The sequence below is a fragment of the Parus major genome, chromosome 1, assembly GCF_001522545.3.
Source record: "Parus major isolate Abel chromosome 1, Parus_major1.1, whole genome shotgun sequence".
Lineage (NCBI taxonomy): Eukaryota > Metazoa > Chordata > Aves > Passeriformes > Paridae > Parus > Parus major.
Window position 1 is genome coordinate 54,136,779 of NC_031768.1, and position 70,774 is coordinate 54,207,552.

Sequence of the window (70,774 nt, forward strand, 5' to 3'; positions counted from 1 at the left end):
TTAAATTTGCATCTTAAAAGAAAATTAGAAATATATCTAAACAACCGTTACAGGACAAAGCCTAGACAGTCTCATAAAAAGAGGAAAAAAAGGAAAAGCTTGTTTAAGTGGCAGTGTAATGATTCCTCATATAGAGATTAGTCTGTAAATCAACTAGAATTATTTTACTGGTGAGGACTGTAAGTAGTTTTTGTTATTTTTATGCAAAGAATCTATAATCTCAGAAAATGGCAAAAAGTTCTAATGGCTTGCCTAGACACTTTAGTAATGCTCAGTGTGGGCATTAGTTAAGTTAATCAATGCCTGTGTACAAATATATGCAAGTCAATTCTATAGCGTCCTGGAGTTCAGTGATAATCAAAGAAAGGAAAGATTAATGATGTTGATGTGATGTGTTTTGGGAAACCAAGTCTGAATTTAATTTTAGACATTGATTTGATTATTTTTCTCCATACTTATGCAAATTATATTAGCAGGTTTTTGGGGCACTTTTAGTGTTTTTGTCTGGTATGGGGTTATAATTTTCTCAGTGATGCAACGTACTATTGATATCAAGACAACAGCAAACACCCAGAACATAATGACTTTGAATTAAAATTAAAATTTAAAAATCAAAAGTAAAAGGATAAAATTTAGGTTAATTTTAATTGTTCCAAGCTTTAAGCTCAGAATTTTCTGAAATTATTTTTGTATCTGGCTCTCCTAGAACTCATAATGTGAAAATAGCAATTCATAGGTGCATTGCAAAGGTCAGTTTAAAACAAACCCAAAAACTAACATAGCATTTTTGAGAATATTTGGAAAAATAACTCAAGTAATATATTCTAAAAATATGTGGTGTCTGAAGGTAAGTTGATTAATATAATTTTTTTAATTCTAAGGTTTATTAACCAAAAAACCCAACCACCCACATAAAACCACAAAATATATGGTGGCAAAGTGGACTGAAACCTCTGTGTGATAAATAACAGAAGGGATAAAGGGATAAATCAATTTTACTCCAAAGGGATGCAGACTTAAAAAGCTATGCTAGAAATTAATATAAATTACGGGTATTCTGATAAATCAAGCCACAAGTGAAACAAAAGAAATTGAAGTACTGAAAAACAATCTTTTGTACTGACACTGAGGGTTACCTAAAAACATAAAGCACAAAATAATTTGACAACTTAAAAGTATTTTTTAATATTATAAAGAAATATAGAAGTAATTTTTTTATGGATGTAAATATTGATTATATGTTATGCAGATATTTGTAACTATTCCTTGGATATTGATAGTGGTTCACAACTCAATTGCATAGCAAGAGTACCAATGATAAATAATTTTTAATAGTTAAGGCCTTGTTTCTCCCAGAAAAAAAAATATAAAAAATCCAGAAAGTCAAGTCAGTGTTAAAAGTAATTGGACCTTGTGATACAGATTGCAGCAGAAAGACCATTTTTAATAACTAATTAAATTGCATTCTTTCATGGATTGGGATAATGTCAATACTGAATCAGTAGAAAGGAAGTTAATTCCTCCTGACTTTTGATAGAACTTCCTGGAAGCTCTTTGAAACCAGATTTCTGAAACCCTATACCAAGAATAGCAGACAACAGCCTTTCACTTCGAGATTCATTTAATGATGTGTCTAGTCTAGAGGTACTGGACAGTTTCAGAGTTCAAGCAAACTGCATTGGGACCCAGCTAGTACAAGGGCTCATCTTCTACTTCCCTTGTTTGCTAGAAAAAGTGAATCTAAATAGTTGCTTTTTAAACATGATGTGAATTTCTGCAGAGCCAAACAATTTCAGCAGTGAGCCCAGCAGGATCCCATCTAAATAAGAAACATCCCAGAAGGTAATTGAAAAAGCAGCCTATAAAAAGACTGCAATAGTACAAGAAAGTCAACAAGGGAATATCTTAATTAATGTGTAATTTTCTTGTCTACTTATTCAGTATGGAAAAAATTGGAATTTCAGGGTAGTACAAAAGAAAAAAAAAAGAAGTTCTTTATTAGAAACAATGCAGAATGCATCAATTCTAGCTTTGTTCCAGTATGCAGAATAACCTTTTAATATTTATTCAATAAATTTCCATTTCTTTAGGTGACACTGTGAGAGAGAAGTCAAAAGGTCTTTACAGAGGTTTAAGTGTGTATCTACCTACCTCATTCAAATCTAACCAACTGCCTTCCCCTCAAAATGTAACATAAATAAAACTTCAGCAAAGCCTTTCCACATGACCATCAAGGAAATTTCTACTCTAAGACAAATTTAGCTAAAGGAAGAAAAATACTACATTGTATCAAAGAATGAAATGTGAAAATTTTTTAGAGATTAATTTTTTATTGGTGTTATTTTATAATCAACATTTAGTAATAGGTAGATGTATTTATTTAAACAATTCTATTTTATAGTTACAAATTTAATTAAGCAGCATTACTTGCACAGCAGTTCATTTACATAATGTAATCTATTTTATACCAGTTCAAATTCCCCTGGTATAAAGCAAACCAGAGAATTCTTATTTTTATTATGGTATTTTTGATCAGTCAAGGCAAAGTTCTAGTTACAAGAAAGCAAGCAAACACCCATGCAAAACTAATTTTCTACTGCAACTCCTTTTTAAGTTGAAGAACTTCAATGGGATTAGCATTTTCTACAACAATAATAGCAATAGTTGTATATGCTGGCATACTCTTTTGCAGTATTAACCTTCATTCAAAGTATTCTGTGTAATATATGCCTCCCATTAAAAGCAGCAGTGAATCCTTTCAAAATCACTCTTAGCAAAACGTGAATTTGATGCTCATCTCCACTATATAAATGTAGCTGTATAATTCTGAGAATCACAGAATTACAGAAGGATTGAGGTTGGAAGGCGCCTCTGAAGGTCATCTTGTTCAACACCGTGGCTCAAATGAGGTCACCTAGAGCTGTTTTCCAAGGATCATGTGCAGGCAACTTTTGAATATCATCAAGGATGAAAACTCCACAATACCCCTGGGCAACTTGCCTCACTCCTTAGCCATCGCCAAAGTAAAAATGTTTCCTGCATTTCAGACAGAACCTTCTGTTTTTCAGTTTGTACCTATTGCCTCTTGTCCTGTCACTGGGCACCACTGAGAAGAGTCTGGCTCTGTCCTCTTTATGCCCTCCCATCAGATATATACATACTTGTATACCATCCCTTTAGGATTGCTCTTCTCCAGAATAACCAGTCCCACTCTTCTCAGCCTTTCTTTGTATTTGAGGTGCTCCACTTCTTATTCATCTCAGTGGCCTATTGCTGGGCTCTGTCCAGTAGATTCATATCTCTCTTGTTAGTCAAAATAAGTAAAATAATTTGTTAAAGGAAGATACAATCTCATAGGCTTAAGTCTAAATGAGATGACAGATAAAGGCTGAATTTCAGCGTACTTCAGGATATAGATTAGATTCCTCTTCCAAATCTATAGTGTCTGAGGCTGTCTTGGGGAAGAAATTAAAAAACATCTTGTGAAGGCAAGAAGGACAAATATAGTGAAGGAATTCTGTAGATAAATTTCTTACTTTTAAACTATCATTATTCAAGATTTTTGGAGCGACATTAAAATGGGAAGTGGAGTCTTTTTGTGGTTCTTCCGCTCACTTTCATACCATTGCTTTTACCAAGGTGCTGAAGTCAAGCTAATGTACTTTGCTACTGCAAAGGAAGGATCTCCACCTCTTCTTTCTAGCCCTTGCCATTCATGGGAAACTTATTCCCTTCCTTCCTATTTGGTGGAACTGAAATTTTGTTAATGATGTTGCAAGTTCATTTAGCTCACTAGACTGTCAGAAAACTTTTTCTGCTTCATTTGTTGGATTAACTTTCTGCCAAACTAGTAAATTGGAATGATGTAGTGTGTAGTCAGACTAGGAGAAGACAGAGGGGAACTGAGTAGCAGTCTTGGGGAAGAGAGAGAAAGATATCCCTTTTTGCAGAGCATAGAGTCCCTCTGTCAGCTCATCCCATCTCCTCTAGATTCCTTCTGGGTCCCACTATCTGTTCTCCTCTTTACAGAAGGAGACCAACAATCTTTCAAATCTTTCCCATCAGTGGGGTTCATGGATGTGCTTCTTTCCTTAACTTCTCTCTTACACAGTTTATTCATTGTTATCTGGATCTCACTGTTTTGCAGATTAATTCTTTCAGTGGGCTCTCACAGGTCTATCATAGTCCTATCTTCTTTCAGATGCCATGTATCCTGTTCACACAGTGGACTACTGAGTTAGAATGTGACTACTTTATTCTGGATAATTTGTCAGTCTCCAGCCAACAGGAGCATCCTCATAAAAGGTAGAGCTTATCAAGACACATCTAATCAAATGCATTAATGAAAAATGAAGAATTCAACTTGGACTAAATTTCTACCTGCTATTACATAAAGATTACATCATTTGCCCTTTATGACAAGGAATAGAGACATTTTCTTCTCTTGATAATGTTAGATCCCTTTTTGTGACCCTGTGGTAATGTCATACACATCCCATTTATTCCTCATGTTTACCTTTAAGCCAGTCCTTTGAGTCTTAGTGCTTTCAACCTTCTATCTATAGTAGATAAAAATAGTAAATAACCCCAAAATCTGTGTTATTGTTTAATATTACAGTCTTGTACTTATTGTATGTCCAGAAAGGTGAGCAAAAAGTAAAAATTATTCTATTTGCTCTGCTTATTACATTGAGAAGAATCTTCCCAGAACAGATAAATATCCTGAAAATAACAAAAAGCTGTATTAAAATTATAGAGAACTGACTGAAAGTTACTTGTGAAGGCTTTAAAAAACAATTAAGGAAGAAGTCATCACTGGCAGTCTCAAATATCAATATTGTACTCCACAAAGCCACAGAATGTTTTCTTATCCTACCCCATGTAAGGACATCATCAAGTGGAAGGACTGTCCTGACATAACAGGTTACAATATCTTTCATTTATTTCATGTCTCAAAAGTTACTCAGCTGCTCCCTTCTCTCAACTTCGTCTTCTAATAGTGACATACAGACAAAAATATTTACATTGGCATGTGCATAATGAACCATTATAAAAAAAACCTGGTAGATAAACTAACATTTCATTTGCTCAGACTCCTGTTTTTTAACACATCACTCTTTAGTATTTACCCACTGTAATTTTTCCTGTGATATTAATTTATCTCTTTTTACTTTTTTATTTCAGAATAATTGTTTTCAAAGTACCATGGATTAAGAGTGCCTACTAGTGTCAGTTTCTGAATCCTAAAGCTTTTTTATTCTTTTTCTGTAACTGAATATGAAAAGGTATTGTACTAGTACAGAAAACATTGAAAGGAACCAAGGCAGAAAGATTTACCTCATTAGAGTTGGATCAAAATTTGGATTTAAATTAAAACAACTGCTCTCCCCTTTCACAGCAAATGTAGACCTATGGAAAAGAAGTATGCTCTTTGAATAATTAAGTCTATGAATCTTTTCTCTGCCTAATAATTAGTTTACACATTTTTTTTGGATTTAAAGATAAATTATTTTTTGATTTTCCTCTGGTACTTTACATCTACTTATATCCAAACCATCAAATCTGGATATGATTTTTGTTGTATAACAAAAGATCTCAGAATAACTTAAATGGAATATTTCATATATACATTAGTTGCTATAATGAGGAAAGCAAAGAAATCAGTCAAAAAATTCCCTTTATTCTTTTTTCTCTTCTGTTAACAAGAAATAAAACACATTGCTTCATATGATACATTACTGTAATTCAAAAAACATAATTTAGTTCTTGTGCTGTAAAAATGTAACATTTATATAAATTGTGATTTATGAAGTTAGTCTCTAAAGGACTGTAGAAGAATGGTATACCAGGGATTTGAGTCAAATAATCATTCCACAGCAAAAAAAAAAAAAAAAAAAAAAAAGAAAAAAAAAAAAAAAAAAAGACAACCCCTTTCGTTTAAAAAAAGGCAAATATTTTCTATTGCATGTCCTTGTCTGAACACATCACTAAATATTACAATTTTGATTCTCCCAACTGCAGATTTAAAAGTAAGGCAATTTCACCCAAGCTGAATGATATGTGTCTGTCACTCTCAATTGTATCAACTGGAGTGATGCCAGAATATTTAAGTCAGGAATTGTCCCTACACTGTAGATTTTACCTGACCTGGTTATGCACATGAGGAGAAAGTACTTATATGAGAGAAAATCACTTTTGTGGATATAGGACTGGGCATGACTTGCTTTAAACTATTTAAAAATGGAGCACTATACCCTTCAAGATAAGGACTGTAGAATTGTTATAAAAAAAAAAAAAAGGTAAATCCTCAATGTTTCTGACATTGCTGAGATGTAGCAAGTAACACAATGGGAATTCCACTGATAGGAATGACCTCATTCTCCAGAAAACAGCAACTCTGACTCATGGATAGAAATATTTCATAACAATTTAACAAATTCTTGGGAAGGATCAGGCAATGCACCTCTTAATTTTTTTTTTTATTTTTTAAAAAAATCCAGTCCCTAGAATGAATCAGATTATTTGTATATAGACAGAAAAAGTTAACTGGAAACTGTGCATTTTCTATTTAAATGAAACTTCTATCCTTTATGTAATTTGCTTAGACCTCATGAACTCATGTCATTGTCAGATGTCTTTAATTTGTCTTGAAATTTTTCCTCAGATATTTGTTCATTTGGTTTTCATCATAGTTATTGTCAACAAGATATCACAAGGGAATGCACCCTCTGACATATGTCCTTTCAAGATGAGCAGCAAGAAACTTTAGTAAAATTTGTGAAGTGTATCAGATAACGCTTCAGACAGCTTAGACAAAAATACTTATTTTGAAAAGAAAACCAAAAATACTGCATTTCAAGCTCTTAAAATACCTAAATCTTTCCTTTTCATGGAATACCATGTAAGCTTGGATAAAATCCAGAGCATCAGGAAGCCTGGGGTTCATGTTTCAAAATGCCATATTATATTGGGCTTTCCAGCACAAGGTCTTTATCTCGAAGTGGTGTTTACTTTCAGAGGCAAGTTGTTTCTTGTATAGATGGTGATTCAAATTGTAGTCAAACAGAAATATATGCATATTTTAACATACATCTGAGAGACTCTGTTGAATTGATAGCTGCAGTGTAATATTAGTTGCCTTATCAAAAACAGACTACTCAGGAAAAAAAAAATTCTAAATTTCCACCCAAGACAAATTACAATGATAATTTTTGAAAAAAATAGGGTATAATTTATTTATTTCTGTTTTCTAATATTTTTTTGTCCTAGATGAGGCTTATGCTATCATTTAAAAAAATAAAATTAATCTATTGAATATTATTTCAATTGCCAGATTATTTCAGAAGTGTTTGATGCAGTGAATATCAATAATTTACAAATACCCATGCTCATTTTCCCTCCAGGGACAATGGATTAATGCTGAAAATTATACTGTGTACAAATATGGATATGCATTAAATTAAGGGAATTATTCCTCAATGAAACCTTTTTATTTGCTTATAAGAGCATTTATTTAAGATTTAAGATTTAAATTTTATCATTCTGGACCATAAAATAAAAATATTGATTACTGTGTTGAATGGAGTTAGGTTAGGTTGTCTCAGCCCTTGGTAAATGTGAATGTAGGGAGTTAGAAACCCTCATTAAAAACAATATTCAATTTGAGGAGACAGCTTCCTAAGTATATCTGGTTGAAATATGTACTGACAAAGATTGTTATTTGAAGCTCTTCTTTGACACATATTTACCTTCCCTAAAGACTTATGGTTCTGACCAAGCTTTTTGGTCATTGAAAAGTCGCTGAAAAAACCTTGAAGATAAGGTTTTTATATATATCTGACTAAATACAGGTATGTATACCAAAGCTAGTTTCCTTTATTCTTTCTATATTTTTTTAGAAAATACATGTATTTTTAAGATGTATTGAATATATTTTATAGTGGATATTTACATCCTCAAAATATGATTTTTACTGTGAAAGTATCTCTTCAAGGAGAAAAGGATGATTAGTTCTTGTGTGACTAAAGAACATATATCTTCAACTGGCCAGATAAATTCCCTTCAAAGACATGCTCTATATGTTTTGAAATAACTGAGTTGCAAAGCAGCTCTTCTGAAATCCCCCCTATGTTTTTATATCACTTGAATTCATGCTAGCAAATTTTAGATACTTGAAGAAGTAACTGATCTAGGAAGCTTGAGACTCTTCTATGTTCAGTGAAGAGATCTCAAGATGTTTCTATAGCTTTTTATTTTGTACTGTAGAAAATATGCATAATTTTTACATCTCATTTAAATGCTTACATTCAATTACACTGAACAAAGTTACACATTTATTTGGAATTAGATTAAAAGGAAGGGAATTTCACCTAGGAAATAGATTATAGGTAGATAGGCATCTGCCCCTGGAGCTAAGCTAAATGGGTCTATTCTTTTTGCAACTAGACAGCAATAGTTTTCAGCAGAGTTCAATTCCATTCTGCTCTAGGTAAATCTGAATGACATGAAGAATTCATCTATTTTTCCCATGATCACAGTATCTTAACACATGAAAACCCTGAACTATGAGTAACAAGTATAATCTCATCTATCTTTGGCAATAGTAACGTAAAAATCGACCAACCTCAAATTTAGTAAAATCATCCTATATATGGGATTAAAAAAGCTTTTTATAAGGCCATTAGAAAAGTATCATATGTGTCCACTTGTTTTAGAAAGCTAAGACCCCTGTGCCAAATCCACTGTGAGGACTTTCCACTGAGCATCGTTCTGGGTTGGAGGGTAGTTCGACTGACTTGTTCAGGATCACAAACCAACAGCTCAAGACAGTCTCCTTCCCAGATCTCCACACTTGTATTCGAGTATGTTATCTGCTGCTGCAGACTGCCAGTGTCCTTGAAGGACTAATAGTCTACAGAATAATACTCCTTATTATACAGAATGATAACAGAAAATTGTGACAGGTTAAGGTTCAAGGGTTGCTGGTGATAGTACAAGACTGAAAATGTATTCAAAACAGCATGCAGACAAGCTTCCATCACCAATCAAAGCCAGCTTGAGATAATCAATCTGTGCATGTAGAGTATGCATTTTATTCAATAGAATTGTTTATGAAGGACACAGCTTCAGCATGTTGACTGGTCCCAGAAGATATGATGGAGTCTCCCCTAACCTCCTCATTTCTAACTTCATTTTATACTATTTCTGTATGTTTAGGTGGAGCTTGAGTGACTCTGTTCATACCTACCTTTGTTACTGATCGGTGCAAAATCTTTTCACTCTTGAATGTACAGTCAATAAAATACAGACACTTCCTCAGTGAAGGGTGGTCATACCTTGGGGATGCATAATTTTGGGATGGAGATGTGCACTAGTTGCAATTAGGTTATGAGTTCATCCAAGGAGAGTGTTTTCACCACACTTGCTGGTTCAGCAGCAAGACATCTCCCCCAGCAGAAGACTGCTACTAGTTTTATCAGCTGAAAGGTAATATGAAGTACCCCTTCCTTCAAGGATTCCACCAAAGCCTAGGCTCCACCCTCTCTCTTTCTTAGCATGATCAGGTTGGGTGTGTGGGGAATCATTGTGGCATAATTTTCAGGTATGCCAATGACATTCTATCCAGGGAGTATAACTGCATTTTATCCTATAATGTCCATGTGATTATAACTTCTTTTAAGATGAGAATATAACTTGCCAATTTCCTCTAATTTTACCCCACCCATCTTTACACAAGCACTCATTAAGCAGCATGAGTAAAACTGCAAATAGTTTGTCTCCTAATTATTCTGGGCTCAAGCAGTGTTGAAACATTCTTGGTGTGTTCAAATATACTTAATGACACAATGTGTTTTCCTGTCTTCCTGATAGCACCATAAAGCTTGAAATGACCTTTCATCCCACAAAAATAAGAAATACTTTAATTTATGCAGTAAATTAAACAACTTATGGGGTATCTCAAGTAAAACACAGTCTGTTTGATCTAAAGAGGCTGTGAGCAAGGTAGACATACATCCTTTGAATAAAATGCAGATGTACCCTCAGAAATGCAGCTGTAGATCCCTACTGCACATAAATAGTTAAAGAATAAATAATTGTTTTTATATTAGCAGAGTTTATAATCTAAATCTGGACCTTGAGGTATCTGTTGACAAAGATCCAGATCTTAAAATCTGTTGGTTTTTTTGTAAATGCAAAGGTTTTGACCTGGAAACATAAAACACAATTTGTTTTTGTTTGTTTTCTACTACTGCAGGTTGTACTACTCTTGGGATTTGTCTTTCACCCATCCAAAGATATTATTACAATATTTAATAAACCTCTATGATGTAATGTTTTTATTAAATTATTTACTACAAGAAGTAATTTTGTATCCTGCATTTCCCCTTTGTTGCTTTGATCTGTACCAGGCTGGTCTCAGTAGTTCAAAAGATTCTAAATTGCTAACTCCTGAGCTGATTGAAATGTAGCAAACTATAAATTCTTGTGATACATATTTTTGTATCAAAATGACTTTTTGGTTGGGTTTTTTTGCATGGAATTGAATTGTTAAAAAAACAAGTAAGTAAGTTTACACAGTTTTGTATAAAATCCTTATTTACTCCATCAAATCTTGGTGCTATATATGTTCATAGTCCTTTAGCAGAGTGTATTAGATGTATGTGGCATCTTCTTTTCAAAAGATATCCCCTAGACAGAAGCATTAATTTTAATTTAAATCATAGCTTGAAGATTTTACATGTGTAATATTAAACAGAGGTTTTAGAAGAAAGACTGGATTAAAGTTCTGGAAACTATTTTTTTTTCTGGGAGATAAAGTAAAACCAACAAGAAAAAATACTGAATAAATTTTTCTGTGGACAGAATTATAGGATTGAATTTATAAGAATTTCCAGATACTTTGGGGTTTCTTTAATAGCTCGATGTTTTCTTTCATTTTAATATTATTTATGAACTAATCTATCTCCCAACAGAAAATCTGATATAATGATTTTCCATCTTGTTTTTTCATTCCAGCTAACCATTTGTCCATTGCACTGCACTGCTCATACAAATGTATGTGTACATATGTCTAAAAGTAATTAGGAAAATCATTCTGATTATATATAATCTGAAAACCCACAATTGTCTTTATATCACAGGTTAGGGAGTGCAGCTGCTGGAAAATAGATGAGTATTGTGTAGAATCCTAAACTGTTCAAACCTGTTTTATCACTAGTAAAGATACCTGCTGAATGATGACAAATGCAACATACCTAATATGCAAGTGAAAAAGCAAAAGCAAGTTAGTGAAGAGGTTTGACCATTTTTAATAATTTTTGTTGCTTCTATTTCTGCTTTGCTCTTGATTCCCTTCCATTCACATCCTGCCCTGCCCTACCTCACCCTGCCCCACCCTGTCCTGTCCCATCCTTCTCTCTATCCAAGTCAACACTAGAACAATGTGGAAACTTCTGGTTTTCCCTCTGGTCCTTTCATGGGGCACCACTGAAAAGGGCTGGCTCCATCCTCTTTGCATGCTCCCCTCACATGTTTACAGATATTATTTATTAGAGAATCATGAAATCATTTAGATTGGAAAGGACCTTTAAGATCATTAAACCTAATATGGTTTATGACCAGCACTAAATCATGTTCCTACATACTTCATGTTTAAAATAGCCCCAGGAGCTGTGAGTGAACCATTTCTCTGGGCAGCCTATGCCAACACTTGACAACTCGTACAGCAAAGTTATTTTGACTAACATACAATCCACCTTCCTTCGTGTAACTTGAGGCCATTTCCTCTTGTTCTATAGCTTTTTATTTGCTAGAGGAGACCAACTCGCACCTGGCTACAACCTCCCTTCAGGCAGTTGTAGAGAGTGATAAGGTTCCCCTTGAGCCTCCTTTTGTCCAGGCTGAACACTTCTTCAGCTGCTCCTCATAAGAGGACTTTGACATAAGAGAGGTATGCTTTAGGTCCTCCATCAGCTTCTCTGGATACCTTCCAGCACCTCTCTCTGTCTTTCTTTTGGTGCATGCAAAACCAAACACAGGATTTGAAGTGCAGCCTCACCAGTGGCTGAGTACAAATATGACCACTGCCCTGGTCCTGCTGGCCAAACTATTTCTGATAGAAGTAAGGATGATATTTTCCTTCTTCACAACATTGAGCTCTCTCCTGAGCCTTTGCTTTTCCGGGCTAAAAGGTTGTCTCAGTCTTTCTTCATTGTAGTGGTAGTCCATCCCCTTCATCATCTCTGCTGGCCTCTTATTGGAGTCCTTACAGTATGTTCAAGTCTCTTTTGTACTGAGAACTGAGGATCCATGTAGTCACATAGTCCCAATCAACTGCTACTTCATGGTTTTTCATCCCATGGCTCTGATTCAGGGAACTCCAGCTAGATCTCACCAAAGCAATCCAGCACAGATGGGGCTAGCTCTCAGCATCCAGAGCCTCTGGGAACTGAGGCCAAGAACCATTCCATTCCTTTTTCTATTTAACAGTGTAACCATAAAGACTAGTTCATGAAATCACAGTGTATGTAATTATTTTACAAATGATCTAGGTACCCAGACTCAAGTCTTTGATGATTTGGTTAAGCATGCTGCAGTATGTTACGACTTAGTTACTTTAGTCACCTTATTCCCAGAGAATATGGAATCATAAATGCATAATTAAAGTTTTATTCCTTTACTGACAAATGTGCTCTAGCTAAAATGTGTTTGAGGGAGGATTCCAGCTGCAACTGGACTTTGAACTGAAACAGATGAAGTTTTAGCAGACACATTCTCCTTCTTTTTGAGCCTGATTTTCTGAATACAGGGACTCAAAAAATATGGGAACCTGTCTTGGGCATTTGCAACCTTTCTTAAAGTATCCTTCCTAAATTACATTCTTAAACTAAGTATGTGCCAATAGGAGCACATATGTAAGTAAAAATAACTGATTTTGATGTTCCAATATCCACATTAAACATGCTTTTTGTAGTAGAGCAATTCCAGGTGAATACCACAGAGCAACTGGCCATTAACATTACAGCATATTAAGAGGTCTCAAAGAGAGATTATTTTGCTATGTTTCATCCGAAAGTAATCATCCTTATGTTCTCTAAGACTGACTTATAATGTTAACCAAATATAGGAAGTGGAAATAATGGTAGATTTGCTTCAAAGGCAACCTATGATCTGAACTAAAAAGCTAATAACTATGTACTACAAAAGCATCAGAAAGACCTTTAACCTGCTAATGCCAGGTTTTATTTGAACACAAACTATGGTAATGAGAAAAATTCAGACCCAGATAATAAGACATTATGAAGATTAAAGAAGTTATTAATAAATCTTTGCTCTGCCTAATGTGTCCTTCCACATGGAATGTTTTCTTGTAGTCTTGGTCTAAAGCAATTTTTACTGGCTTTATGGTTTTCAATATACTTTGCACAGTACAATCAAATTCAGGAGAGGATTTGTCTGTATTTCCTCTGATCTCCTCTAGTAGTAAAACTGCTATAAATTTCTAGTGTGTCTCTCTGTACTAACCTCAAAATACGCCTTCACTTTCAATGCAAGCATAATGTTCTGTTATTTGCATGGACTTCTACCTGACCTGGAAAGTAACAGGAGAAGATGAACAGGGAACTTTCTTCTCTTGTATCCATCCATATCCTTTAAAAATTACAGAACATATATTTATTATGAGCAAAGCATTAGAAAAGTTGAGCCCATTTTACTATTCAAAGCAAAATTAAATCATAAGCTTCCAGAAAGAGATAAATCTGCTTATCTTGTATCCAAAACACAGATGGCTTCCACTACAATCGTGTGTTGATAGACAACATTTTAAATTAATTTAGCAAGAGTTATTCTTACATTTGCATTGAATCCCCTTGGGAAAAAAAAAAAAAAAAGAAGTGCTTTTGCTTTGTTTCTTTGTTCTTTTTAACATCTGGATGTCATTGTTTTGGAGGATTTTTTGTTTGCCTGTTTTGGCAGGCTTATTTTGCCATTACTTTTTCATTCCCTTTTTTCTCAGTGATGTTCTTGATGGGTTCTCTAAACTACCATTGCTGTCAGGATGTCTGTCACTCGCCATTGTGAGGATCAGACTGCACACAGAAATATATTTTCAATGGATACAGGGAGAGGTTTCCTGGGAATAATGATAGAAGGCATCTAAAATAAGATGTGTCATCATGCTATGTAAAATGAGTTTTAAGTAAGGCAAAATTTATAGTGTGTTAGGCTTCAGCCTGAGAAAGTCAGGCTCCTTTATTCATCTTTTCTTTCTCTCTTTTCTGCTTCCTCCTTCTTCCTCCGCTCAACTCTGCCTATCTTCCTACCTTCTCCTTCTCCTTTCCTTCCTTTCTCTCAGCTATCAGTTTCAACCCTACAACCCTATATAACAGATTTATTATTTTTCATGTGCTGCATAATTCTGGTATAGTTTTAGAAACAGGCTACCCCAGGAACAAAAAGTAAATGATACCAAGAGTCACTGTTGTCCCAGCAGGCTAAAAATTAACTCAAATGCATAAAAGTTGGTATCACAACAATTATTGAAATGTTCAACTTTCCCTGCTTTTTTCTGCTATTCTCAAAACTCAAATTTATTTTAGCACAGGGTGAAAATCAATGGTTAGTTTAAAGAAGATTCATAAACTGTGTCTGAAAACAGCCTAAAATAACTGCACATACATATATATTACAAAAGATCTGTAGGCTTCACAGCTCTTTGAAAAAGAGTTTTGTAAATGATAAATACCTACGTCTAGCCTCCATCACCTGGATATTCCATTTTTACCTTATGCCAGGAATCTAAGCTTCAAGCAGACATCCTAATGAGGGTGCATGCTGTGACAATCTGCTGGGTAAGCTACTATATGCAGAGCAATTTCATTATTTTTAATATATGTGGTCTGCCTATGAATACTTGATGTTTCATTTTGCTCCTATCTCATCAAATTCTGGTAAAGATCCATGAAAAAGCAACAATGAAAAAAATACCTGAGTGATATAAACGCCTTCTTAGCTTTGCATTTATAAGCCATTTTTTGTTAGTGTAATTGAATTTTCTGATAAGCACCTGGGACTTTTTTATATTGTTGTCCTTAGATTTGTAACGCCTTCTCCTAAGCTAATGTGCAACAGCATTTTTTCTCTGTTCATGATTCCTTAGCTAACAAAATTATTTTCTACATAAGATATTTTTCCTGTTGAGTTCATGTAGTCAGGAGTTTCAAAACAGCAAGAGTAAAGATCTGAGAGGAGGAAAAAAAATTACTTTTCCTACCCACTGTTCCATTTCACATGATATGTTTCAATACTGGTAGTTTAAAATGAACAAGAATATATTAAAATTTAGTAACAGTAAAACATCATAACTTTAAGGTAATAAATAAGGATTTGAATGCCTGATTTAATCTAAATAATTCAGTTTCTTATGTTTTCCTTGGCATATCAAGAACAGATAGGGCAAAATAATACTGAAGAAAGGATAACCCTACAGAGTCAGAAATGTTTATAATGCAGCCATGAAGGGTAAAGCACCCCTTGTACTTTCATGTTGATTGTTTCAGACAATTAAATTCTGCAGTAAGCGTGAATCAAAATGGATCCCACCTTCCCTCCTACTGGAACTATTCTTAGTAACTCTATAGTGACATTTTTCCACAAATATTCTTCTGATCACAAGAGCAATTTCAGACACCTCAAGAACAGAAAAGAACTTTCTGAACATAGCAATTATTCACCTAGCAGAATATTTGACCAAAGTTGTTCCCTCATCAAAATGACTTTGAAAATATTCAAAATTCAAAATATTTATCTAATTTAATATAGTTATATACTCTATAACTTTAAATACTGCCTTTAATAAAAAAACCCATGAAAACTATAGTTTTTAAATATATATATACATGAAACAAAGGTATTTAAAATAAAATCACATTAAATATTATCTATAATATTATAAAATCACATTATAAAATCTCTTTAAAACATATTTGGAATTCTTTTAGAAAAACAGTTTACCTCAACTCTTTGAAATCAAGAGTCCTCACTTATCTGTTAACCAAAAGTTATAGTTTAAAATTCGTAGCACCATTATTGTTACAAATTATTTTTGACTCTTAATGAAAAGCACTAGAAAGGCATGATTCTGTTTGTTGTGTCCTTGTATTCTTTGTTAGTCAATCCATGGTTCACCTAGCTGGACCATTGCTAGAACTAACAGGATGTTGTTAATTTTTTGTCTAATAACACAATCACAGAATGGGTAAGACTGGAAGGAACCACTGGGGTCTATCTGGTCCAACCAGCCTTCTCGAGCAGGGTCATCCTAGAACACTTGGCAGAGGTTTGCATCTGGAAAATCTGTTCCAGTTTTAGGTCAACCACACAGTAAAGCTCTTCCTCATGTTCAAGGGGCACGTCTTGTGTTCCAGTTTCTGCCTGTTGCTCCTTGCCTTGTTGCTTGTCATCACCAAGAAGATTCTGGCTCCCTCTTTTCAGATACTGATATACATTGCTGAGGTGCCCTCTCAAGAAGTTGTCTCTTCTCAAGGCTGAACAGGCTCAGCTCCCTTGGCCTTTTCTCATAAATCAGGTGCTCCAGTCCCCTAATCATTTGTTCCTGGGCATTCACTGGACCTGTTCCAGGATATCCATGTCTCTCTTGTCCTGAGAATCCCAGAAATGGACAAAGACATGCCTCACCAAGGATGAGCAGAGAGGCAGGATCACCTACTTTGACCTGCTGGCAACCCTCTTCCCAGTGCAGCAGGGGGTACCAGACATTGTTGTCCACAGAGACAATGCTGGCTTGTGGACAGCTTGTCCACCAGGACAACCACGTCTTTCTCCAGAATAGTCTAATAGGAAATTATTTACAGAGCTGTTAATTTCTTTATATTTAATAATAATAATATATTCATTGTTTCAAGATACATGTTTTAAAAATATATTTAATGTTTCAAGATTGTTTTATATTCTCATAATTTTTTTTTATATCTGCAGTATAAATTTTTACAAATAGAAAATTTAAATTGGAAAGAAAAGAATTTATCATAAGTATGATATTTATTATGTCAGGAAGCCCTGGTTAAACAGGATGCAAAGTGATCTGTGATCCAGAAAAATAAACATTTTGAGACATAGATACATCTTCATTAGCCTAATAATTTATTGATAAACCCTACCAAAACCCAGTGACATCATAGCTGTCATCTGAACCACAAACTTCAAAAATTCTAAATATAAATTTACTTGCTCAAAATTTTTGTACAACCATGAGTGATTGAGCAGATAGAGTATTCCCTGTAAAATTAATGTAGGTAAAACAGAAAACGTCCAAGTGTGGTTTAGATAACTCCAGAGTCATACAATTTAATTTGTATATAATAAAAACATAAAACCAGGTAGCATCTGCACCACAACAGGTTTTTATTTTATTGTCTACAATTGTAGCACCACAATTACAGGGAAATTCAATATAAAAATGGATTACATCTCATTATGGCATCTAAAGTAAATTATGTGATGTGTATTTAGTCTGAATACATAACATTCATATATACATTTGTACTTCTCTATAAACACTTACACAATATTCAACAAAAATTGCCCAACATTGTATAAAAAAAGATGAATATAAATAATTTATTTCTTTGCAATGTAATTTAGAAATATGCACACTTAAAAATTCTGCTATTTTAACCACAGAAAATAATACAGAAATGGTGATTGCATTTATTAAATATGGAGAAGTTTCAAGGAAGGAGAAAACCTTGGTTTCTTTTTCCATTTCTCCCCCCAAGACAGTTACAAATTTGAATCCAGAGAGGAAACAGAATTATTCAGATAATTATGTATATATTTTGCATTTTCAGAAGCTCACTGCCTACCATGACCATTTCCTGCTATGGGTTTCTGTGGCCAAAATATCACAACAGAAGGAAGCTCAAATGTTTAAGTAAGAAAAAAAAAAATATTATTTTGCACTTATGCATCTACAAGTTTTCCCAATTAATTTTTCCCAAGCAAATAATTTAGTTTGCCAAAAGGCTAAGAGTAAAACAAGTGTAATTTACTTGAAATGTTTAAGTCAGAGTAGAAACAGAACTACAACAATAATGATCTTCAAATCAAGTGGAACAACAAAGGGCTCTATACTAGTACCTGTCCTTATTAATATTGCCATGAAACACCTGCAGAAGGCAATGGCATGCACTGGCATCAAGCTTGCAGGTACACAGCTGCAATACATGGAAGGGTAGAGCCCCCCAAAGGATCCTAAAAAGGTTGGAAAAATGCATTAACAGAATATTTGAAAGGAAAAATGCAAAATTCAGCATCTGGAGTGTATGTACTATTATGCAATGAAAACATTTTATTTGAATAATTTGAAGCTTTTACTTATTTCTTGTCTGAAAAGGCTAAGATTTCTGATAGCACATCCATATGGTGGTAAAATGTCATAAATACATATATATGTGTGATTGTGGCTGTTTTAAGGGGGAAGAAAGATGTAGGCAATAAACAAGTTAATTTACAAAGAGGATGATGCAAGTACCACTACCTACCTGAAATAGTAATAATTTTTTTATGAGAGAAATGATGATGTTTCTTTTATGTTAATATTGACGAACATGTTAATGAGCTATTATTATTTTACTTTCCTTCAAATGCAGGAAAAATTATGGAATAAAACCAAATACTTATTTATTACTTATTTTGTCCAATTTAAAATAATTTAAATTTTTAATCTCAGATAATCTGTAGTCTCAAGAAGTCAGCAATACAGCATACCTTAAAACTGTGCTTCTGAGATTTCAGCATGCTAAATCCTGACCCATCCCATCCTTTGAAGTCTGTGTTCTTCATTAGAATAAAACAGAACTTTGTATTCTAGACAGCTTCCTGCCAAGTGTCAATAATCTACAATTTCAAAGTGCCCTCATTTTCCTTTTCCTGCCTGAAAAAGATGCCAAACCCATCACGTTTTCCATCTTTTTTATAAGATTGTTACATACTAAAGACAAAGCCGTTTTTAATATAGCCATAATACATAGCTATGTTTTTCCTCATAAATTAAACTTCAAAATTCAAGACAATATCATCTACATTCAACATCTTCCTGTTACTATACATTGCAAATGCCAGAGTCAAGGTGCTCATAAGATGTACCTATGTTTCATGACTCAAATATTAATTTCTAACTTCATTAAAATTATCTTCGCGATGGCAAGTATATAGGGAAGACTGCCTTTAAATAGTTAGCAGAACTGTATCCTAAAAACTTAGCAATGTCAATCCACTGACACTGCTTTGTGTTATCTTTGGTGAATTAATCCTCACCAAATGAATGATAGTGGTGTCTTTATGCCTAAATCTTTGTTAAAAAGTGTGAACATTAAGATGGATCAGAAGAGTGCAGTAATTATTTGGCTTGCCTTTACTCAGATTTACATTAATTCCACACGTGATCCTGTCACATAATGCCAGAATTTAATTTAAGGAAAGGATTATACATAGATTAGCTGTTCTATTTAAAGAAAAATAATAAAAAGAAACAAAAGGAAAAAAGGAGAAAAGGAAGCAGACACACACATGAACAAATATGTGTATGAGATATAACACTGCAAAATTATTTTTTATTAGCTCTGTATAGGGTATCCTATAAGATATAATAATTAGATACGTTGCATTTAAATGCAATTCAAACAGGTCTACAAATAATTGAAATAGTTTCTATTTTATAGATTACAGGAAACTAATAATCTTTAAACTGAATATAAATGATGAGAATAATGTAAGGAGAAAAAGTGAGGAGTATAACAAGGGTGATATGGTCATGGTAAGTATGCCATTTGCTTAGTGATATGAGACTGGTTTACTAAAATATACTTTAGCAAATGTATTAAAAAGATGGTCCTCAGAAGCATATAACAAGAAATTACAGGAAATGTGATTCTGAGAAAGGATTTTAAAAGGATGGTGCATTTTTTGGCATATATTTTTTAATATTTTCCCACTGTAAACAGATATCACTCTACATATTAATTCAATTAAGGGTTTCATTTTCACATTTCACTTTAACATTACCTTCAACTTTCAGTTTGTAGGAGAGGACCTTTTTACTTTGGAGCTTCAAAAGCAATGTTGAAAAGCAAATTTTTCTTTAGGTTCACCGACCTGTCCCAAATACAACTGAATTTCTTCTGAAAATCTTTTTTAATCCTTTGGGAGCAAATAACTAAAACTATATTATTTGTACTTTAAATGACTTTATTTAAATTTTACCTTAGGCTTATGTTGGAAAGGATTATCTCTAAATTCACCTGAAAATTGCATCCTTAAATTTATGTTTAGTTCTCAGATGTAGATTTTTTTTTGTCGTTCTATGCTTTAAGACTAATCCTATTTTAATTAACACTGATTTTTTTTTTCCTGAAAGCCTTTGCCTGCAAAATAATTTTTACTTGTTTTTATTGTGTTTCTGTTTCATTATATTTAAAGCTTGTTTTAGTCAAATACATGGAAAATCAGGTGAAAGAAGACTTAACTATTAAGATTGGTTAATGGGATGCTGGCATTATTTATGATTAAATTATTTATTATTTAATTATTATGTAAAAGAAAGTTTCTAGCTGAAATAGCTAAAGATGATCAGTAATTCATGGAAACATACAATCATAGACCAGTCTGGTTTGGAAGGGACATTTAAAAGTCATTTAGTCCTGCAATGTGCAATGACATCTTCAACTTGATGAGGTTTCTCAGAGCTGCATCCAGCCTGTCCTTGAATGTTCCATGGATGAAGCATCCTCGATCTCTGCGGGCAGCCTGTTCCAATGTTTCACCACTCTCATTGTAAAAAGGTCTTGCTTACATATACTTGGAATCAACCCTCCTTTAGTTTAAACCATTAACCCTTCTCTTACTAAGAAGAGGGTTGCTAAACAGTCTGTCCCATTCTTTCTTGTCATCTCCCTCTAAGTACTGAACAGTTGCTATAAGCTTTCCCTGGAGCCTTCTCCAGGCTGAACAACCCCAATTCACCCATGATTTCCTTATAGCAGTGGTGCTCCATCCCTCTGACCATTTTTACTAATCTAATAAAAATATAATTCTGGAAATATTTTTATAACAAAAATCCCCATGTTTTCCTACCTATTGCTCTTTTTTTTTTTTTAAACATAAGAAAATAGGTTGCATCAAATACATAAAGATACAATTTGGGTAGAAAATGTGTAGACAATGGAAAATCCAGACAGGAGTCAATGGAATGTCAGGAGTAAGGGGATAATGAGCAGATCTGCTTACTTTTTAATTTTATTAGTAGAAATTTTAGTATGAATTCTCACTTGTTTCTTTGCCTAGCGGTCATGGTAGACAGGACTTTCAGCCATGACTTTTATTAGAGGATGGTGCGAATTTGTCACAGACTCATACAGGTAGAAGATTGGACTATGAACAATTCAGTTCCTGGAAGTGCTCTACCATCAATTGCAGAGTTTTTTTCCTTTTTTTTCCCCCTCACAATCCTTGAAATTTTACAGCATTATTTTTGTTTTCTCTTACAATATGACATTGAAGAGAAGGAGTCTACTTGAAAAAGAATTTGTGTAGTATGAACACTTTGCTTGATCAATATAAAAATCTAAGGGGAGAGATATTTGTTTGGCGATTTTAGATTTTTTTTCTTCAGAAATATACTGTGTGGAATCTTCAGCTCTGATGCTCAAAGTCTTTATTTCTCTGGAAGTTCAGTCTTCCTGAATTGAGAATACAACTTTTCTCAGGCTTTAATGTTGAAGTGACACAGACATTACCCTGGGTGAACAACTCAAAAGTCTGTCACTTTGCAGATTTTTTTTACCACAGATTTGGAGGGCAGGAAACCCTAGGCAGGTTTCAAGTATAGAGTTACTCTACTTGTAGCATTCCTTCCAAATAAATTGCTGGAGACTGGACCTATTCAAGCTCTAAAAACAGATCTATTGATATCTAATGCCAATGCTTCTCTGGTTTGAGTTTCTATAATAGCTGTCAGTATTCATGTGCATGTATATGGATAGAGTGCCTTAAAGGAGTCCTACTACAAGAGCATCTCTCTTCCAACCTGCAAGAAAATGGTAATATTCACTGATATTAGTGACATTAAACACCAGTAAATAATGAAAAACTAATTGAATGTCCTTTTTGTATGAGCCAATGATTAGGACTTTGTGTGCTCCTTTTCTTCCTGGCAAATAATAGAATCAATTAAAAGTGCAGTTTTGAAAGAAACTATCCAAAAGCTACTATAGTGTAGATATTCATGTAATTAGATAGTACTGAGAAGATAGGGTCTTGTAAAAGTGTTTAAAAACTGGATCATAATAAAAGTTCAGATTAAATGTTTTGGATATCTTGCATAGATATAGTGCATTAAAATCAACTACTGATTAATGTTTCAAATTTTACTTCCAGATCCAAAAATCACAGTATTTTGATAACGAGGCAGGCCCAATTTCAGCTGTGGTCTAAACCAGAAGACTGCAGATTTATAAAGAGACTTTTAAATCTGACATTACAGAAATGTGTTCTAATCACTATATATAGGATAATGCTCTCTTCCTAGTTTCTTTGAATATCAGCAATTTTACTCCTAAACTTGAGATTAATGTATTTAAAATTGAAAAAAATAGGGCTGTGAATAATATCTAATATTCCATTAGTCTTCCTCTTAGTTTAAGGAGAGGAAAGAAAATCAGCAATAACTTTGGAAAAAGAAGAAAAAATAAATATTTTTTCTTGCATTTTAGCAGGCTAAATTATTTTATTTTTGCTTTGTTTTTATTTATGAAAAATCATCATAAGCACTTTGTGTTAGAAGACTATAAACACTTTGCATTAGAGTAATGCATGTTTTAGACTGACATTCTTAAATATTCTGCTGAAGTAAATATAAATGCAATATGCATATGAAAGAAAGAATATTCATGCTCACTGGTATACTTAATGTGTTATTTACCTAAGGTACTTGAGTATCTCTGAATTTCACTAATATGTGAATCATTCTTTTGTATTTCAATTCTATGAACTCAGCTATTCGCAAAATATAAAAATAAAGCTAAGATAAAAAAAAATAAAGCTCAAATGGAATTCAGGATACAATTTTATTTTAAAATTCTTGTTATATAACAACTGGCACTATGGTGTTGTACTCATCATGCTTGTGTTGCCTCCAGCCTGAAAGGCTTCTATGAATCTGACAGTCTTACAGAGTTTATTTATGTTTCCCCTCAGTGTAATTTGGCTCAACAATACATCTTCATACCTAGCTTGTTGCGTATTGGTTCCTCAGGAAAGAAAAAAGTTCTCCTTAGAATGGTTTTTGTTTGTTATGCAGACTTTTATCGACCATATATATGAAAGATCATGTTTCTAATATCTGATGTTGCAAGTCCCTTTTATTGAAAATTTATATTCTTTTATTTGGCTAACATTATTTGTTATTTTCCTTTAAGGGTTGGGGAAAATTCTAAAATATTTTTTATCTCTTCTTAAATGTCTTTAAATACAGAATAGCTGTTATTCTCCCCCTCTTTTTATTATGAGATTTACTAAAAAATCAGTTTCAACTTAAACTGATCTCCAGTGTGTGAGAAAGACGCGTCATAAGCTTAGGAAGCTTACCTAATTTTTTATTATGTAAATTTTTTTTACATGTAAAATTTATGTTCCTGGGGTACTGGCATATGTGTTTTACTTTCTTCCATCAGATTTCTCTGCCTCATGTATGCTATTACTGGAAAGTAGAGCTTAAGATTTTCTGTCACTTCACTGGGTAATAACTCATCCTTGTGACTTTCAATATGTCAGCACAAGAATAAAGCCAGGTAGAGAAAAAAGAGTGAGTGAGAATAGGCAATCCAAGTCCAGAACAGTTCAGCTTAATTTTTGTAAATGCAAAATTTATACAATTAAAAGGATATCACTGATTCTTCAAATGTCATTTTAATAATATTTTTTGTAATTATCGATTATGTCTCCAAGTTTTCATGAAAATTCCCTTTTGAATTTACACCAGTAAAAAGGCTATGGTACCCTGATGACAAATTGGACATATTTTACATAGCTGCATTTTCTGCTGTATTTTCTACTGAAATTTATTATTAGAAATTTATTATTAGAAATTACCTCTGTCTATAATAGAGATTAAAGACTAGAACAAAAATAACTGGTGTCTATGGAGGATAGCCATATCAAGTGCATCTTCCTTTCTGAAGGATGTACCTTTCAAAACTAGTACTTCCCTTCCCCCCATTTTTCTACTGGTATAATTTCCAAAGGAACTTAGGGTATTTCCAAAAAAAACTGATTTGGATTTTTTAAAATTAATGTTCATGCCATCAATATTTCAAACTGTCAGTCTGACAAATTCATAAGTAACTAGAATATTAAAGGAACAAGGGGAATAAATCCATATGCTTTCAATCTGCATGAAGGTTGTGAAGTTCTTTATATGAAAAAGGCAGATCAATCTTGCTTTATCTTATCTAACAGCAGCAAAGGTAAGTTACAAAGTGTGTGACAGAGACACATAAATTAGCAGTTTGCAAAAATTTAGTGTTACAATAACTGTGTCAATCTTAAAATCTTTAAAGTAATAGAAACAGTTTTAGGACGACTTCTTGTAGAATTATGATTTACAAATTAAATTTATTCTTCCAGATTAAAAAGAAAAAGTATTTGTTTGATTTCAATTTACGTATTGTGCTATATGAATATTAGTTATATTCCTTTACAAAATACAGGCAAGCTTAAGAAATCAGATCATTAAGTCATGTAGTAATTTATCTTCATTATGAGAGCAGTGAATACTTGCTTTCTTTTAAAAAGACAAAGTATATACCTACAGGCATGAAGTAAGCTAGTCTCAATAGGTGATGAAAGCTACAGTTTTTGAAACTAAAAGCAAGGAAAAAATATAGAAATATGATGGTTTGAATTGGAAGGAATCTTAAAGATCATCTAGTCCTCCTCTCCTGGCATGGGCAGGAACACCTTCCACTACATCAGATTGCTCAAAGCCTCATCCAACCTGATCTTGAACACTTCCAGTGGTAGGGAACCCATGACTTCTCTGGGCAGCCTGTTCCTGCATCTCATGATACTCATCATAATTTTTTCATTATTTTTAATCTAAGTCTACCCTCTTGTAATGAATTAAAACTGTTGTCCCTTCTTGTGTCCCTACAGACCTTTCTTACAAGACCCTTTTATATACTGGTGATTCTGACATTCACCTAATATATTATCTCAGAACTTCTGGGAGAGGCTACAGTATCCTATCATAGAATATCCTGGCTCTTCATACACAGGAGATTCTGAGGAATGCATTTTACTGCTTTCTTTATGTTGGATACTTTGGTTGCACTGATGTCCTAAAGGCTTAGCCAGCTTTGGGATTGCTTTGCATTGCTGAGTAGAGAGCTGAAGAGAGAAGAAGGAGAAAAGATGTAATGTGTTGTCATGAGTACAGAAGTGGGTTCCAAAGACACATACACACACAAAGAGTTTAGAATCTATTCCTCAAATCCATAAGAGTTTTTGAAATACCACTAGCATAATTTTTTATCCACTTTTAAAAAAACATAAAATGAACGTAGACAGATGTCTATATTTAGATGCCTGCAATCCAACTCTTGGGATGTTATCCCTGTGATGGGATATTTTCACTTTGTAATATACATCAAAATGAAACTAATTATAAGTACATAAATATATATAATACATAAATATTGGTAATTTAGACAGCTGAGATTCCTCTCCTACTATCATTTGTGTTACGATTATACAATTACAAACCTTTTGAGATAGTGATATTTCTTCCTTTTATGTTTGTACAAAAGTAAGCACATGTAAGTCCTGAGTGCAAAGACATAACCATAGCATAAACAGTATAAATAATGTATTTCTAGGAATTATTTTCTAAAGGTACTTTTGAAGCCATTCCTTTGTCATATGAATCTGTGTAGGTGTAGAGGAAGAGCAATTGCATAAAAAGATTTGAGGAGCTTTTTGCCAGTCATATTATCTTCCAGTTCCTACACAAATAAATTAATTGCTGTCAAGCATTTTATTAAAATATGAGAACATAAATATTTGCAGAATATGTAAAAGGTATGGACTTAGACTTTTTAAAAAAATAAATATTGTATCAATAATTGCATTTGTGGAATCATTTGAAAGTCAACTGAAACCATATTTGTACAACTCTAAGTAGAAGTCAAGAATCATCACATCAAAAAAAATATTAGAATTTGAATTTGACATATCATGCACTCTTTTGATCTTGCTATTAAAAATCTAAACATAAAATCAGATCTAAAAAACAGAAAGAAATTTTAATATTTTCAAAATTAAGTGTGACATATTAGGAACTTATATAATCATTAAAAGGGGTGCTTAGTAATGTGAATTCTAATTACTTCTTCAACCCACATTGTACAAGGCTTCATATTTAGTGAAAAAAATCTTGCAAAGTGCCATCAGTGGTTTAGTCATCTAATATTTAGTTACTGAGTTTTGTCTAGACCACTGGGATCCTTTTAATAGCAAATGGGTAGCTATGGACACAACAATCAAACAGCATAGTTATGTCCTGAATCTTCCACTCAATAAAAACAAAGACATGGGACAGAAACAGCAACAGATAGTCTGAGTATGTATTGTTTCTGCATATGCACTGCTTAGAATGGGGAAGCCAAAGAACATGACCCACAGAAAAGAAACAATGCTCAAACTTGGTTTCTGTAAAGAAGAAAGGTTTTTGGAGAAAAAAAAGGGACACTGAAGAGAAGACAACAGTCCTGGCTGGAGGAAAGATTTGCAAAATGGGGAAAGAACCCAGAGTTCAGAGAACAGTGTGGAAGTGATGCACAGGGAGTGCCCAGGGAGAGAGATTTGCTAATGATGCCCAGGAGTGGCAAGTGCAAGAAGCAGCACATCATGGACGACAAAACATTGAAGTTCCCAGTCTTCCCAGACCAGGAAGGACCTTTGTGCTGAGAACTGTAATGCTGTGGGCTAGTGAGTGAGCAGTCACATGAGCATGTCTGTGAGCTAATCAAGCAGTCAAAATACTACTGTCTCATTGGTTGCTATCCAGATTACCATCTCAATCACCATCCAGATAGCCCTTATCCAGATCCACTAGTATTTGATATCTGTTCACTTTGCCCGTTAACAATGCTTGTGGGGCTCTTGTCTTCCGCACCGTGGGGGTTAGGATTTGCAGCTGGACAGTTTGCAATAGACGAGACCTTTCAGAATTTTGACTTCTACCCCTCAAATATTACACTTTCCTGTCACAAGCACAGCAAAGACTCTGCTGGTTAGACAAACTCCAGCCTGTCAATACAGGGGTTGTCATTTGTTGTGTCATGCCTGTGATACCCTCTTGAAGTGATTACCTTTTCCATTACTTTCAAGAGGAAGGACAGTCAAGAAATTTTAAAATATAATCATAAATACATTGTGGATTACTCTTGTTTATATGCTTATATATGTCTTCAAAAACTCTAATTATTTCTAAAACACTTCTTTCTACAAGCTTTGTTAACTCTAATCTTTATATTTACTGCCATCTCAACTTATTCTGTTCTGGGCTGTAATAGTTTCAAAGTAGAGAAACCAAAATTGTTTGTTTGTGATCCTCTGTATTTCACTAGAATCCTTCTTATCATTTTAATTGAAAATAAGCTGGATGTTGGCTTTCGGAACTTTCTCATTCCTATGAAGAGTTTCCTAGTCAAATTCCTACAGAATTCATAGGCATATAATACCTGTTGCTCCCAAACTGTGAACCAGTGGTAATAAAGTGAATGAGACAGGTTGAACAGTATTTGTCCACTTAATTATCTGAAATATCATCTGCCAATATTCTCCTGTAAGTCTCTGATTCTTCTCTCTGATACGTGAACTTCTTTTCTTCTGTTCTTCCATAGTGGCAGTGATGCAAACAATTTTGTTTAAGTGTTTTTTTTGAATCATCTATATGTCATTCAGACTGTCTGTGAGATTCTTTCTTCTTTGTTATTAAAATAGTTTTGTTTAGCAGTATTTTATTCTCCTAGAATTTCTCACTCAAAACCTTTTCCTCCCATGTCCCATATCAGGGAAATTTTTTGTTTGATTATTCAGTTCGTTGTTGTGTTTATCTTGGGCTCCTTTTACAATTTTGAAAGAAGAAGATAGAAAATGATCCCACAAAGGATTTTAAAATATCAGAAATAAGATAACAGTCAATCCATCCTTAACACTTTCCAGAGACTCTAAATTTCTTCTTTTGTACCTTTTATGTAATCTCTCTTGAGATGCAGTTTTACTGAGTTTAAGAAAACCCATTAGAAATGGGAATGTTTGACACAAAAAGAAAGAGACGATAATAGAAATCCTTGAAGGAAAAATAACTGTTTCTAGAGAGAAGAAGCACTGGGTGCTTTATGATTAAATTTCATGCTTTGACACTTTTCAATTCTTTGAAAGCAAGTGATGATAATGAAAATGACTTCTTAGATTGAGCAGCAGCTTAAATCAAACCAATAAAACCTAGAGTCCAACTTTCGTGTGTTAGTTAAATGTTCTTTTATCTCTTAAAGTCGATAATGAAACTTGTTACTTAAGGGACTTTACAGTGGAAATTTTGATAATTTTACATTGCATGTCTTGAGTGTCAAAATGACATACAATTAAAATGTTGCTGCCCTGGCTAAGAGAGAGTCTTATGGGTTATGAATTAATACAGTCTAAGAGGAAAAAAATTGACTTAATAGATATTCATTTTTCTCTTTTTTTCAATTAGAGATAAAAGTTAATTTCTTTTTCTGTTCATAAGTGTTTCAAAACACATTTTAAATTATTTAAGAAGAAAGCCTTAACTTTAGCACGCTTAGATAAGCAAAAATAGCTACTGTTGGATAATAAAGATCCTGACAGAGGCCTTAGACATTGATGATGGCCAAAAGCTTCTTTCTCAAGGAATGTAAGGTTCAAAGGATTTTTTAAAGTAAATATATATGAAAACTTGACTGACAGGAAGAACATAACTTTTGGTGTCATTTGGCTGAAGGGAGGAGATGGATCTTGAAATCAGAAGAGAACAATAAAAGAACACCAGGCAGCACATAGTGTGAACTGGATTAAAAGAAGCTGAACATTATTCTACAAGGTAGAACATGGACTATAGATTGTGCCTGCAGCTTACTAAACATACATAAAAATGTCTGTTTCCTAAAGGACTCTGAACTTAATGGACCGAGTGAAAAAAGTGAAGGTAAGGTAAAAAGTGAAAAGTAACTTCTATTATCTTACACACAGAATATTTTGACAGAATTAAAAATGAAAGTGATTCTCAGGTTGAGTCCAGTAACATGATTGCTGAAATGCACTGCCTTTAAAACTTAGTCCTGAAATTAGTCCTAAGACTTTGTCTGCGTCAGATGGGAAAACAACCAACCAAATAAAAAATGTAAAGGAATACACATTCAATGTTGTCCCTAACAACATTTATTTACATTTATAACAACATTTATTTACATTTATAACAACATTTATTTACATTTATAAAAAATGTACGTATTAAAAGAAATATATCATTATGAGTAATAGTGATATGCAGAATTGAAGAGAAATTAAATTTTCATTTTTGAAATTATTTGCTATTTGTCTCAAATTGCTGAAAGCACCAATGGTAGTCTGCTGCATTAGAGTTATTTTCAGTTAATTTTACCTAAGATCTTTGTTATGGAGTCTAATATTTTGGTGCAGGTTACAGTGCTTAGCATGCTGAATGAGATATGGCAGCCTAAACTAATTTTAAAAAATAGTGCAGTAATGAACACTGAAATCATCATAGTACCTCATATTTATATTGATATCAAATACAATATTAATCTGAGGTCTGTGTATTATTTCATTCTCTAAACTAAACCATATAACTTTATGTTGACTGCTAAAATAGTGTTGCACAAGATTCAGAAGGGATGGGTGAACTGGTGATTGTTGCAGACATATAGCTTTTCCTTTTGTGCTGCACATGCAAGAGATAACTGAAGATTCAATCTTCTCTTTCTCATCTCATTATGAGGAGGGGAAGAGGTGATGTGTATGTTTCTGGCCCTTGGATTCTCTTTTTCTGCTTTAGAAACGCTTGAGAGCAAATATCTGCCTACAGCCATAAAAGCTATTAAAAAATTACAAAAGCTCAGCTCAGCAATAGCATTTTGCAGTTCAGCCAGGGTTTGCAGCTTGAGAACTGCAAACACCTTGGGTCTGCTGGTGAGAGGTAGTGCCTTTGGGATGATATTCTAAAAATTGTGCAGAGGGTGTAGTCTGACACGCAGGTGAGGAAATAGAGGCTTGTATAAGAATTCCAAGATACATTTTAGTACTTTTCAGACGTGACCTAAGCATTCAGATGACTGAACTCTGAGTGCCAAAACCACTTTTCAAACCACACAAATTCCCAACCCACTTAGAATGCCTCTGCATCAGCATTTCAGTTCAAACTGGGAATGCACAGTGAAGTAAATCTCCCAGTTGCCAACACTGCTCACCTGAACCTCCCTGTCCCTTGAGATCCTTCCCACTGCAGAGAATGAACTCACCTGCTCAGGACTCCAAGGACCTACACACTGCAATAGTTAATAGGGTTAACTATTAACTATTATTAATAGGGTTAACAAGCTTGCCTTGGCCTGGGCCAGCTGCAGCTTGTTGCAGTCCTGGAGCTCAAGCAATTGATCCCTGCCCCGAGGTAGATGGAGCCCTGGGAGTGCCATGCAGTGAAGGACTTAAACTCCTTAGCTGTCAGGGAGTAACCCACACCCTTTGCATTAGGCTTCATGCAATTTTCCAGCTTAAAATGGGACACAGTATGAAAAAGCAAAAATAAAAAAGCCCTATATAAACAGTTTCAAGTGGCCCCTAGGTCTGTGATTTAAGGAACCTTGCTCCTAGTTATGATGCCAAGATACAACTCACTCTATGTCAACCTTGAAAAAAACTGTATCCATCAAGCTTGGGATCCATGGGAACATCAAAATGGTGAGCATCACACCACAGAATAGAACCAATTTGAATCTATTGTTATTGTTATTATGACTGCTATTACTACTGAGAGTTTTTTATTAACTAGATGTGGACTATTAGATGGTAACAAACATTAAATAGACAAGCAATACATTTCTGTTGTCATATGCACAATATTGTCCCTTTTTACAATAGTAAGATTTTGAATTAAACAATGCCTATTTGATTGACAGCAGATTTCAGAAACTCAACACTAACAGTTTTACTTGTAAAATCCTTGCTCATTGTCATTGTAGACTTTCCATTAGAATCTGATCCTTAACACGTCTTTGCCATCATAATAAAATGAAACAAGATTGCTTTATCTTTCTTTATGCATAAGTAATATCCAAAAAAACTTTAGGCAACAGTTGTGAGGCTGTTTGGTAGCCAGTTAAAAGAGGCTACTTGGCTGACCGTTGTATAGCAAAGTTTGTCAAATTGTCTATTTCACAATAGATAGTGTTTTAGTTTTAATCTGTCCAGAACCTGTCCTTAAAGACTTTCTCTGCAGTCTTTTCTGCTAGCCCATTCCACTGACCTGGTCTCAGATTGTTTGTCAAAACCATCTGTTATTTAGGCCAAAAATATCAGTATGTATTTTTAAAAATAATTAAAATAGCAACATGCATTGATATCCAGGTCTAAATGAGAGCTCCGAACTGGCACTTTTTCATGACCTGGATGATTTTTTATCTAACTATTGTCAGTTCATATGTTCTAAATTATGATTTTAGGTGTTTAATAGGTTTTCCAGCAATGAAAGAGCAGTTTGTTTAATTTGTAGTTACATATGAACAGCTTTTGTTTTTTTGGGGGATTTTTTCTTTTTGTATAGACTGTTATGCAACAAAATATTTAAGTAAAAACTTAGAAAGCAAAGACAGAATTGTTAGCTTCATAGTCTGCAGTATCCAAGACTCTTTTTGGCTTAGTGTTATTTCTATTCAATTTCTTCAATTTCTTTAAAGGTTATTAATTTTTGTTGCTTGTGGATGGTAAGAGGAGGTTCGAATTATTGGTATATCAATTACAATTACAATGAGTGAAACATCCAGTAAGCTCCAATTTATCTAAGGCTACCTCAGTTAATGTTTCATTGCTGTTGTATTTTTGTTGGGTTTTTCGGAGGTGAGGGGGGCTGGTTTTGGGTTTTGTGGGGGTTTTGTTGTTTTTTTTGTTTGTTTGATTTTGTCTGGTTTTGTTCTTGTTGCTTCATGGTTTTGTTTGTTTTTTTTTTTGAGGGGGCAGTGGACATTAACACCCTGGGTCAGTTTCAGAAATCTGTTTGGGTAATTTTTTTTAAACAGGTTGGAACCTATTTCACAGTCTGAATTATACACATGCAAAACTACAACAGGGACACATTGTGCATTTACAAATAGAAAAACAACTGTCAGATTCACAGAATTTCAGCACAAACTTGGCAGATTTTTTGCCTATTTTTGGCAGTGTTGAAAGTATTCTAGTTCTTTTATTTTTTCTTCTGTGTGTACTAGGCCCAAAGCCAATACATACACTGACATATGGGGAATGCTTGGTACAACCAGATGTTAAGAGATGAATTCTTCTAGTATTGGCATCTGGGCCTAGGTCTGTTCCCTTGGTATATTCCTCTCTTTGACTCCTTGATTGGTTCTGCTGCTGGCTGCCGTGACATCTGTTCAGCTGTCTGCAGGCTTGGTAAAATGCTGCTGTGTTTCTTTATCTTTCTGGATGTCATATTTCTTTGATACTCCCAAGAGCACAAAAAAATTAAATTTTATTTTGTTGTGCTCATCAATAGGGCAAAGTATGGATATGCTAAGTGATTCCATACAGAGGGAAAGGACTCCATCCCCATGTGTTTATCTGTCCATTGTGAAAATATAAAGTATTTTTCATGCATTTATATTTTTTTGCATAATTTAGATGGAAGGTGTGGGTTTTGGTTTGTTTTTTTGGTTGGTTGGTTTTGTTTGTTTGTTTTAATAATGTGCATCCATACTACATCTGCTGTAAAGAAAAGCAGTCACTACTTCAAAACAAGACCCCTGTGATGACCCATTCATCATTTAAACAATCTCTCTTTAAATAAAATTCAATGTAGTAGTATTTGTTAGCATGCTTTAATAATTGAATCATTTTAATAGCTATAGAATAGAGGGGAAAAGACATGGGGTGGGAGAAAGATGTGATGATACATTCAATAATTTCAAGTATTTTGCTGTTAAACCTGGTTGTGATTAAAATCCTGTGATCCTTTCCTGTGACCATCAAAAGACTTAAAATGTGTGTGAGGTTTTTATAGTCTTGAAGTTCATGACCAAGATAATATATGTTGCTACATATGAAGTGATATTAAATATTTATTTTCAGTCAAAAAATTGGATCCTGAACTCTTTTGGCTACTTCTTTCAAATGCCATATGTTTGTATTTTTGTCAGACTGAAATCTTGTCCTTTTTTAAGTGGGACTTCAGGAACTACTGTTCCCCACTGCACACCAGAGCCCCAGATTCTAGTGTTACAGAGCTTCTTTCCTTTGGAATCTGTGATCACTTGAAAGCTGCAGTGACTCAGACCAGCTTCTTTGAAGCAAATGTTTAACTATGCACAAAAGCAGAGCAATCAAAAAAAGAAAGGTTAAAACAACAATTCTTAGTAGACCTTAGTAATTCCTCTAAGAGCTAAGTAGGTTTAATTTATATTGAGTATTTGAACTCTTCTGAGAACAAAGTGTTTTCTTCTCATTGTTTTCCCACTTACTGAAATGAAAGGCTTTGTTTCACTTCATTTAATAATGGAGGGGTTTTTTTGTGTTAATTTATTGTTTATGGTTTAGGTTTTATTTTTCCTTTTAGTAAAAAGTATATGTCTTTTCAAAATCAGTTTTGAATGTCCCTCTACTTCTTACATTATGTTTTGAAAGAGATAGAAGACTTGTTACCCTTAAAGGAGAACCTTTTTCCCTGAAAGAATGTTTGCTGAATAAATTTTCCTTTCAGATTTCTGACTAAACTGGTTGAGTAGAGATGATAACCTAATCCCAGAACCTGGGCAATAGCAGGAAAGAAATTAACAACCCCAAACAATTTATATATGCATTTTAACAATGAGACAGTCTTTGAGAACTGTACTACAGAACAGGTATCCCATTTTAAAAAGCAAAACATGAATGTATAAGTGTAAGCATAACTTGAATTAGAATAGGAAAGAAATCCTCAGAGGCTAGCATTATATGCATTCTGTTATAGACTTTTAGGATTATGTTTGCATATATATATTTATATATATATATAAAAATACAAGTACTCATTATTATACATCTAATGGTACTTTATACTAGTTATGCCTGGACATTACAGCTGACAGATGCCTATGTGATAGTAAAAGATTTGATTAAAGAATATGAATTACTCTTTGCAATGATAAGCCATAAAGATTTTAGGATGAACAAGTTCTAGAAAATAACTTTGTATCAATTGAAGTTCATATTAATTGTAATGCATCTGTTTTCAAAAGGAGGACTTGAGCAATGCTGCTGTGTAGTCAACTTTCTTATGCTTCACACAGACTAACATGATAATTTAAAACATAGCATAAATCACAAAAAGAGATTGAAAAATTAGTCACTCAGGTTCTATCAGTCATGTACGACCCCAATCCTAGCATTATATATAAATATTAAAAATAGTTAATTTCATCCATGTTACCTTGTGGCATGATTTACTTTAATAACCCAATCCTACCCCAGTATGTCAAATTAATACAGGGTCTAGTTCCTCCTACATAAACCATAATATGGAGGTTTAACTGATTGTTATAAAGACAGCTTCTACATGCCAGTTGCCTTTCCCATTCAATGTACAGAGAATGCGGCAACTAAGCTATTTATTCTTATTCTACTTACTCTATCATTCCTTTACATTACATTAACTGCACACCATCCACCCTGCACACTTAATCAGGTATGGGTCCTCTAAACCCTTGCATCATTAACTACTTACCAAAAAAGTCATTATTATCTGATTGCTGTTCAGCAGACTTTGTAAAATGAATTGGTGGTCTCAGGCAAATGGCCACAACTCAAAGACTTAGTGAGCATTTAGTATTGCTTTACTGTTATTGAAAGATAAGAAAATAGTGTATAGAGTGGTACATCACCCACTGAATTATACTGTGACATGAAAAGGTGATCTCTGCAGCTAAACCTTCTAAAGCTACATGAAAACTTTATACAGTCAAGGCAATACAATTTGTTTGTAGCAATCTTTGTCTAAAAAATGGGATTTTCTGTGTCCAGAAATATCAATCAGTTAAAATGGACTACAGACACATGGACATTAAAGAAGAATTCAATTAGGTAAACACACAGGTAAAATGTGCACATTTTAGTCTAAGAGGTCTAAGGATGTGGAATGTCAAAACTCTAAACAAATCCTGGAACATTATTAGTGCAATGCCACAGCACTTTAGGAACTGTTTAGCAATAATAAAAACTGAGAAGAAAACAGAAAACTGAATCTGGTCTGCAGTGAACAACTTTCCATCTCCAACTCCTTAGTCACAATATTTGAATAAGTTACTGTCTAAATAACTTGCTCACAGATTCAGTTTCTGGTCCTATTCAGATTTCTATAGAGGAATAAATGTGTATAATGTGTAAGCAAACCTGTGTGTACTACTGAAAATGCAAATATATTTCCTGGAGAGATAATTTTTTATTATTATTATTATTTCTAGATAGAAAGATAAAATTGAAAGTAAAAATTTTGTTCCTACAAAAAATATGGTCTGTGATCCTAAGTGAAAGAATTATGAAGTACATATAAAGTGCATACTTCAGTGCAGGAAGTCTCTCAGTGTGACACTTGTGTTAGATGAAAAGCCTTTTCACATGTTGGTGAACTCTAATTCAGACTTGTATGCTGAGTATTATTAATTGTATTCACATTCAAAAGTTTATTACTCATTAAAATCTGGATAAATAATAAATGCCATAAATTACATATTTAAGGACAAAATTAACCAATACAGCTTAGTCTCTGTATTTTATTCTTATTTTTCAGTTTATATAATTTTAACATTAAACATAAAGAAAAAATAAACTTTGTATAATAATACACAAAAAGTATTCAAAAATAGGGTAAGAATTCCCAAGAACATTTGGCATTTGACAAATGTTGATGTTACTTAAGTGTTATGTGGCCATTTCTACTACAGAATTATCAGAGATAATGCTATAACATTATATATAGATGTCATGTCAATACATAATCATTGCCTAACATGACATAATGCTAAGAGTAAAGATTTAGCTCTCTAAAAGGTAATATATTCCTAGGTCCCTTCTGTACCTACTAGTTTCATCCACCTGTACAACGGTCAATGTCAGATGTACTAGGAAAGCTATGAAGGAATCAGACTGGAATAAGCTCATTCTTCTATATGTTTATATTTTGCATGATTTCTGAATTTGTTACTGTACCAGGAAATAAGACATCTCAAGGCAGAACAGTATGACAGGCTAATCTGCCTGGCAGTTGAGAGTGCCTGAGAGAGTGCTGTAAACAAAGGTCACATATTTAAGAAGAATATCTTTTCTCTTGTAAGAAATATTGGGAAAAGTCAATTTTGTTGCTCAGTATTTGGCAAATATTCTTCTAAAACTTAGTGATTCCAGAACATTATCCTTGCCATCAGCATATTATTTTCCATTGTTCTCTTACAGACAGGGCCACTGGCATCCATAAGGTGGAAGATGGGAAGGGGTCTGAAGTATCACCAAGATTTGTACTCTTGAATGAATGCACCTTTTGCTCTTTCTGTTACACTTCTGTACAGTACCAAGCTATATTTTTCATTGCAGTTAATTTCAGCTTCAATTTCCAGTTCACAATATTTTGAAGCAGGTTCAAGGCAGCACTTCTTTTACATGTGTAAATTGTGATAAGAGATGTGAGCTCTTTATTTATGTAATGATGAGTACCTCAGCATATGAAGGAAGTGATAAAAATTTGATTTTGGCACTACTTGTTTGCTGGGTGCAGAGATTTCACAATACAGAAAAGAAATAAAACACAAAGAACTACAAAGAAGACATTAAATGCAACATCAGAGAATGAAATTGTTTCTACTTCAAAAGAAGTACCTATGATGAATGTGGCAATTACTGTGAACAGACAAGGCAACAAATGAAAGACCTGGAGAATGGTGCAGATAGACATTCATGACAGATGTTATAAGGATGCCAAGGGACAGATTGCCAGACAAGTAAGTCAGAGAAGACACTGACAAATATACTGCAAAGGATAACTTTTCAAAGAAGGTCAGGAAAGAAGAAAAATGAGCTTATATAATGCAAATCTATACAAGTCTATGCTTAGCATCTTAAACAATTAAAAAGCAGTATACAGGATGATGGAGGAAAGATACCAGATCAAGTAAAAGAAACCTGGACACATTTCTTTGTCCCAAATAATTGTTCCCTCCAATAAACACTACCCTACAGTATTACTTCACCTTTACAGAATTGCTAGAGGAATCACGACCTTAGGCATGCTTAACAGGACATGGAAGAGATGTGCATCTCAGAATGGGGTTCAAAGGGTGCATTGTAAAGCAACCTAAGACTACCAGAAAAGACATTTTGAACAGATGGCTTGGTATAAAGAACAGCCCAGGAAAATGTGGCTATGAATTTCATCTTAAATAGAAAAATGCAAGGATCTGTGTTAAGGTTTTAGGAGTTAAACTTTGTTGGAGAAATTTCCCCAAGTTATATATCTTCATTCTTCTGCCTCCCTCTACCCTTCCACATACATGCTTATCACCTACAATGTATTACACATTCAGGTAAAGAAATACAAGGTCTCATGTAAACATAGAAATCTATGCCAGTCCCTTGGATAAATAATGTTGTGTTCAGAACTTGACTTAGTTTAGGTGAGGAATTTCAACTCATCACATCCCAAAATATATAAGGAGGGAGATTATATGGGGGAGGATTAAGTCCCAGTAATGGAAAAATCTCCTTCATAGGTAAAATGTAATAATCAGTGTGGGAATAAACAGTTGTCAAGCTATATTTCACCATATCATAATAATCTGGCCAGTTTCAGTTTATCTATGGGTAGATATCTATTAAAGATAAATCAATATTTTTGGAAACTCTTATTTAAATGCTCTAATGCACTTATAAGGGACTATGTCAGCAGAGGTGAAAAGATAAATACTTAATACGCACCAAGTACTTCTAATACATGTAGTAACTGATGAATTCTATACCATTGTTCTGCATTTTTTACTTCTTACGTTGGTAAGCAAATTGATTGGACTGCTTTTCCATGCAAGTAACCCATGGACAGGATTGGGGTTTTTTGACCTTCTGTGAGTTTTTCAACATTGGCCAAAATAAAAGACAAGATATTGCATTATTTAGATGATTGCTCAGATTTGATTAAGCTGTAATGAAATGAACATTCTCAGACCATTCCAGTCTAGTTGTTTGCCTGGAGAATGAACAAAACTAGACTCTGATGAAGGACGAGACAGTGAGAGAGACAGCTCAAGATTTTTTTTCTCCATCCTGATGCATTTTTTGCATATGGATATATAAATGTATTCATTTCCTGCAAGAGAACTCTGTTTAACAAATTTCCTAACCAGATGAAAATAATTTCATAAGAATAAGATTGTAGAGGAATTTTTAATACTGACACTTATTAGCTTGTCATTGCTTTACTTTGCAATTTTCATGTTTTATCATTTTAGATTTCAGTTCTCTTCATATGAATAATGTATTAATAACTTTATATATCTACATGTGCATTCATTGTCTGTATATATATATATATAGCATGTAAAGAATTCCAAGAAATCACTGAGAAGTAAAGAGAATACAGAAAAAAGAGAAAAAAAGAGGTAAAGCTAGAATCTCCTTTTTTTTTCTTCAGAGCTTATTTACAAGACTCCATTGCTTGAGCTGGTGAATTAAAAACATTTTTTCCACAAATCAAATTATTTTCTCTCTTTCTCTCTTTTAAGCCGAAGTCATGTCTGAGGAGTTAATTGGCAATGCTTCTATAGCCTCAAAAAAAGCAAAAACAGACAAAAAAAAAAACCCCACCAAAAAAGGAAAAATATATTTTTGTATCTATAATGTCCTACAGGAGTAATTTGCAATTCCCATACAACAAACAACTTCATTGTTAAAGGTATTATATGAGATATAATTGCATGAAAAAATAGTTAATCATTGTCTTTTTATTATTATATAATCAAAAATTCATAGAATTAAGTTGTAATAAACCCATAAGGATCACAAATTCTACCTCCCTGCTCCTTGCTGGAACACCTAAAATTACAGTGCATGAGTAAGAGCACAGTCCTTGATATTTTTTCCTATCAGGTCAATCTATCCAAAGGTAATATTTTTTCTGCATATTATTTTGTTTGTAAATGCATAATTTGTGCTGAAATAAAATTGAGAAATCTGAATGAGTAGTTTGTATTTCTGTAATATTAGCTGATTTGGTAGATCGATTCTGAATTAATAAGTAGAACAGCTACAGAAGCAGCTTTTGACTATACACTGGTTAACAAACTTATTAAGCATAATTAAATATTTTTGAAAATATGTTCAAAAGCAGAAGGTTATTTTTAAGCAACCACATTCAAGTGAAGAATTTTCATGATACAGTTATCACAGGAACAGGACTTGACTGGAAGTGAAAATCATTAAAGATTTATTTTCTTTTATGGTATAGAAAAAATCAGCAAAAGGCTCTCAGATAAAATGGCTGTAAAATAGAAGGCAAAAGAAAGTTCTTTTTTTTCTTTTTTTTTTTTTTTCAGCAGAAGTGATCCTGCAAGTATTAAAAACAAATATTTAGTTAGAAGATAAAATGTCAGTCTGAACAGAGAAGACAGGGAAAACACATTTCCCAGCTAAAACAAGCATAAAGGAAACAATTAGAAAATGTCATCATTGTCCTGTTCCTCTACAAAGCAAATGTGGAAAGATTTTTAATTACATCTTGATAAGTCAGTGAAATGAATGCGATTAAAATGAAACTATACCTACTAGTATAACACTTAGCAATTTCCAGTGAGAATCTCAAAGTAAATATCAAAGCAGGTCAAGAAATCAAGGAACAGTGTCTTCATTCCTGAAAAAGAAATGTTAACATAACACTGCTTCTTTGACTACTATTAAGTTTGTTTAACACAACTGCACTTTTTTAAACTGAAAGTTGCTGCTCAGAAGTGTGGATTTTATAAATTTGATTTGGAATATTCTCCAGCAGCAGTCATTCAGGAGCCTGATGATTCTTTTAAATTAATTGCCTCATCTTGATCACAAAATCCCTAAATTTATGAACACTTTATATGTGACTAAAGTTTTGATATAATTTTTAATTGTAATCAGCTTGAGAAATGGTTGATATTAAAATCAAATAGTCAATTCATTTTATCAAGATAGAAAATCATCCCCTTCTAACCAATTAACAGTGCTTATTCTTTCAATTATTATTTACAATGTATTTTTAGAAAGAAAATCTGGCAGTATTCTGATATATCCTTCCAGGATGACTTCTGTAGACACCATCATATCACAGGAAGATATGATTGGAAGACATTTTCTATGAACCTATTAATAATGGTAATAATTATTAAGATCACATCTTTAAACTGATCACAGTAATATTTCCTCTAAATTTCCTCTAAATTACTGTGTATTTATTGTTTGGTTTTGTTTGTTTGGGTTGTTTTTTCTTCTGATCTCTGAAGTTAAATCTTTCAAAAGTTTAACACTGAAATGTTATCTTATATATGCTTTCAGTGCTAATCCTTTTAAAATAATCTCTTCTGCTGGCCCTTAGAAATGCTACTGATTTTTTCTTCATTTAAAATTGTGAAATTGTCCTACCATGTTGTTTTGTTTTTGTTTTTTTATTCCTCTGTGTCTAATTACAGCCTGCAACTAGCAAACATACTTGAAGGTAAATATTCACAATGATCCACAAACCTAGTAACATCATAAACTTTAATTAAATAATTATATCTATATAGCATTTGTTACATTTTCTTGGTATCTAAAAAGATAAGGTGCCCTCCAAGAAGTGAGTTTGTGAAGAAAGACTGAGAAGTATTTATATAATTGAAATTTACAGATAGTGTTGTCAAACTGTAGGTGATAAGATTTTAATTAAGTCTTTGCAAGAAGGATACTTTTTCCTTAATTTTAACATTTGTTACAAAAATGTACAGGCATCTTCCCACCTAACTCTGTCTGCAGAGGTAAAATGTTATTTTGGATATGTTGGAGACCTGATTTAAGGACAGCACCAGTTGAGAACATGGTTTAGCCATATACCTTATTGAGTTGTAAAGTAGTAAAGTTGAATTATTTTAATGTTCAGGTCTGTTTCTATCTCACGCAGTTCTGGGCACCAGTAGGGGCATAGTCTAAGCCAACTAACCACCTGCTTCTTTTATAGCCAGTAAAATAAGTTCTACTATCAGTTTAGTAAACCCACAGGTGGGTTCACAGGATGTAGCTCACGCCCTGACACTAGAAGTGCATCTTGAAATTAGTGATGTCCTCTGGTCCCTTGAGACCAAGGTAATGTTAGCAAGTGGGTAACAGAATAGCAATAGATCTGCTGAGTAAAACAGATGACTCTGAGCCCCAGATGTCCACAAGACAAGACTTCTAGGGATTTCACCAGGAAACACTGTAAGCCTGGGACAGTGGACTGAATGTCCATCAGCAGATGAAGCACCATAGCTGTGTTTTGGAAGGGCAGCTTCCTCTTCAGTTTTCTACAACAGGATTTTTTACTGCTCTGAAACCACACAGGGAAGTCAGTGAGGGCTCAGTACATGGAAGTGATTGGACATTTGTTTTGGAAACATGTCCTGATCCAAACTAGAAAGTAAAATAATGTAAACTGGAACAGAAACAGGTGCCTAATATATCCAGCTGGAAAACTACCTTGATTTCCTAGTTTTGTCATTGCAGAGGTGGAAAATGAGAAATGAAAGCAGGACCTGAGGTATGAGGTGGATGTTCTGAAAACTGTGGAGTGCTACCAATATCCCCTACTTTCCAGTGGACACTATATTAACCTTGCAGTTCAATTCCCCTGAGCTGGCAATTAATAAAGTCTTCATCTTACAGGTTTATCTCCAGACTTATAAATCATGATGTTAATTAAAAAGAACTGACACAATTTCATTTTACCCTGGCATAATTTGTTTCAGTAACAAAATGAGCAAGACTCCAGTAGATATAAGAACCTACTCTTTTGTTCTCCAAAAGTCCATATCAGACTTTCACAATTGGTGAGTATTTTATAGACTGACAGGAGCAGAACAATAAGATCCTTCTACTATAAATTAGCCATATACATTTTATTTTGAAATGTCTGTTCATTAATATGAAATTTCCTGTAAGTTAAATCCTTGTTTGTATGTGGGTAATAAAATGCAACTTTATAATAATAACCTGCAAGGATAAAAAGCAAAATCTTCTAAAGAATCAGGTTTTATTAGATATCTCAGGAAAATAAAAAATATTATTTTGAAACTAAAACACAGAAGAAAGTCTGAGGGTACTCCCTTTGCACTTTTGCTGGAATAACAAGGCCTCTGAGGATGCAGCTCTTTGCAATCACTATTTAATTAAATGTCGGAAAGTGTAATGTTGAAGGCTCGCATCGAAGGCTCATGTAATGTAGCTTACTTTACACACATAACCTTCACAAAAACATCTTCCAAATCCACTTGCTAAAAGATTTATGGCATCATGCAAGTTTTACACCAATGAGTGCACTAATGGCTTTCTTTGATGCATCCCACAGGACTCATGCTGTCTGGAAAAAAGCCAAAGTATGGAGCAGCACGTAATCATCACAACTGTAGGCTGGTTGCTATTAAAAAATTCTGTGGCACAGAAGATAAAATATTAAAATATATGGAATTCTTAAGTCTAAAAAGTTAAAAACCTTTTATATCTTGTGGTGTTTAACAAGCATCAAATTTTGCATGTTAGGGTTCTTATGAGTGGTGTATATATATTTGACTTGTAATTTAGTTCTGTACATTTCCACACCTATAAGTTATATATGCTTCTTGGAAAAGTAAATAATAAGTTTAAAAAAATACAATTATATAAAGCATCTTAAAATGAAATTGTTTTTGAAACACCTACAAGAATTAGGGTCTCATCTCTTCACTGATGTTCATTAGCAGTAGGGTGTCTTCTGTAGGCTTGTGAGACTTGAAGCTGAAATTATCATGTTCATTGTTAAGAGAATTTAAAAAATGGGTGTTTAAATTTAATTTAATGAGTAAAATAAAAGTAATACAGTAAAGAAGACAAAAATTAAAGCACAATCATGGCAATAATTGCTGGAGACAGAGGAGTTCTTACTATTAATAAATTAAATGCTTCTGTAACACTGAAAACAGGAAATGACATAGCTATGGACTGTCAAACAAGGAATGAAAAAATTCTACATATATGATATTGCTATGAAGATAAATATCATTCAAAATGTTATTGGTAAAAAACCAAACATGAAAAATATCATTATTCAGAAGCTCTGACTTACAATTAAGAAAATTATTATTAGTTTAAATTTGATACTATAAATTTGACACAGGCTTTAATATGAACTTATTTTACTTTAAAACATGGTTGTATGGATGGTTTCTCTGATAATTTCTTTTTAATGGTTAACACTATTAACTCTCAAAAAGCTCCTCTGATTTTTTTTTTATTTGAAACAAAAATAAAATCCCATGCATACACATAGTTGGTGTCGCTAACTGCCATGACACAACACCAAGTTCTGTGTTAGAAGAATTAAAATGAAATGTGAGTTATAAAAACACTGGTAGGGACCTCAGCTCTCCATTTGGTTGAAAAATGCAAGTAATCCCTGCTCTTGTGACTACAACGTAAATATAGCCCTGGAATTTATTTGCATGTGCTTAACCTAACCTTAGACTTCTACACATGCACATTTACCTAATTTGGTTGCTGTCAGAAGGCTGCTGTCTGCCTACTCAGTGTGGGAGAGTAGGATGAGAATATCCTGCAGCTTATCCTATGCTCCAGGTGTCTGGCCAAATATGTTAGATCATTTTCATCTGTTGAATGGTGCTCAAGATTATGGATCTTTCCTGCATATTGACCAGCTCTTACAAATGTTACAAAATAGTTTCAAAAACATAATATAAAACAAACCAGGACCTAGAAGTAAGGGACAGCATAATTCTACAAGTCAAATTGGTAAAGCTGCTTTGGGATTCATCAGTGTTAGACCAAAGTTAATTTTCCTTAAATAAAGCATAACTTTACACTTTTAAAGAGACATGTCTTTCTTGGATTGACCTTAAATATGAAGGTCTTTAAACACAAAAATACAAAGTCAAGAATGTTAACTCTCTGGAAAAATTACCTTGTATTTTGAAATAACTGCAGTGTTTTTTAACCTGACAGGACATTAAATGGCTAGTTCCTGTACTGATAGACTGAAAGTGTGACTTAGTTTTCCTAAATTCCTTTAAATTGCTATATTAATATAGTATATTTATAAGGTTACTACGGTAACACAAATCAGTAGAAAAACCTCCCCAGCCCAGTTCAGGTATAGTGGAAGGCTTCATGAATTTTACACTTGACTATTCAGATACCATGCATTCAGTACCTTCTGGTACTACCTTTTGGTCAGTCTGAAAAAGGGGTGCCATTATTCTGAATCTCTCACATACAATTTGTGTGTAAGAAGAACACCAATCACTGGTTTCTCCCAATTGCTCACAAAATTTCTCCCCTCTGCTCCTCATTTCACTTTTCTCTCCTGTTTCTAGGACCAAAATATTTCTCATGTACCGTTATAACTTTTCCCAATTTTACTTATTTCTATGTTAGAAATAGATGAAAAAAAAAAAAAAGTTAAACCAGTGGCATAGTGGAAAGGTTTCATTTCCAGCCCAGCCAAAGTTAAAGAACAAATATATGCTTTATCAAGTCTGTTGCCTTGAGATATCAGCTCTGTTTCCCAGTTCAAGAGCATACGCTAATAATCAGTTAAGGATACAAACTCATCTGAGACCAGAAAGAGCTTTGATGTTCACCCTGGAATAATCTCAAGGTGAGGACACTACAGTGCTATGGCAATTAGGCATATGAGGCTCATCTGAACAATGCTAGCTCAAAGTATTTTAGCTCTGTGCCACTTGAAGAATGAACTAGAATTCTTACCTTACTGTACATAGCTGTAAATATTGAGGATAGTTTAAAAGCATATGTAATAAAAAATTTAGTGATTTCCAACCTGTGAGCCAAACTCTATGTTGTCAAACTGATAACATGATTCCAGAGAAAATGAGAAACCTCATGAATGAATTTAATGATTGATATGTTTATGTAGGCTCTCCATTTATCTCCAATAATAGGTATGTGAGAAAATTCATCTTATGCATGATCAGGTGCAATATAAGGATCTAGGGAAGGATCTGTTCATGCCATCATAAGGGCTGTATACCTCACCTACTTGCAGTCTACACATTAAATGAAATAAATTACAGTGTTTTGGGAGCAAATCTGTCCGGGAAGTTTCAGACTGAAGTATTTCTTTACCAAGAGGGTGGTCAAACACCTCTGTTTGACTTCCTAGACAGGTGGTCAATGCCCCAAACCTTTCAATGTTTATGAGGGATTTGGAAAATGTTTTTAACATGCTTTAGTTTTTAGTCAGCTTTGAAGTGGCCAGACAGTTAGCCTAGAATACTGTTGTAGGTCCCTTCCAAAAGAAAAGGTTCTATTCTATTCTACCTAATTCTTTTAGATTCATCTTAGTCACTGCTGCTTAGCTCCAGCAAAGATAGATCGTAGTATCATGTCCCGGGTTTTTGTATAAGTGGAAAATTAAAAATTATCAGTGTGTACATATCTATATATACACAACTAGATAGGTGGATGACCAGCATTTAACCAATGTATTCAATAAGTATGGGATGTGCTCTAGTTTAAAATGAGATGGTACAAAACTAGAAATTCTCATGTTTGTTCTAGTGATGATGATCTGCTTCACATTATTGAACATGGCTGTAGTTATTTACCTTGTCACCCTCCACAAATGTCATATGAAAGGCAATTACTCTTCTAAGGTAATTGTACAATGGTCATTGGAAAGAAGATTTTGGCTGAATCAGTCCATTATATTTGTGCTACTATTATAGAATAAATTCATATCCTCCTTGGCCACTTTCTGATAATCAATTTTATCTGTTCCTTATCTTTGCTCTCTATTTTTCTGACTCTTTGGTATGAATTTAACTTCTCTCATTAAAATAAAATAAAAAAGAGGATGTTTGTTTGTTCTTAATCTTCTGAATCAGACAAAACACAACCAGGCTTTCTCGTCTTTAAAATAAGAAAGCAAAGTAGATGGACTTGATTTTCCTAGTTTAGGTAGTTCTAATCTTTTCAAAAGAATTAATAACACATATTTTATGATATTTTTTTGTCCTTGTGCTATTCTGAATACTCTTAGTTTGGATTGTAGCTTTTTTTCCACAAAGCCAGTTGAAGATAAAGTTTGGAATTTAGCTTCTGATGTCTCTTGGAAGGTAATTTGCAAATTTTGAAAATGTCATGAAACTCCTGATGCTACACATCTGGTGCTATGATGACACCATGTGAGCATTGCAATTTTCATCTTCCACATAACATTGTCTGAAATGCAGGTGTATTTTTTTTTTTTTAATTTGAAAGAGAGGAACAAAGTTCATTTTATCATGAACTTTTCTGTTCTTGTATCAAAGTTCAATATCCTCACTTTGTTTATATATGGAAAATTCCTAGTGGCATTTGCAGAGGTTCTGGAAGACCCTCATAAGGAGACACACGTAAATGCACACATATATTTGTGTGTGTGGCCTATAAGTAGCTCATGGCTACCTAAAAAAAGAGGTGAGGGCCAAAAAATTTTCCTTAAGAAACTTCCAATGCCATTCAGCTTCTCTGTGTATATAATGAATTTGGACATACTATTTATTTGTGGTAGTATTAACCTCTCACACTTTGGCTGTACACACAGTGCATGCATAAATCACTGTGGGATGCCTCTAGGCAAGAGAGACTCCTACACTACTGTTTTTAACTAGTCCATCACACAATAGTTCTCATTATTGTGGCTAAAGAAATGTATCTGAATGTTTTGCACATGTAATGTCTGACTGTATGTTCACATTCTGAAAGACAATTCATATGAACGGAACAGTCCTTGACTAGATTTATAAAGGGATAAAGGGGAAGATATGGGTAAGATTCCTAAATATTTATCCTCTTATCTGAACACTTTAATGGTTTGAAGTCCATTTGTAGGAAGTTATATAGCAGAAGAATTTATTCAATTTCATACTGTCTCTTTGTTTATTAATTTTATATTTAGTTTTCAGTTTTCCTCTCCCTCTACTGACATTCCAATATTGTATTCACAAGAGGTGAAAATTTCAGCATGAGAATTCACATGATGAGGATACACAGAACATTATACATGAATTTATATTAGTTAGATCTGTGGAAGTTTTGATTACATCTAAAATACCTAATTTAGACTGAGAGACTTCAAATTCTTAAACTTCCAAAAATTAATATTGTTGAAAATAAACTTAAAAAAATTAAAATTTATGTATTACAGGAATACCTAGTGAACATGAATATTTCAAGACAATGGTAGATTAATCAAACTCTAAAAGGCAGATCCTCTTGAGATGTACTTTGAGGGAAAGCAATGTTTTTTAAATTCTTCTAAAACTACTGTTATCCATGAAACAACAGAAGATCTCTGGATTGAATCTGATTTCATCTCTGATGAAAATTAAACCCCAGGAGTCAATATAACCATATGGGATGGAAGTGTTATTCATATACAGCATGATACAGTTTTTTGCTTGGACCATATCCAGGCTTCTACTGGTACAGCTGACAGAACTTTAGGGCTGAGGTACAAAGTCAGACTGGGGACAGTTGTTCAATTGTTTGCAGTTTGAAATATTTCAATCAAGCATGTATTCTTCCTGATTTTTCCTGTTCTCATATTTTTTGTTCACAAAAAGGAAAACTAACATTTATTTGAATTAGGTAGAAATTCCACAGAAGAAATCCAGGTATTTATCTTTCAATAACACCATTCAATATGGATGAGAATGTAAAAAGATAAACCTTTTACCAAAAATAATATTTAAAAGAATGACTGCTGAGAAGATCTGTAGTCTCTCGGGGAGACAAACCACCTGTTCAATCTGAAATGGCATCATTAAAAATAAAAGAAGACTGGTACAGATTCCATTCTGAGGAATCTTTATAAGTATCCCAGAATTTTCATAAATAATTTTAAAAAGTGAAACATTTTTAAGTTGGATTATAGGAAATAAAAAAAAAGTTAGAAAAACCCAACTCTAGGAAGTACTATTGCATGTATGAATTTGACAGATCTAGTATTAAAACAACAGTATATACAAAATAAAAAGAGTTCTGGTTATACTGTACTGGAGGCATAAAATCAGCTTCTACCTTTGGCCTTCAATACCATCAAAATGAAAGGCTTTGTCTCTCACAAATCTTTAAAATCACAGACTAATATAGCAATATAACTACAAGTTCTGAAAACCCAGCATTGCTGCTGTCAAGATATTCTGACTGAGCATTAACCAGTTCATCTAGATGAATTTTACTGATATTCAATAATTCTAGTCCATTGATTAAATCCTGTTAAAAATCTCTTCATTTTTAGAGTTACTCAGGAGGCTACCTCTCCTCGGTCTTTCTAGTACTTAGATGTACAATCACTGTGCTTCTATGCTTATATGAACAGGAGAGGGAACCAAAATTTGTGTATTATAAATGCACATGTAATATATTTTGTTGTGTGCACTCTTACAAATGATAACTCAAGAGGAGCTGAGACAACATATTATTCTTGCATCACCCACTTGAAAGCAGTGAGGGAGATGGTTAATACTAGTTTGGTTGTTGTTTTCATGTTGTTAAAAACAGGGAAGTCACACAAACTTTCATTGACTTCACCATTCCTTTGTATTCAGATTTAAAAAAAAACAAACCAACAAACAAAGCTACAAAACACAACAGGAATTTAGGTGCTTGTATTTCTTATATAGCCATGGAAGACAGGTAAGAGTGTTGAGGCTTTCGAGAGGAGATCCTATCTGCCTAATTGAGCAAGAATCTCTGGGAGACTTCAGAATCACTGATCCCAACTGGCCATACAATGAATGAGCATTCTACCCTAAAATACCTAGAAACAAGTTCATGCCTGAACAGGAGTTTCAGTAAGTACTTTCATCAGTGCAGGATACCAAAATATCAAATTCCTATCTAAAGCAAGTCACTTGTGTTGCCAACAGCACACACATTATATTGAGTAGTCCAGTATTTAGAGGGCTTGCACAGAAAGTGAGAGATTTCTATTTCAGGCTGTTTTCAACATATGAATGACAGAGTGATGTTGCTTCCCACACCTCAAGAAAATTAGTCTTGCTTTAGAATGTTTTTGAGGTTTGACTGCTTAATGTCTTTAATTGCTGTTCAGGTCATGAGAACACAATGGCATATTAAACTGAAAATTCAGTATAAGCTTCTACTCTTTGTGTCACTATTTATTACACCTAATATCCTCTCAATTCCTCACTCCCTTACATGGTCAGCCAAGTGACTCTTCTGATTCAGGTGCATAAGCTGCTTCCAACTCTTCTAACCCTCACAAAAACTATGTTCCACATACTTGCTAGAAACTGTGAAAGTGTTAACAAGGACAGGAGCATTTCACTCAATCCACTGCCGCTATGCTCTTCTCCTAAGTGAAAATTAATTGTCACTCTTGGACATAAGAAGTAAAGGTAAGAGGAATTTGGTCTCAACTAGTGTGGCTATTCCTATGTTTTCATGTAAATGATAACTCTCCTAGAGCTATTCAAGTCCTGAGAGGCAAGAACACTATACGCAAGACTGCAAACCAAAAGAAGCAAAGCATTTATATTGTAATTTCTTTCTAGTGATCCATAAGTATTACAAATGCTCAGGCTATCCTTTTCTGGTTATTTCCACTGAGGCATTATTGCTGTTGCTTTCATCTTTTTCACACACAAACAATTCATGTTCAATTTAAATCTGTAGTTAATGTGATCATACCTGTATTCTACAAAAACCTGTTTTCTTAAACCTGCTTTCAGAAGTACAATTCTCTTGAGAATTTTCCTCTCCCTTTTCATAAAAGATTAGAAAAGAATGCATCTGTATATTACTGACTTCAGGGGATCACATATAAATTCACTATCACAAGAAATTTGTAGTAAATCTACCTTTTTAACTTTATTTTCTCATGAACACATAGGCAGTGTTAACCATTTAAAAAGCAAGTGATCTGAAGAACATAAATAACATGTTTTTCTTTCCAGGTTCAGTAAAGATTTTCTGGAAAATACTGTTATTGTAATGTAGGCATTTGAATGGAAACAAGGTAAGTCTGTGCATGCTAATTCTAATTACTATGATAAAATCATTCCATACTTTTTGCTTCATTTTACTGGCTTATTTAAAAAACTATTGAAAGTAAGTTTCTTCTCTGATAGGGATCCCCCTGTGACTTGGTAGAAGTGACTTCCTTATTCTGACAATACTAATTTTTTTTTTTCTGATTATTTTTGCTCTACTAGGAAGAGGTGGTAAGGAAGAGGTGGACATGTTTAGTCCCTGAAATTTATGCTAAAGAGGTCTGAAAGTTATTTACTGCAAAACAGCCTTTCTCATATTGCAGACATAACTGTGTGTTTATATTTTACTATTTTATAAGGCATAGTACTGAAGAATTTTCAGCAGAAGGGGAAAATATTGTTAAGAATGTAATTCAGGTAAGTGGGCTGAAAATTTCACTTCCACTTTTACTAGAATGGGAGGTTTTGAAGTTACAGGATGAAACTTAAAGAGGACAAAACAAACAAATACTCCAAGAAAAATCCTTGACAGAAAATCTAAAAACTGTCAGATAGCACCACCAGTATTCACATGTGTATTATGTGAATACTTGTATGTGACTGCTTATTTTTGGCATCCAAATTTCACCAACAATTTAGTTTCTTTCAAAATATTTATCAGCTGAGTATGTAGAAGACTGAAAGGATGACACTGTTGACAATATTAATCTACATGCAATTTACTGTTTTTCTGCCCAACAAAATGAAAGTTAGATAACTAGAATGGATTCATACTACAATAAAGGATTAGTGAAGTTCTGTAAATTAAGGTTGTTTTGTCTCTCTACTTCCTCTACCCCTCCCCAGATGAACTAATATCTTTCAATAAGATATTATTTTATGAAGCTATTTGAAATGTCAAATGTCCTACCATTTATTAAATTTTAACTTTACGAAGCTTTACAAGCAAGGAAAAAGAGAATCCGGAAGTCCAGCAGAGTTTTTGGGCCATTTCAAACTTCAGCGAACTATCATTCCCAATAACATTAAACTGCCCCTCTTTTTTTTTTTCTGAGCCAAAATAGGCACAAATGGAATTTTAAACCATTGAAAAATAAAAATTAATCCAAGAGGTTTATATTTTTTCAAAACTATATGATTTATGATATTATAAGAAAAAAAGTATTTTACCTTCTGTGTATCCAATCTAGTTGCCTTCATTGCAGGGTAGCCAATGTTTCCTTCAGATATTAAAACTCATCCTGCTATTACCTATTTTAATAAAATATTTTACATTCTTTTTTGTTGTTCTTATTCTAAGGAAGTATATACGATAGACAGAATCAGCTAATTCTAAGACTTCTCAATCTTAAAGTATCTTTTAGATATCAATTTTAGAGAACCTTTTGCTCTCCAGAGTTACTGATGTATGGATTGATACAATTATTTTGAATTGCACATGTACAGGTACATGTATTAACACACAGTTCACAATAAGAACAAGGTGAAAGGGCAGGGAAAAGAAGGGTAGCAAAGAGAAAGGAGAGGAAAATGGAGTGGGATGGGAGAAGAGACAGGAGACCTACTTGAAGTATCTGTTCAACTTAAACACCATATTCAATCTTCACAAACCACATAAAGATAATAAATTATTATATCATAAGACAACCTTAGGTTTAATTGCCAATATGTTTATCTCTAAGTATAATATATGCATTTTAAAAAAAAAAATCATGAAGATTTTTATGTCATCTTTATTAATAGGTGTATAAGAATATTGCTTTATGATAATGGTTCTCTTTTTTTTTTCTATTTCCTTGTCATCTAGTACTGGAAACATTTGAGAAAATGATGGAGTTAAAACCCTCAACTGAATACTGATGACTGAATCAAGGAATGCTCTTTTTTTCAGCTTTTATTGTTACATGAAACCTGGCAGAAATAAAAAAATATATTCTGGGAAAATTATCTTTTCCTTTGCTTTTGAGAGGATTCTTAAAAAGGATAAGAATTTTAATAATTGAGTACAATGAATATACTACTTCAAAATCAGTGACTGAAAACCAGAAGGAAATAAATATTGCTCTTTTCCAATATCACTACTCATATTAAAAATATACTAAGTAGCCATATGTTCTGAGGGAAAGAAAATTTTTCTTTCTTATAGAAGTCCTTCAGCATACTGACAGAAGTGCACAAGTGAGATAACATCAATGTCTAAGGTCCATTGTATCAGTGAGTTTTGTCCTCTGGAGATACACATTCAAATATAGCCTCAGGTCACACAGATAATGAATTTGGTGGTTTCCTTCTGACTCACAGTAAATACTGTACTTTAACTAAAGACAATCCACACAGTTTGCCAGAAGTAAAGAAAGATTATCAAATGAGATTGAGGTAGATTGTTTAAACTGTAAAATAAACTTTAGAGGATTACTTCAGGCACCTCATACCAGAACTTGACTTTTTATCAGGACTTACTGCATCAGAAGGACAATACAAAGAAAGTTACAAATGTGTCTATATAAATATTTATTAGAGTTTTGGAACTCCAAGGACCATTATTATTAACCACTGGAATAACTTTGAATATCAAGGCCTTCTGATTAACTATTGCTTAGTTCTAACAAAATTTTGTAACTCTGTTTTTACAATTTAGTTATATCTTAAAAAAAACACCTGAAGTAAATAATTTAAAATTAGAATTTCACAGGCAAGAAATCAGAAAAAATATGTAATTTCTTTTTTTGCCTTCAATATTGATATAATAAATAGCTCTCATGCCCAGCTGGTAACTCAGTCCCACATTCCCACTCACTAAACTCACCATAATGCATTGGGGAGAGAATTGTAAGAGTAAAAGCTAGAAAAGTTGTTTGAGATAAAGACAGTTTAGTAGGGAAAGCAAAAGCCAAGTGCACAAGCAAAGCAAAACAAGGAATTGATTCTGTGCTTCCAATGGGCTGGCAGGTGTTCAGCCCTGTTCTTCAGGAGAGCAGGGCCCCATCACGTGTAATGGTGACTTGGGAAGACAAAAGCCATCACTCCAAATGCCCCCCCTTTCCTTGTCCTCCACATAGTTTTATATGCTGAGCATGATGTCATATGGTCTGGAAAATCCCTTTGGTCAGTTAGGACCAGCTGTCCCAGCTGCGTCCCCTCCCAGCTCTTTGTGCTCACCCACCAAGCCTCCTTGGTGTGGTGGGTGAGAAGTAGAGACGGCCTTGAGGCTGTGCAAGCCCTGCTCAGCTGAAACACCCCAGTGCTACCAGCGTTGTTCAGCACAAATGCTAAACATAGCCCCTCACCAGCTATTATGATGAAGGTTAACCCAGCCCCAGCCACGAGCAGCACAAATTACTCTGTGTGTCGTATCTGTACAAAAAGGTTAGTTGTTTTTTTGTGGGTTGCTGTTGGTTTTTTTACCTTTTTCATTACTTTCCTTGATGATGAAAATGAATCTAGCTAGTGTAATTTTTTTGACTTACAAAAGGAGTATTCCACTAGTGTGGAAAATACCAGTCATGGTAACTTAGAGGCTTTAACATCAGATGATTCTACATTCACTGTTATTATATATTTCAACAGGTAAGACAGAAGTGACTGTAAGAATACAGGTAAGAAAGATTTCTCAGAGGAAGTCTGTCTCCACAACAATCTCTACAATCTAGTTTACCATCTCAAAAATCACCCCATCTGCTCAGCACAATCTATCTTAATTTGTCACTTGATCAATAGCATCGAGGCACTGCTATGGTAAAATACCATGCAGTTTGAGAGACAGATGACAACTGCAGGACTTTAATAATTATAATTTAATCATTTGCTTTACAAAGAGTGAAGGTGGAGATTGTATTTTATAAATTATATGAAACAGAAATGATTGACTTAATTATAAATATATTTTAAATTTTATTAATAAAGGTACACAGAATGACATACAATGCACTGTCAATGCTGTATAATGCACTGTCAATGCTAAATCTTTTAAACAGTTTATTTACGTACCCACTTTGTTCCCTCTTAGACTAAAATGGCATTAAAAACCTGCTTAACAAGGTCTATGTGCATCCAAGTTACCACAATAGATATTTCTTGTAGTGGAATAAAAAGAAAACACACTGTCAAATTTGATTTTATTGAAGCCTGTTCATTCTTTAAATCCAGACAAAGAGTAACCTTTTTTTTAATGCAATCATTGTTTGAAGGTAAATGTTTTGCGCTTTCTTTGCTGGAGAGGCATAATTCCATTATATGTAGTTAATTGATTGACCTTTCAAGAACTTCTGAAAAAATCAATTTCAATAAATCATTTACATTAAAATTTATGCTTACTTTATCTTTGTTCAATATATGTCTTGCTATACTAGTTCACCTTTGCTATGTAAGAACAGAGTTGAAAATTGTTCTGGGTACATCCTGACATCTATCAAAGTTTTATTTTTTTACTCTTTTACTAAGCTCTTTCCCTCCTCTTCTCGTGTTGTCTTTCTTTTCATAGAAATTAAAAGGTTTCACAACTTCCTCTTCAGAAAATGTTCCCAGGATTTGAAGTTACTTGAATGAATGAAGATCTGGGTGCACAGAACTGGGAGAATCACTCTAAAAGCCACCAATTAAGTTTGAACTTAGAAATTAAATATTTCTTAGTGCCACAATTAGGATATAAGAAAAATAAGTAATGAAAGGAAGAACACTGACTTGATTAATATATACAAGTATATGTGCATGTGCAAACATTCTGCATCTAATAAAAGTCACAAACCCAATAAGATTTCTATGATTCCAAACCATGAGAGTTAAAACTGAGCAGATGTCTGTGCAGGTGATTTTCCTGTGCATGAGCTTCATGGACAACTAATTCCTATCACTGCAGGAGCTAATTTTCCACTCCAGGATTTTTGCTTCCAAAACCAATCTAATAGGCATATAGCCCAAGAAAACACAAGATAATATTTGTCATTATTTTTATGGATTCAAGATGTTATACTATGCATGAAAATAAATACATGATGTAAATTAGTAAATAATCCAATCAAGTTTGTCAAATAATGTGACCAGTAACATGATTTTCCCTATTGAATGCTTACCCAATGGCTTACTTACACCTGTACAAAAACATTCTATATAGTAAACATTTTGTTGTAAAAAAAACTTAGAAAATTGAAATGTGCAATGTCTGGGATTATCAACAAAGGAAGTATTGCATTATAGCAAACCAAATCTAATTGTTCTATTCATTGAAATGAATCACTTAGGGAAGGAGGATTATGTTTAGCTCTGTGTGGGTTTTCTTGGGATTACTTGCTTGTTTGTTTGTTTTTAAAAGATTTAAAGCACTCAGTTCTTCTTTCTAAACCAGACTATTAAAATTAAAAAAGATTATTAAAATTAGAAGTTCCAAAACCATTGCCAGCTCTCAAACACTTGATCATTCTAGAACACAATTCAGGAAAACCCTGGGATTAAAAAAACCCAAAAACCTAACAAAATCAGACCAGAATTAAAGAAGGTACTTTATTTCTCTTTTGGTCTTGCACTGCCATCTTAGCTTTGGCAATACCTCTCACGGAAGCTCTCTTTCTGACTTGTGCTGTTTGTTTTAGGTAATACATTGCAGCTATTTCTGATGGGTTTGAAAAAGCTATGGAGAATTTAGATATTTGTAAGTGATAAAAATATAAATGAGAACTTCCCATTATTGAACAATCAAGGTGCTGCAAGTCTAAAAACAGGATAAGAGAGTATTTCTTTGCTATTGAGCTACCTACATACACTGATAAAGTATCAGCTTTATCTACTACAGTAATACCTAGAAATATCTAGAAATATCATTCTGTAAATACATTTTCAAAATAACAATGAATTCTAACACTAATGAATTAATATTAAAATCATAAAAATAACAGAGACATCTATTCCATTTCATCCAGAAGTGATATTTGGGTATAAATTTGCTATCATAGTTTAGTTTATTTTTGTGCGCCTCTCCTATAAGTCTCAAAAAGAAAATATTGGGAGTTTGTCTGTGCTTAATATGAAGCACTAGCAGAGGACGTCAGAGGAAAAAAAAATCTGAGGATACCAAAAGGAACATCTGAGGGAACAATTCCTCATATCTTCAAGCTATTTCATGTTTGAAAAAAGGTAGATAAGAAATGTTGTTCAAAAGAGTTATTTACCATACTGAATCTGAGTAGAAAGATGTGTGAAAAGCAGCATAACTCTTTGAGATGCAATACCTTTAACTGTTTGGAAATTTTGGCTGAAAATTATTGAGTCTTGCCCTAGTTCACCTACAGATTAGTTGTACCTCAAGGATGTTATACAAGGCAAATGAATTGGCTGCTTCTAACTTACTTTGCAGTCCCCATCACCTCCTTTCTTCCTGAAAAAAAAATGCTCCTTTTTGAAATATTTTTATTTTTGTATCAGCCTCTGTGGAAGTTTCTATATTTTTCCCAGAATGTTTATTTTTTAATTTAATTTTTTTAAAAAAAAATTCTATTTTTTTTATTATTCTTTTCTTTTGCTTATTATTTTCAAGTCTTTCTAACTCTCCCTCTTCCTTTATATTTAATGCATTGAAACTATTTCTTTCATTCTCTTTATTATTTCTGGCATTTTCTTCTTTATTCACACAATACACTGTTCATTAGTTTTCTCATTTATTTCTTGCTCACAGTACATTTATAGAAAGAAGATACATATAATCCTCAGCATAATATTAATTTTGTTTTGAACACCTCATATTTCCCCTATGTCCTTTCTCTCTCTCTTTCATCTGGTTCAATCAATACTGCTCTCTGCTTCTTTTTCTTCCAAATTATTTTCTGATATCTTCATAAACTTTTGTTACTAATCTTTTCTGATAGAGTTTTCATAATCAGACTGGAAAATAGGGCTGGGAGGGATGTGAGTGAATACAGAAAACTGCACATAAAAGAAATGATTAATGCATAAGTATTAAAATAATCACCAGTCTGTGCATACAAATACCTAAAAAGTTTGAAAGCTGAACTTTGTAGTTCATTATTATCTTTTTCTGTTTCTTTTACACATATTTTTTGTGTCCCAGAAACCTGCACCACTTCTGTCTTCCAGTCTGTGAAAAAACTTAGCTTACATGCTTAAATCTACAACAAACCAGATTAATTCCTCCTTAAGGTTTTATTAAAAATTCTTCTGATAACAAAAGATACAAGGCAGTATTTGCTGTAGGAAGTACCAAGGCACCCGAATTACATAATTTCTATAGAGGAAATCTCCCTGTATTTTTGTTCTTGAATATTCAAATATGTTGGCATATTATGTATTAATGATAAATAAACCAGTAAATAATGGTTAAATAATGTAGGACCTTTCAAAAACAATAGCAAAACTGCATAAATTCTACACTGCATTGGAAAGCTGGAATAGATTGCCTGGACAACCTGTGCAATTTCTGCCACTCAAAATCTTCAAGAACCAGTTTGACACATATCTGTCAGGCATGACATTAGTGTAAATAGTCCTGCCGAAGGGCAGAGAGATGGACTAGATGACCTCCTGAGATCCCCTATATCCTCCTCATTCTGTAATTAAATTCCCAGAGGTCTGCTCACACACTATCTTAACATACTCAGATTTTACCGGGTCCAAGTAAAATCATCAGCACAGGGGGAATTTCTTGCATTGTCACAGACCACTATTAAGAATACTAATTAAATAAAATTGATGGAGCACAAGTTCTAAGTTAGTCTATACAAGTGCACGTTACATGTCTTGCTGAAGCTTAGGTATCTTATAATTAAATGTTTATATCCATTTGATCAGAAGGAGAACTGACATGAAAGCATTTTTTTCATGTAATGGATACAACATTCCCCTGTGAGAGAAAAATACTCAATCTGTGTTCTCTGATTTCTTTCTGAGCCCTGTCTTATTCCCTGGTGACTGACAAATGGTAATACACAGGGGTTACATCTACCAGAGTGAACCAGAGCGTATAAAAGAGCATTCCAAATATCTGCCTGTTTATACAGTCAAATTTTTCGGAGTGGCCCTAGGGCAGTATATGGATGAGCAAGATAGAACACTCCCAAACAACTTCTGAGTAAGGTCATGGCCTCGGACCAGTCCCAAAAATGAATTTGAACATTATCCAGGCTGTAAGATCCAAATTTTCAACCACTGTTTCAGCTCTGAAAGCTTCCTTCCTTCATCAGTTCTATAGTGTTAATGAAATTAAGTTAAAGTAAAATTAAAGCTCAGGACTCAGACAAAATCAGGACTCCGAAGTAGGACCTGGACAAAAATTTCAACACCGAAGAGCTCACACAGTGAATATATCCTTCAGATGTGCCTAATGGCGGATGATGCCTCCATTATCAAAATAAAAATTTCTTCGTATCTACATTTATGGTTCACTTTTGTTGAAATTGATATATGAATGCTGTGGGGGCCAAGTCTTATTAACCCACAGTGGGATCCAGAAACTGAAAATAAATCTGTATATACTTGAGGGAGCTGGTGCATACATGTTCTGGAGTCACACTCCAAGCCTTTTTATGGGCAAAAAGGAACTTATAAGAAGTTATTCATGCACATGAAAACAAGACTCCCTTGTTCATGTAGCTAATATTTGAACAGTACAATATCCAACATTTCCCAATTAATGTGGGAAAACTTCACGAACAGTATGGTTACCGTTACTACATAACACATCCTAGTGTGTGTCCCTTTCCTGTGGTCCCATTCTCACACAGCTAAAGTTCATCTGAATCACAAAGTTAACAGACATATTTTCCCTTAAGCATGATTGGGATTGCAACTAGTTAGCAGCATCCTGTGGGGTTTTTTTGCTAGAAGTATATAATGCTCATAGTGGAGAATTCTTTTGGTTATGTCAGATTTTATCACACACTGTTAAATTAATTATGTTTTCTTTTACACATCTGCTCCCTCCTTTTTGGTTACCTGCTAAAGTCTTACAGCTGCATAACAGCCTCCCCAGCCTTAGTTGACAGAAAGGGCTACTAGTTGTGATGAAGTGTCTGCCTGGGGGTATCAGATCTTTTCCATATGTAGTTTTCCCAAGGCTTCATTTACAACAGTCAAGCATTAGACAATTGCTCACTAGGGACTTTTTACAAGCTCAAACCAGCTCTGTCAAGGGAAAGACCAAAAATATAAAGTGAGCCTCAGCACTGTTAAATCAGTAAAACATATGGGATATTATTCTAGCCAAGCCTTTATGTGCCATTTCAGTCTTACATTGGAGGTTTAGCAACTATTATGTTAAAATTAAGTATTAATAATTGTTGAGGTAATCCTTTTTGTTAGAGTATTGAAAGATCATTGACATTTTGAACAGTAAAGGTAAGTAGTTTTCAAGTGGCTTTTCTGGCTAAAAAGTTTATGTCTGAGGTACCCTCTTCCCTCATGTTAAATCTGGTGCAGTATAGTGGACAGAAGAGTATGCAAGATTCATGGGGCCTTGACCTGAAAATAAACCAGGAAAACCAAAAAACAGTCTTAGAATTTACTTAGAAGTCAGGAATGAGGGAGTTCTGGCTTCTCTCCTTCATTCCCAGCATTACATATTTCTATTCATGCAATGATTTTTTTAATGGAAAATGCAGAATTAATCTCAGAGAGTGCTGTATAAAAGATGAAGGCTCTACCAATACTGAACATTAGAAAATAGAGAAATTGCATTTTTTAAATAATTTCATCCTGATCTTCTGTGTCAGGTATATTCTGTATGCTTATCACAGATAAGGGAAGCTAAGACGGTCTTTCTATATAAAAGAAAGCCAGGCACTAGTTCTTGTCCCTGAGACCAGGGTACATAAATTGCCTTCTGTGCACACTGCTTGTGACAAAGTTGATGTCATGACCAACCCTACCTCACCTAGACATCAGGAATGGTATACAAATCATATTTCTTTTACAGAAAGCTATCATAAGCAATCCAAACCAGAGCTACGGAATTCAGTAATATCTAAACAGTGATGATGGTCAAGATGGAAGTGCTTGAATAAATTTCTAATAACTTATGCTTTTGTAGAACATGTATATTTTGCAAATAATCAGCTTTGTTTACTGGAGTGGGAATTTAGTAGCTTATGCTATGTCAAAAACAAATTTGTAGACTCACAGAAAATATTTAGAAGTTATTTGGCTCTTTTGTACCTCTAAACACATCTACTTCTCTTTTTTAAAAATAAATACTTAGCAGCTACTTCTAAAAAACCCATCATATAGTACAAAAGCCTGTTTTTAGTAGTAAAACACTCCACTGCTACTGCTGTAATTTTTCCTTTTATGTACATATGTTGTGTAACTGGCCTGATTATCATAAATATGTTATTTATTCTCTCTTTTAACAATCTTTGATCCAAGAGAAAAGTTTAGGGTTCAAAAGTAAGTCTGCTCTCTAAATCTGTCATATGCCTATTTCTAATGTAAAAATAAATAAAATAAATAAAACAAAATAAATTGTTCAATGGGAAACAAAATCAAACTTTTAATTCATCAGCTAAAGAAAAGTCTTTGCAGCTTAAGGGTTTCTTGGTGTAATATTTTTGTGTGTATGGTCACTTTGGGATTGTCATAAATGAAAAAAATAAAATTCCGAAGATTCAGCAATCAGCAAGATTTTTTAAAAAGACCATTTGACAAATGCAATTATGAATAATAAATGTATTTAAACATAATAGAGACTTTAGCTAATAGCACAATCCAATATTACATTGAGCTTGCAGCTTTTAAGATCAGAAATTGTTAGCACATAATCAACACAATTCAAAATTATATTGAATTATTTGCAGTTTTAAGATCAGAAATTGCTAGTTCATATAAGCAGGGTTCACTGCTGTATTGTCATAGCTTGAGTGGGATTTATTAAATAATTTTCTGGGTGTTTACATTGATGTAAGTGATGATGCATAGTATTGTCTTAAAAAAAAATTTGCATTTATCAGTTCACATAAAAATTGGAATGCTGCTTCACTTCTCTTACCAATGATTATTTTGATTGAAATTTGTCAAATGGGGCAGAAAATACTTCAACTGAATATCAGTTCTTGCTAAAATAATTTCATATTTTTTTTTTACAGGATTTAGTTTTCTAATTAGAAGTGCATAATGCCAGGTAAGATGTCTTAGGTAATCTTCACAGGGCTTACCAACAAGACACCAGATCTACAGAAAATCTGCATGTTCCTGTAACAGCACTGGAATCCAGATGTGATCCACCACTGGGATCAGGGAGAAAATAATTGCTGTAGAAGAAGAACTGCAAAGTGTACAGAAACACTTTAAGTATAACATGATTAATTTGATCACCTCAAACTAAATATACTTCTAAGATAAATCCACGACCTCTCATTTTGAAAAACAAAGACAAGAAAAGGCATGTGTGGGTGCTGGTTTTGGAAATAAACTAAGGAGAATATCTTTGTCTGATGTCTGGCCATCTTTTATGGTTTAACTCCAGCCAGCAACCAAGAACCACACAGCCACTCTCCCACTGCCCCACCTGAAACAAAATGTACGATTACAAATTTCTTCATTAATCTCCTAGTGAAAGTTTCTTTTCAAGAGGTAATTTTAAAAAGCTAATAATGTTGCCTCAGCCTTTCCACTTTTCTCTTTGCACTTCTGACATTTCCCTTTCTTCCCTGCTTTCCCTAACAAACTCCACCCAGAAACCAAGGGTAAGCAAAAATACTTTCAAATATTTATCAGAATTAGATATTCGATTTCATGAAAATTATCCCCCTCACAATTCTTCTTTAATTATAATATTTAATAAATAAATTTCTTTCAGACCCAATATCTTGCGAGTTTATTTCACATAACATTTCAGCTGACACTGCATTAGCTCTTCCATATTGACAAATATTTTCCAACAGAGCAATAAAATTGTTTTTTGAAGATCCAGAGAGAAATTATGAATAAGTATTGATACATTCACATTTGGCTTATAGCTAAAAATAGTCTTTTGAAATCAGCAGCTCAGGAAACAAATCACTACTGAACTTCTCTATCACTAAATGGTATTGCAGTGCTTCCTTCAATTTTATCTGTTTGCATCACTGAATCTGTTCTGTGGGGGCTTTTATTTGTTTTAACTTTAGATTATATAGTTTATAGGCACAAAATTTGTACTGTTTTTCTACAGTATAATACAAAAGGCAGACTTAGAATGTGTCATTTTTCATTGACAAAAAAAGCATCAGTATAAATGATGAAATGAAAAATGAAAATGAAAAACTATAGTGAGTAGGGGCAGGAAAATGGTGTCATTCTTCACCTTTTATAATTTTTTATTTAATTTATAATATTAGCAGGATATTCATAAAATGCTGTATGCAAATCTGATGGTTTCACAAAAAGAGTACTTAAAAACTAGAAATTACTCACAAACAGTTTGAGTTTGAAGTCTGAAAAAGTACATCAATTATCAAAACTTAGGAACATGGTAGCTATTAATTTAGAAACAAGACTACAGGTTTATGAAAATGTTTCATATGAAGTAGAAATAATGATTCATTTCAGAGATTATCTCTACTGGCTCACTTGTGTTATAAAAAGAATGGAATAGCAGATTCTAACAGTCTCATCTGGCTGTAAACCTATGAATTAAGCAGCAGATACCTTTTAAATTTCCTTCAAATATTATAAGTATTAATCAACTAGCAGTTAACTGTACATGAATACAACATGTATGAACACAATATCCTACAAGAAATAAGGATCCTCCACTTGGTAATGTAACACAGATCATGCATTTAGCACTGAATTCCCAATTTCTTCCTGGCTCAGTGCTCAGATTCATTCCAGCTCTGAATACTCAACTTTGACTGCAGGTTTAATAAATAATTTAGTCTGTTTTACCTGCAATCTGGCATCAGAAGGATCCAGTTCCAATCTTGAGAACTCAATCAACTGAGTAACTGTCTAGAGATGCCTCACTATATTGCTGGTAGAGAAAATATATAGTAATTACAATTTTACTCAACACACTAGAAATACAGGAACGTATTAGGAGACTAGAGCTAAGAAATACTATTGAAAAATATTTTTTACAATATATACTATATACTATGTACTATAAAATATATACTATATTTACAATCTAGTGTGATTCAACAACTAAAAACAGTAAAAAATGTGTATTTCATTGCATCTTGTAATAAAATAATTTCATTTTAGCCACACTGTATAAACTATTTTTAACATAATTATCTAGCCAACTAGAGACCACTTGCAAGAATCTGAAAGTTATCACATTTTTATTGCACACCTCTTACTGATTTATGCAAAGAGGGTTAAAAAAAATCCTTTGTTTTTCAAGAGTCAAACTTTCTGACTTATTTGTTGTAAGTAATGAAATTAAGAAGATTTAGTAGATCTGTAGACTTAATAAAACAATAGTGATATTTCCTAAGAATTCTAAGATTTCCTAAGAATTCCAGAGACACTGGATATATAAAATTTGTTCTTAGATTCCTATCTTATTGAACTTTAAGCAATATCATAAGCCTTCACTTTTAAAATTGACACCTTTTTTAAAATTTTCATGATTCACTGATTAAAGCCATTTTAATAAAAACTCTCAATATACAAAGGTATCTTACTACACTGCCTAGAAACATTAGGAATTTGACTTTACAGAATAGACAAGGTAATGTAAAGATTTAATAGATGGTTCCTAAATGTCCCGATACAAGCCTCTTTGATGGACTGTCTTCTTGAATGATCAGAAAAAGAGTTCTGAATACACCTTATCCTTAGAGTTTAATTTTCATTGACAATATATGCTACAATTTCAAACAAGAAAACATAGATCTGCTGTGAAAGAGAGATTCAATAAAAATGGATGTGTTGAATACACACCTACCACTGCTACTTAATGTTTTCTGCATTAAAATAAACATTTTAACATTGGCTATTAATCCAGAATCAAGTTTCATTAAAATCTGGTATTATTATTTTAATCACTATTCTTGGCACCCTCGCTTCTCATATTGTTACATTATTAATTAAATTAAATAAATCAAGCACTACATAGTAAGGAAAAATTCATAGAGAAAAGTGTTCTCAGACCTACAAGTTCCAGCTTCTTATATCACCCAACTTTGCAATAAATGAACACATAGTTAAGACTTTAGAAGTCTTATTTCTGAGATGTTGATATTTTTGTTGGCACTTTCTCCCTTTTTCCTTACATCTCTCAAAGCTAATTTCAACAGGATAAGTTAAGATCTCTGAACTGTTTTGAATTTGGCCCATAGGAATCTATAATGGTTTTTGAGCTGAATATACCTGCCAACATAACTGTACTTAGCAGATTCCAGGACAAAAATGTATCTTTCTTTTTCCATCTATTTTGCACATTCAAATTCTTCTCATTTTGGAGATGAAATTATAACCCTTAAAAAATAAAAGAAAAAACACACCTCTCAACTAACTTGATAACATATTTCATTATATTTACCTACATACCTAGGAATAATAGCTAAGGAGTGAAATTTCTGGCACTGACAAATGGAAAACTTTTGGGAATAAAAATTTAAACCTAATTAAGTCTGAAAATAGGACAATTTGAAGTTCTATTCCTGAATCTAGTTAATTAAAATACAAGAACACATAAAATCACAGCCGTTTTAGAACACTGAAGTGCATGATTAAAACTTAGTAAGCTGCTTGGGTTTTATAGATGATGTAATATAAATGATAAATTTAATGCATTTCTTTGTGTGCAGAAAATAGATCCACACTCAAAATACTAGCACAAAATAACGCCCACTAGACAAAATAATAATGAACCCTCTAAAACAATTTAGAACAGTCAATTACATATTCATGGGTATACTATCAAAGTGAAGTAGTTGATAATAATGGAGGTATTTTATCAGTAATCACTGTAATTTGTTTTGCCATCATTTGTTCAGTTTATCATGCAAAATGACTTGTTTTGATTAGGTCTAATTAAAATTGCAAGAGAGGAAGCAGATTGCTTAACTTTTGTTATTTATATAGTACATTCTGCTATGCAGTTTCACTTAATGAAACAGTACAAAACCTGTTGGATAATGAAATAAAGGTTTTATACTAATCTGATAAGTGTAATATAGATCTGAGATTGTAGACAACAGTGGACAACAGTAAGCTTGAACAGTCTTTCCATAGTCCACTCAATTGATAGCCCCATTAAAGGCACATTTATTGAAATTATATTTAACTTGCTTCAAAGAGAGGATGATAGAGTGAATAAAAAAGGAGAAATCATACTTGCCCACTTTGAATATAATCTTTGTTTGTCAGTCTTTGTCAGTCATTTTATTGCCCATATCTCAGCAATTTGATGAAAAGACGATGGGAGAATGTGTCAAATACCATGCTAAGGCCTAAGCATACAACAAACAGAATTTCTCTTATCCACCATGGTTAGGAGATGGAGGAACGGAATAGATGGGTTGAAAAGTGCTATAGCTGAATGATAGAATTTCAGATATCATTTTGGTGTGGACTATTCAGGAGGAGGGGTGGGGAATTAAAAGGTTTTTTGTTCCTCTGGGACTGATTGTTTTTTTCTTTCAGAATTGTAAGAAGTAAGTGAAAAGCTGAAGAGAAAAATTAAATAAAAAACATTGTCAGTAATGGGTATCTTTCAACCATGAAGCAATCCTAATATTTTTACAAAGAAAGCAAAATAAGGTCCAGTTTTTTCACTGTTTTCTCTACATTACAAAAAATTCCCTACATTCTCTACAACGGCTGTTACAGAAAATATTTATAACCAATGTTTAAGCATTTGCAAGGAGAGATTAATAAGAAATTAATTACATTTGAACTGTCTTGTGCTAGGTCAAAACTAAGTGTCAGCATATGTTATAGTGCATATGATTCATCAGAAAGTCATCTGTCTTAAAAAGTAACATAAAACCAGGATATGTAAGCAGAAAAAAAAAGAAATGTTTTTCATAGCTCAGACCTCTTTACAGTTTGTCTGTAGTTTGTCCATAATTTGTCTACATTGTCAAAGTTAAGAAAGGATGCTTTTAGAAATAGTTTAATAACTTTGTCTTACAAAATTTAATATTCTTTAAAAAAAAAAACTACATTTCAAAAAAGGAATAAAATAACCTTAGTTCCAGAAAACAAAAGTGGAGTATAACTCTCCCAGATACACAGCATAAACCTGTTTATAAAGCATTATGGCATCACAAATTCAATGATTAAATACAACGAAACCAAACTATCTCAAAGTACCCATAAAGGAATGGTTTGAGATTAATATATTTTCCAGCAAAACTTTTAAATGCACATAGCTGTGGCATATCATCAGATGCAGGTTTAAGAACTTAAATAAATGTGGATTCTGATGGGGAAAAGGGAAGATCTTTACTACAAATTTTAGAAAAGAGATTTGAAATCTCATCAGAAAACACTTAGCAACAGCTTCCAGCATATCTGTAGTAGAAACATTAAGCAGTCTTAAATGCTTTCTCTCAGTCTTGCTTTACAGATGGGGATTTAAATAACTAACTTGACTAAACCAAAATCTCTGTTGATCCCTTTACTGGTGCTTCAGCAGCTCAGCTTTGAGTCATTTCTGTTACAGGCGAATGCACCTTGCCTCTCAGGAGCCTTCCGTTTTTCATTCCTACTGCTAGCTGTGTGCTCGATGTTTTTCTCATTCCGTTCCTGTTCCCAGGTGTTACACCACTCTTTTTTTTTCCCAGATGGCCATTTTCAGCTGTGCTTGCCAAAGGAACCAGTTTTCCCTTCTCCAGAAAGTCCCAGCAGACTGCAGCGTCTGGGGCAAGGCAGGCATTCCCTGTTCTACTCTGCTGCCTCATCACAGTCCTTTTCAAGAAAACTGGTGGTGAACAAATCAAGTCCTTGTACAATACACTGAAATTAGTCTGTCTCATATCTGTGGTTTAATTCCCTTTAGGTAGTGAATAAAAGTAGCAGAAGGTCTCCTATATTCTAGCTGAGTGCTCTGATCACCAAGTCTAGATGCTAAAGGGAGGAGACTATGGCTTCATTAAAAATTACTGTTTTCGGTCCCTTCTGTTGTAAAGTTCACAACTTCAAAGTGTGGAATTCCCTGCAACAAAAATGCCTCATTTTCATAAAGAATATGGTTTCAAGCTTCTGTTGTCTCCCTTTTGACTAGATGATGCAGTAAGTTTAAGAAAAAAAGAAAATGTTGAAAACTGGGAATTTGTCACATTCAACTAATTTTAAGTCCATCCTAGTATCCTCTAAGTAATTTTGTCTCAATAAGTAGATTACAATAAGCCAGATACACTCAATTGAAATAAATGCCACATACCTATTACTGTACAGATGTAGAAGAGTTCAGAAGATGAACCAACACAGTGGAAAAGCAGGCATGCTATAGCTTTTTATAGACAAGATGGGTAAAGCTTATAAAGCAAATATAGTATCTAGGATTTTTAGCTTTTAGGATGACATACCAAAAATAAGAGCTCATATCTTCAGAATTTTTTTCCCTTGGGGGGCCTAGTGTGATGTGCTATGAACAATGGCATGTACTGCACTAGTGCAATCATCAGTCACAGACAGCATGACTTTGTGAGGGAAAAGTCCTGCTTATCAAACCCGATTTCCTTTTATGAGAAGGTAACCCACCCGCATGATTCAATCTTTTTAAATTTCAGTAAAGCTTTCAGCATTATCTCTGACAGTATCCTTCCAGACAAAATGTCCAGCATTAGCTGGATCAACACATCATGAGAGGGGTGAGCAGCTGTCTCACGGGCGGGGCACAAAGGATTGTATTGAATGGGGTGACACCACAATGGTGACTTGTCACTCGTGGGCCCTGCAGGGCTTTGGTTTAGGGATACTAAGGTAGTTCTAAGCAAGATACTAAACAAAACAGAGAAGAGCTCTTGACTCCCTCGAGGGCAGTGAGGCCCTGCAGAGAGATCTCAACAAATGACAGGGCTGGGTAATCCCCAGACATACGAAGTCCAACAAGGGTATGATCCCAGATCCTGAACCTGGGAGGGGGCAACCTTCATTGTATGGACAGACTGGGGAATGAAATGCTGGAAAGCAGCACCACAGAAAGGGACTTGGGGGTCAGAAATCTGATTCCTAAAATAATATTTTCTAAACTAAATACTCTATTAGCTCTCATTTAGAAACATAAGTGTTCATTCCAAATATCACCTGCAAGAAAAAGATTTAATATCCGTTCTAATAACTTGTACAAAAACAGCTATATACATTCCCACTGCCTCTCTAATATTGATTGATAAACACAGGGGGCACACACATGGAGATGTATTCTCTTACTGTAATCTTAATTTATTGGTGATGGAGGTTCAGGGGTGTGCAATTGGCTTCTCCACATCTCTTGAGAGTAGAATGTCTGAACTCTCCAAATTTAAATGTATCTCTTCACTTGTACAGAAGATGAAAAATTTAGTGTTTCTCATTCCTTTAGAGTCGAGTTGTTGTTTTCTTAACATCAGTTATACAAAGAGGTATCATATATGCAAATTCCTGAAACATCTACATTTTGTTGTTTATCCTAGTAGACCCTAAAGCAATGGAAACTTGATTTAATGTTGATAAGCATTCCTTCATGTTAGTTAGCTGGCTTTTAATATCACTTGGAGGCCACAACATGGTCCATCACCACTTTAGTCAAATTCTAAACGCATAATAAGAAAAAGAATATATAGAGAAGGGAAAAAAAAAAAATCCTAAATCAACAAAGGCCAAGGCAGTAATAAAGTGTGGAAGTTAATTTATTCTTTAGAGTTTCAGGCAGACTAATTCAAATATGGATTTCATAGAAATCTACTTGGAAATAGTAGAGAAAAAAAAAAGGGGGGGTGGAAATAGTATTTTATAAAATACTATTTATATATTATATAAAATTTTATTTTATATAAATTTTAAATTACTCTTAGAAACCTAAAAATTATTTTATTTACCAAAGTTCTGAAAAAAATTCACTCTAGTTTACAGCCTAGAAGGTCCTTGTTTATTTTATAGTTTATTTTTTTCTTTCTCCTGTCTTTTTCCTTTTGTTTTCCTTACTTTATTTTGAAATAATTATAAATCATAACATTATCCCATTCTTCAGGAGGAGATCAGCAAGAGAGGGATGACCCTGCTTCTTAAAAAATTGACATTGACAAACTACTTTCAGCACTTATTCTCTCGGATACATCTTTGCCTCTTGGCTGTTTTCCCAAAGTGCTTGGAACAGATGTTCCTGTGTGAAGACCTTGCTGAATGTATTTATTTGAGGGAGTTTTCTACTTAAGTTTCGTGTCTGTGCTATAAGAGTGGAGGCCATTTACTGCTCCTGAGTCTATGGGCAAGGGTCAGAGGAGTTTGCAGAGGGAAGTAGACAGTACTCCCTGAGCTCAGGACAATGTACCTTTATCTGGTCCTTGAACTTCTTCACAAAAGATGTTTGGAGCCAGAGTTTCATAACTAGAGAGGGAGGAAAAAAGGAACTGTGATAGATTATTATTATTAAATATTTTAAAAGGATGTTTTCATCTATAATAGATTGGGTAGCATTCTACCTGCCTTGATTACTCATTAGGTGATCTCCCATGCTCTGTTCTGTGATATCCTTCTGAGCAATCTTATTAAGACACTTATGATGTACTTTTTTTTATCTTAATAATTTGCTAGAAGTAGATTGGATCTTATTTAGTGGATGAGACTTTAAGTCTAAAACTACATTATTTTCTTAAATGAAAGGAAAATGAGGACTTATTTTCTTATGTAATCATATATCTTTTAAATGAACAGTTTCAACACTTAAATTTTAATGTCTCTGCTGATAATTCTAATTTTAAACAGATGACTAATGCATCTAGTTTTATGAAGCTCTGATAATTACATATTAAGACTTATTGAAAAAATTAAGCTCATTTTTTATAATTATAACTCTGAGGATTGGTTGTGCGGCCTCCCTCTTGAATACTTCACAATAGCTTAATTCCATGGTTTCCACTTGGAAATGTATACATAAATGTCTTTTTTTCCCCCCTAAAGTCTCTAACTCAAAATTTTATTTGCTTGAAATATGTAAAAAAGTACCTTTTTTTAATGGAATAGAATGGCCATAGAAATGTCTTTTTATGCATATTATCTACTTACTAAATCTATCTTTT

At 33.6% G+C, this 70,774-nt stretch overlaps 1 long non-coding RNA gene across 1 annotated transcript; it reads left to right on the top strand.

Annotated features, from left to right (window-relative positions):
• Nucleotides 1–50,590: 50,590 nt before the first annotated feature.
• LOC117244030 lies at nt 50,591–52,486 on the top strand. Its single transcript, XR_004496356.1, has 3 exons — nt 50,591–50,644; nt 50,978–51,035; nt 52,426–52,486. It is a non-coding gene; the product is annotated as an uncharacterized LOC117244030 (long non-coding RNA).
• The last annotated feature ends 18,288 nt before the right edge of the window (nt 52,487–70,774 follow it).